Source organism: Nicotiana attenuata, chromosome 7 (genome assembly GCF_001879085.1).
Source record: "Nicotiana attenuata strain UT chromosome 7, NIATTr2, whole genome shotgun sequence".
Classification (NCBI taxonomy): domain Eukaryota; kingdom Viridiplantae; phylum Streptophyta; class Magnoliopsida; order Solanales; family Solanaceae; genus Nicotiana; species Nicotiana attenuata.
Genome location: NC_031995.1, coordinates 15,700,294 through 15,772,382, shown reverse-complemented (window position 1 = coordinate 15,772,382; position 72,089 = coordinate 15,700,294). Strand labels below are relative to the sequence as shown.

Genomic DNA, 72,089 nt, shown 5'->3' with positions numbered 1-72,089 from the left:
TTCGAAAGAAATAACACTCTTTATTTTAAACACCTCACTACAATATTACTTACACCCACTATTTGTCTCAAAGACTATAATATGTGGATTACTCTCTCTAACTTCTATTGCTTCTCTATTGTAACGATCCGGCGATCGTTTTGAGAGTTATAGCTCCGATCCCTTATTTACTGCTTCTTCCATATTTGTTCTGCTTATGTGACCTATCGGGAGGATTTGTTCGTGGTTTCGAAGTGTTTTGGGACACTTAGTCCCTAAAACGAAAGCTTAAGTTCTAAGATTTTTTACCATAGTTGGAACTTTGTGAAAACGAATACGGAATGGATTTTCGTCGGTTCCGTTAGCTCCGTTGGGTGATTTTTGACTTAAGAGCGCGTCCGGATTATGTTTTAGAGGTATGTAGTTGATTTAGGCTTGAAATGGCGAAGTTGAATTTTTGGAGATTTTGACCGAAAGTGGACTTTTTGATATCGGGTTCGGATTCCAATTCTGGAAGTCAAAGTAAGTCCTTAATTTTGAATATGACTTGTATGCAAAATTAGGGGTCAATCAGACGTGATTTGATAAGTTTCGGCATCGGTTATGGAAGTTTGAAATTTCAAAGTTCATTAAGCTTAAATTGGAGGGTGATTCGTGTTTTTCGCATTTTTTGATGTTATTTGAGGAATCGACTAAGTCTATATGGTGTTTTAGGACTTGTTGGTATTTTTGGTTGAGGTCTCGAGGCCCTCGGGGGAGCTTCGGATGCTTAACGAATCAAAATTTGGACTTGTGCAACTCTGGTGTCATCGCACCTGTGGTGGGGTTGGCCGCTGGTGTGGATACGTATGTTCAAAGGGGAGATTGCAAAAGCGGATTTGGGAAGCCCAGTCTGGGTTCGCAGGTGCGGATATCTTTGCGTAGAAGCGGTCTCGCTTCTGCGGTGGGATGGTGCAGAGGAGCGACGAGTTCACAGGTGCGGCTCCTTGGTCGCAAGAGCGCATCCGCAGGTGCGGCGCTCCTCTCGCAAATGCGGACCCAGGGGACTTAAGTTAAGTCTGCACCCGCGATTGAATTTCCGCAGGTGAGGCATCGCAAGTGCGATTATAGGGCCGCAAATGTGAAATCTCTATGCAGAAAAGGCTAAGTTTGAGTGTTTGATTTCATTCTCCATTTTTGGAACTAGAGAGCTCGGATTGAGGCGAAATTTCTAGGATTTTTCAGCGGAAGCTTGTGGGTTACAATTCTTAACTCCTTTATGGTTACATTTCATTAATCTATAGTTGATTCCACCCATTAATTAGGGATTTGAGTTGGAAAATTGGGGGGAAATGGTAGAATCTTCCTAGACTAAGTTTTTGAGTATTGAATGGCAATTGGAAGTTGGATTCGAGAAATTCTTGTATGGGTTGACTCGTGAGTGAATGGGTATTCATATTTTGTGACTATTACCCGTTTTCGAGACGTGCGCCCAGGGAGGATTTTTAGGGCGATTTTCAAATTTCTTGTTAATGTCTTTGATTTCATTAATTAGCTTAGTCTATTATAGTTGTATTTATGATATGTAACTGTGTTTTGCTAGATGTGGGCCATTCGGAGTCAGATAATCGAGGAAAAGGCATTCTTACCGATTAATTTGAGCTTAGTTCGAGGTAAGTGGCTTGCCTAACCTTGTGTGGGGAAAATCCCCTTAGGATTTGGTACTGTTGTAATATGTGAGCGCCATGTATGCAAGGTGACGAGTGCGTACACAGGTTATTTGTTGTAAAACCCGATTTTTACTGAGTGGTAACCTGTTTTCATTCTTAATTGAGTTATACCAACATGTGTAGTTATCCTACTTAGTCTAATATCGCATATCTACGTGCTTTAACTGCTTATTTGAACTAAATGCAGCATGCCAAGTTGATTCCTATTTTTCCTTGTTCTTTATCAGTCTTAACTGTATAATTCTTGCCGCTAACTATTGTTTTTATCGGTTGAGCTGTGTGTTTACTTTTGAGACTACGAGGCGGTTCCTTGGAAGTTCTCCCTACACATTTACTCTTGAGACTACGAGGCGGTACCTCGGGAGTTCTCCCTATATATTATTTTGGGACTACGAGACGGTATATCGAGAGATCCTCTGTTGTTTATCCCTGTGTACTGTACTGCTATTTTGCTGTGTTTTTCCTTCTGTTAAATTCCAGTCTTTTATTATGATGTAAATGCTCCTGCTTTATTTATTATAAACCAGTGGGCCTGACCTGACCTAGTCACTACTCGACCGAGGTTAGGCTTGGCACTTACTAGGTACCGTTGTGGTGTACTCATGCTACTCTTCTGCACATGTTTTGTGTGCATATCCAGGTGCTTATTATCAGCCGCATCATTAGTGAGCAGCGACAGTTGGAGACTTCAAGGTATATCTTCCACATCCGGAGACCTCAGAGTCCCCATCTACTCTCCCCTATGTCCATTACCTTCTGTACTTCTTTTTGTTAGACTCTAGTGTATAGAGATACTAGTTTCCTTCTGTAGTTTGTGACTTACGATGTTTTGGGTTTTGGGAAAATTGTATATTACTGAGGAGTTGGCTATTGTACATGCCGAGCGGCATGGTTATTAGTTATGTTATTATCTGTTGCAGTTAGTTGTTGAGTTTTTACTTCTTTTTATGTTATTTCCGTAATTGTTTAGGCTTACCTAGTCGTAAAGACTAGGTGCCGTCACGATGTCTTACAGGGGAATTGGGTCGTGATAAGTTGGTATCAGAGCTCTAGGTGCATAGGTGTTGTGAGTCACAAGCCGATTCATTACAGTCTCGCGGATCGGTACGGAGACGTCTGTACTTATCTTCGAGAGGCTCTGGAACTGTTAGGAAAAATTACACTTTTTTGATTCCTTGACATACGAAAATTGTTGACTTCAAAATTCTAAACTTCTGTATTCTATTCTGTTACAGATGATGAGGACACGTACAGGCAGATTTGATGACCAGACACCTGCGCCCCCTACTAGATCCACGAGAGGCCGGGCCGGGGGAGAGGTCGAGGACGTCTAGGCGGTGCATCCAGAGCACCTGCACGAGCTGCTACGGAGGAGCCCCTAGTAGCTCTAACTGGAGGACAGACATGTGAGGTACCTGTTGCTGCACCAACCCTCCAACAGACTCTAGCCCAGTTTCTAAGCATGTTCAGCACCTTAGCTCAGGCTAGATTGATTCCACTTGCTCGTGCCACATCTCAGGCCGAAGGAGGAGCACAGACTCCCATCGCCCGCACTCCAGAGCAGCAGGCTCGGGTCGACCAGGTTCCAGAAATTATACCAATACAGCTAGTAGCTCCAACCTATCCCAAGGCCAGTGCAGCAGCTTCTAAGGCGGAGCAGCTCGGACTGGAGAGGTACAAGAAGTACAACCCTCCTACTTTCAGTGGATTGGCGGCAGATGGTGCCCAGGGATTTCTGGAGGAGTGTCACCGCATTCCCCGTACTATGAGTGTAGCGGAGTCAAGCGGGGTTTCTTTTACTACATTCAAGCTTATAGGAGCATCCTATCAGTGGTGGCGTGATTATCAGTTGAGTAGTCCGGCTGAGGCAGCTTCACTTACATGGACTCAGTTCTCGGACATGTTCTTGAGAGAGTATGTTCCTCAGAATCTTAGAGACGCATGGCGCGTGAAGTTTGAGCAGTTGCGCCAGGGTGCTATGACTGTGTCAAAGTATGTAGTTCGCTTAAGTGATTTGGCCCGACATGCACCAGTCTTGGTTTCCAAAGTTTGATAGAGGGTTCGTCAGTTTATTGAGGGACTCCACCCCAGTATCATGATTAGCATGGCCCGGGAGTTGGATATGGATATTTCGAACCAGCAGGTTGTGAGTATTGCTAGGAGATTAGAGGGTATGCTTGCTCGGGATAGAAAGGAGAGAGAGGCCAAGAGGTCTCCAGAGTCTGGCATTTATAGTGGTACTCGTGCCCCAGCTGCAGTTCGCCATGGTAGGGGTTATGTGAGTCACCCCGTTCACTCAGCACTTCTAGCCGCCAGTGGTACTCCGGCTACTTCTAGGCCTCAGGAGCCTTATTATGCACCGCCAGTATCTAGTGTACCTCCTGCACGGGGTGCTTTTAGTAGCCAGTCCAGCAGACCTGGCCCGAGCCAATCACAGCAGCCACGCCCTCCGAGAACTTGTTTTGAATGTGGCGACACTCGCCATATGGTGAGGGATCGCCCCAGACTTAGGAAGGGTGCCCATCCACCGACTTCTCAGCCACTGCGTGCTCCACGGGGTCCTCAGGCTATGATTACAGCACCAGCTACCACCCCACCTACTCAACCAGCTCGAGGTAGAGGTTGGGGAGGTCGGGGTCGCCCTAGAGGGGGAGTCTAGGCCAGATATTATGCTATTCGTGCTCGTACTAAGGCAGTTGCTTCCGACTCTGTCATTACAGGTATTGTTTCAGTCAGTCATAGAGATGTGTCGGTCTTATTTGATCCAGGCTCTACTTATTCCTATGTGTCATCTTATTTTGCCCCGTATTTGGGCGTATCTCATGATTCTTTGAGTTAACCCATTTATGTATCTACACCTGTTGGAGATTCTACCATTGTGGACCATGTGTATCGGTCGTGTTTGGTTGTTCTTAGTGGTTTTGAGACCAGAGCTGATTTATATTGCTCAGCATGGTAGACTTTGATATTATTTTGGGCAAGGACTGGTTGTCACCCCATTATGCTATTCTTAATTGTCATGCTAAGACCGTGACGCTGGCTATGCCAGGATTATCGCGGTTAGAGTGGAGAGGTACCTTAGAGTATACTCCCAGCAGAGTTATTTCATTTCTTGAAGGTCAACGAATGGTTGAGAAGGGGTGTGATGCGTATCTAGATTATATGAGAGATGTCAATATTGATACCCCTACAGTTAAGTCAGTTCCAGTAGTGAGGGATTTCCCTGATGTATTTCTAACTTATTTAACAGGCATGCCATCCGACAGAGATATTGATTTTGGCATTGATTTGTTGTCGGGCACTCAGCCCATTTCTATTTCTCCATATCGTATGGCTCCTCCTGAGTTGAAGGTGTTGAAGGAGCAGTTATAGGAGTTATTTGATAAGGAATTCATTCGGCCCACTGTGTCACCTTGGGTTGCTCCGATTTTGTTTGTGAAGAAGAAGGATGGTTCTATGCGTATGTGCATTGATTATCGCCAGTTGAACAAAGTTACAGTGAAGAACAGGTATTCATTGCCTCGTATTGATGAATTTTTTGATAAGCTACAAGGTGCCAGGGTGTTTTCCAAGATTGACTTGCGTTCAGTCTATCACCAGTTGAAGATTCGGGAGCCAGATATCCCGAAGACTGCATTCAAGACTCTGTATGGTCGCTACGAGTTCCTTGTGATGTCATTTGGGCTGACCAATGCCCCAGCAGCTTTTATGCACTTGATGCACAGTGTATTCCAGCCCTACCTTGACTCTTTTGTCATCGTATCCATTGACGACATTCTGGTGTATTCGCGGACTCAAGAGGATCATTATCAGCACCTGAGGTTTGTGCTCCAGACCTTGAGAGAAAAGAAGTTGTATGCAAAAATTTTGAAGTGTGAGTTTTGGCTAGACTCGGTGACATTCTTGGTTCATGTAGTATCGAGTGATGGGATCAAGGTGGATCCAAGAAGGTGGAAGCAGTGCAGAGTTGGCCCAGACCATCCTCGGCTATGGAGATCCAGAGTTTTCTGGGTTTGGCGAGGTGTTACCATCGATTTGTAGAGGGTTTCTCATCTATTGCAGAACCTATGACCGGGCTGACCCAGAAAGGTGCTCCGTTCAGGTGGACAGAGGAGTGCGAGGAGAGCTTTCAGAAGCTCAAGACAGCTTTGACTACAGCCCCAATATTGATATTGCCTTCAGGTTCGGGGTCTTATACAATATATTGTGATGCGTCGCAGATTGGTCTCGGCGCGGTGTTGATGCAGGACGGTAAGGTGATTGCCTACGCATCCAGACAGCTGAAGGTACATGAAAAGAACTATCATGTCCACGACCTTGAGTTAGCAACTATTGTTCATGCCTTGAAGATTTGGCGGCACTATTTGTACAGTGTCCTTTGTGAGATTTATACCGATCATCGGAGTTTGCAGCATCTGTTCAAGCAGAAGGATCTTAACTTGCGTCAGCAAAGGTGGTTGGAGCTGCTTAAGGATTATGATATCACTATCCTTTACCATCCTTGGAAGGCCAATGTGGTAGCCGATGCCTTGAGTTGCCGGGCGGAGAGCTTGGGGAGCTTAGCATACCTGCCAGTAGCAGAGAGGCTAATAGCGTTGGATGTTCAGGCCTTGGCCAACCAATTTGTTAGATTAGATATTTCGGAGATGAGTCAAGTGTTGGTTATGGTCTCTCAGTCTTCTCTTTATGATCGTATCAGGGAGCGTCAGTATGATGACCCCCATTTGCTTGTCCTTAAGGACTCTATTCAGCATGGTGATGCTAAGGAGGTCACTATTGGAGATGATGGTGCTTTGAGGATGCAGGGCAGGCTATGTGTGCCTAGTGTATATGTTTTACGTAAGTTGATTCTCCAAGAGGCTCACAGTTCGTGGTTATCCATTCATCCGGGTGTCGCGAATATGTATCAGGACTTGAGGTAGCATTATTGGTGGAGGAGAATGAAGAAGGACATAGTAGAATATGTAGCTCGGTGTATCAATTGCCAGCAGGTGAAGTATGAGCATCAGCAGCCTGGTGGGTTGCTTCAGAAGTTAGAGATTCCGGAGTGAAAATGGGAGCAGATCATTATGGATTTCATTGTTGGGCTTCCACGGATTTAGAAGACGTTTGACGCAATTTGGGTGATTGTGGACAGGCTGACCAAGTCAGCTCATTTCATTCTTGTGATGACTACTTATTCTTCCGAGCAGCTGGCTCGAGTTTATATCTGTGAGACTGTCAGTCTTCATGGCGTGCCGGTATCTATCATCTCTGATTGGGGTATGCTATTCACATCACGGTTCTAGAGGGAAGTACAGGATGAGTTGGGAACTCGGGTGGAGCTGGGCACAACATTTCACCCTCAGACGGACGGACAGTCCGAGCGCACTATTTAGATACTAAAGGATATGCTCCGTGCATGTGTGATGGAGTTTGGAGGTTCTTGGGATCGGTTCTTACCACTTGCGGAGTTTGCCTACAACAATACTTATCAGTCGAGCATCCAAATGGCACCGTATGAGGCTCTATATGGTAGGAGGTAGCGGTCTCTAGTGGGTTGGTTTGAGCCGGGCGAGGCTAAATTATTGGGTACAGACTTGGTTCAGGATGCCTTGGAGAAGGTTAAGGTGATTTAGGATCGACATCGCACAGCCCAGTCCAGATAGAAGAGTAATGTATCGAAAGGTCCGCGATGTTGCATTTATGGTTGGAGAGTGGGTCTTTCTCCGAATTTCGTCAATGAAGGGTGTTATGAGGTTCGGGAAGAAGGGAAAGTTGAGCCCCAGGTTTATTGGCCGTTCAAGGTATTGTGGCGTGTTTGAGAGGTTGCTTATGAGCTTGCCTTGCCTCCCAGCCTGGCAAGAGTCCATCCGGTATTTCATGTTTCTATGCTACGGAAGTATCACAACGATCCGTCTCATGTATTTGATTTCATCTCAGTCCAGTTGGACAAGGATTTATCTTATGTTGAGGAGCCAGTGGCTATTTTGGACAGGCAGGTTCGAAAGCTGAGGTCAAAGAACATTGCATCAGTGAAGGTTTAGTGGAGGGGTCAGCTAGTTGAGGAGGCGACTTGGGAGACCGAGCAGGATATGCGCAGCCGTTATCCTCATCTTTTCACCACTTCAGGTATGTCTCTATACGCGCTCGAGGACGAACGATTCTTTTAAGAGGGGGAGGATGTAACGATCCGGCCAATCGTTTTGAGAGTTATAGCCCTGATCCCCTATTTATTGCTTCTCCCGTATCTTTTTCTGCTTATGTGACTTGTCGGGAGGTTTTGTTCATGGTTTCGGAGTGTTTTGGGATACTTAGTCCCTAAAATGGTAGGTTAAGTTCTAAGATTTTTTTTACCGTAGTTGGAGCTGTGTGAAGATGACTCCAGAATGGAGTATCCTCAGTTCTGTTAGCTCCGTTGGGTTATTTTGGTCTTAGGAACGCGTCCGGATAGTGTCTTGGAGGTCTGTAGTTGATTTAGGCTTGAAATGGAGAAAGTTAAATTTTTTGAGATTATGACCGAAAGTCTCTACCCTTTCGGGGTAGGGGTAAGGTCTGCGTACACTCTACTCTGCCCTCTCCCCAGACCCCACTAGTGGAGTTTTACTGGGTATGTTGTTGTTGTTGACTGAAAGTGAACTCTATCATATCGGGGTCGGATTCCAATTCCGTAAGTCGGAGTAGGTCCGTAATGTTGAATATGACTTGTGTGCAAAACTTGGGGTCCATCGGGCGTGGCTTGATAGGTTTCGGCATCGGTTGTAGAAGTTTGAAGTTTCAAAGTTCATTAAGCTTGAATTGGAGGGTGATTCATGTTTTTAGCGTTGTTTGATGTGATTTGAGGGCTTGACTAAGTCCGTATAGTGTTTTAGGAATTGTTGGTATATTTGATTGAGGTCTCGGGGGCCTCGGGTGAGTTTCGAATGATTAACGGATCGAAATTCGGACTTGTGCAACTGCTGAAGTTTCAACTTTTGGTGTCATCGCACCTGCTGTAGGGTCGGTCGCAGGTGCGAAGGGGAGATCGCAGAAGTAGATTTAGGCAGCCTAGGCTGGGTTCGCAGGTGCGGATATCTTTGCGTAGAAGCAGCCTCGCTTCTGCGGTGGGATGGTGCGCATGAGCAGTGAGTTCGCAGGTGCGGCTCCTTGGTCGCAGGAGCGCATCCGCAGGTGCGGTGTTCCTCTCGAAGATGCTGACCCAGGGGACTTAAGTTAAGTCCGCACTTGCGATGGAATTTCCGCAGGTGCGATTATAGGGACGCAAATGCGAAATTGCTGGGCATAAAAGGCTAAGTTCGAGTGTTTGATTTCATTCTCCATTGTTGGACCTAGAGAGCTCTTGAGGCGAAATTTCGAGGGTTTTTCAGCGGAAGCTTGTGAGTAACGACTCTTAACTCCTTTATGGTTACATCTCATTAATCTATAGTTGATTTCACCCTTTAATAAGGGATTCGAGTTGGAAAATTGGACGAAAATGGTAGAAACTTCCTAGACTAAGTTTTTGAGTTTTGAAAGGCGATTGGAGATGGGATTCGAGAAATTCTTGTATGGTTGGACTCGTGATTGAATGGGTATTCGTATTTCGTGACTTTTACCCGTTTCCGAGACGTGGGCCCGGGGAGGCTTTTTAGGGCGATTTTTGAATTTCTTGTTAAAGTCTTGATTTCATTAATTAGCTTAGTCTATTATAGTTGTATTTATGATATGTAATTGTGTTTGGCTAGATTTGGGACTTTCGAAGTCGGATAATCGAGGAAAATGCATTCTTACGGATTGATTTTAGCTCGGTTCGAGGTATTTGGCTTGCCTAACCTTGTGTGGGGAAAATCCCCTTAGGATTTGGTACTGTTGTGATATGTGAGCGTCGTGTATGTGAGGTGATGAGTGCATACACGGGCTATATATTGTAAAACCCGATTTTTACTGAATAGTAACCTGTTTTCATTCTTAATTGAGTTATACCAACATGTGTAGTTATCCTGCTTAGTCTAATATCGCATATCTATTTGCTTTAACTGCTTATTTGAACTCTGTGCAGCATGCCTAGTTGATTTCCTATTTTTCCTTGTTCTTTATCGGTCTTAACTGTATAATTCTTGCCGATAACTGTTGTTTTTATCGATTGAGCTGTCTGTTTACTTTTGAGACTACCAGGCGGTTCCTCGGGAGTTCTCCCTACACATTTATTTTTGAGACTACGAGGCGGTACCTCGGGGGTTCTCCCTGCATATTTACTTTTGGGACTACGAGGCAGTACCTCGGGAGTTCTCCCTGCATATTATTTTGGGACTACGAGACGGTATCTCGGGAGATCCCCTACTGTTTATCCCTGTGTACTGTACTGCTATTTTGCTATGTTTTTCCTTCTGTTAAATTCCAGTCTTTTATTGTATTTTACATTCTCCTACTTAAATTATTATAAACCAGTGGGCCTGACCTGACCTCGTCACTACTCGACCGAGTTTAGGCTTGGCACTTACTGGGTACCGTTCTGGTGTATTCATGCTACTCTTCAGCACATGTTTTGTGTGCAGATCCAGGTGCTCATTATCAGCCGCGTCATCAGTGAGCAGCGACAGTTGGAGACTTCAAGGTATATCTGCCGCGTCCGCAGACCTCGGAGTCCCCCTCTACTCTCCCCTATGTCCATTACCTTCTGTACTTCTTTTTGTTAGACTCTGGTGTATAGAGATACTAGTTTTCTTCTATAGTTTGTGACTTACGATATTTCGGGTTCTGAAAAAACTGTGTATTACTGAGGAGTTGGCTATTGTACATGCCGAGTGGCATGGTTATTAGTTATGTTATTATCTGTTACAGTTAGTTGTTGAGTTTTTACTTCTATTTCTGTTATTTCCGTAATTGTTTAGGCTTACCTAGTCGTAAAGACTAGGTACCGTCACGACGTCTTACTGTTGAAAAATTGGATCGTGACATCTCTGCTTTTAGTGTACTTCAAATGAGAAACGAGACTGCTATTTATAGAAAATGTTGTCCTTGTTTCCATCCAATCACAACCGGTTTTGGCAACTTGCAATTGCAAATTGGATTTGCACATGCATCCGAAATTGTAGGCGCCTGCCTTTGCCACTTCTTCATCCAATCACTTCTTTTTGTTTCTTTTATTTTAAGGAATCATAGTTACTTATGGATTTAAAAGATATTCCATAATTTACAACTATTATTCGAATTACAAATTCTAAAATAAATATATAAAAAATGTACTTTAAAAATATGGTAGATTTCCTATTAATGGAGAATCATATTCTAAAACGTATCCTTCATTTGTGCCTAAAAAATCTCCAATTTACCATTATAAATACATTAGTTTTTTTGGTTTTCCCCCTAGAAAATTAGGTTACCACTTGCCTTAATCATTAATATATTATTATGCATCAACGAAATCATATCCCCTATTGTTATGCATCAATCAAATCATATCCCCTGCCAAAAGAAATATGCCTTTTTAGTTTAATTTTTCTTTTACAAGATTTTCATTATCTCTCTATTAGAACCCCTATACTATACACCATCCAAAAATCCTCATGGCTTCCCCCGAATTTGATTCTTCTTTATCTGTCTATAATGTAAAATCTTGTTTGCTTCCCCCAAGTTCCTTTGTAATGTATTATTGTATATTTTTAATATATGTTATATAATTCAATATATATACACACACATATTGTATATTATATATACTATATAATGTATTATTTTATATTTTCATTATATAACGTATAATTTATATAAGAAATATATCGTATACGATACGTTACGGGAGAAATTGGGAGAAAATTAATATGATAGATACTTTTAGGTGAGAGAAAATCTTGAGAGAGATATTAGGATGTTTTAGGTGAGAGAATTTCTAGAGAGATATATTAGGAATATGAAAAGTTATAATTTTTAAATAAATTATATTATATGTAGTTTTGTGAAAGTGATGGTAGAGAATTTAAGTGTTAAAAAGATTGTATTCTATGTAAATTCCTCTTTATTTTATTAGGTAGGTCCCACAATTATAACTAGTGTCCAACTTACTATTTAGCATATAACGTTATCTTATTTAGGGTGGAAGTTTAGTTTTAAGTCTTGAGGAAATTTTACCATAAGTCAACAATGGAAAATGCACCAAAAGGATTGTGGTGGTTATATCGTTCTTAATTAGATGTCTCGGATTTGAATCTTGGATATGGAATTGCTTTTATTAGGAAACGTGTTATGTCCCAATATAAAATTTTGGATGCGAATTCAAATTTAGACGAGCTCCAATGCAGATATCAATACCAAATTAGAAACCAAAAAGCAATGGGAAAGCAAGCTTGTAGTTTTATTTATTTGAAGGACTAAATCGACCAAGTATCTACACAAAGCTAGTCACTTTGTTAATGGCGATATTCATAGTCATATCATTTTCTCAACTTTTGAGAGGTATACGATCCTTAGTCGCCTCTTTGTCTTAATATCTATTTACCATGATACTAAGTTCTCTTTTCACCTTAATTCAAATCAATCTTAAATTTTAAATTACAAATGGCCTTTTACTTTTCAAAAGTTCACCGAGAATCACATAGGAGTTACTATTATTTTTCAGACATATTAATGGTAAGTAGTCCTCTGATATCATTCTCACCTATAAAAAGAATTCTTCTACTTTTAATTCAACTAAGATCAAATTAAAGTTTTTTCATCATGCTTGACCCACGGAAAAAGTTATACCCCCACCCGGTGTAAGTTTTTATATTAATAGTGGCTCCTAAACAAATGTTGTTATGACTCTGTATAGGGAAAAATACGACATGACACGTGGCCGCTTAAAGGAAGGACACGTGGAATTCAAGATGGGGATAGCCACCGAACGTAACTATTTTGCTTGTCACCTGTCACGATCCGGATTTTCCACCCTTGAGAGTCGTGATGGCGCCTACTCGTAGAAGCTAGGCAAGCCGCGAAATATAGAAATCACTAACTCTTATATTTTAATCCTTTTTAACAACTTAGATTGACAGGTTATCAACATTTAATATTAACGATAAACAGAACAAGCGGAAGACTTAGACAGATAAAATAACCAAAGCCAGTAGTACTATAATGCCAATCTACTCCTCTACCCGGAATCTGGTGTCACAATATCACGGACTGTCTATGAGTACTACATACAAGTGTCTGAAAAAAGAAATACAGTCTGTCTCGGAAACAAGTGAAAACAGAACACATAGTAAGATAGAAGAGAATGTCGGGCCTGCGGACGCCTGCAGGACTACCTCGGGATCTCTAGCTGGGCTGAAGGTAGCCTCTCCAAGTGCTACTGTCCAAAAGTTGCTCCGGGATATGCACATAGTGCAGAATGTAGCAACAGCACAACCGACCCCATGTGCTGGTAAGTGCCTGGCCTAACCCCGGCGAGGTAGTGACGAGGCTAGGACCAGACTCCAGATAATCCTGTGCAGTTATATAATATACAGCGGAAAATAATAGGAATAAACAATTTAAATGGGAGGGGGTACATGTTACGGGGAAAATGTCACCAGCAGGAACTTAAGAGAACTATGAGAGAACAACTCAGAATCTACAACAAAACAATAATAACACTGTTGCGGCGTGCAACCCGATCCAATATAACATTTGTTACAGCGTGCAACCCGATCCAATATAACATTGTTGCGGCGTGCAACCTGATCCATATTTAGTATTGTTGCGGCGTGCAACCTGATCCATATTTAATATTATTGCGGCGTGCAACCCGATCCATATATAGTATTGTTGCGGCGTGCAACCCGATCCATATTTAGTAGTGTTGCGGCGTGCAACCCGATTTAGTATTGTTGCGGCGTGCAACCCGATCCATATATTCATATACCTTTAGCAACAACCATACCAAGTGTCCCGTCAAGGGATCAACAATAAACTACACTATCCCGGCAAGGGGTTCAACAGTAAAAGTAAATACGTCCCGGCAAGGGAGAAACAGTTATAACAAATCTTAACTCAACTTCTATTCATCTCAGCTAACACCAATACTCAATCATAAGTAATTTTCACGAAAACAAACTTAATCCTTGCCCAATATCGAGAAGCATCAATTAAAGCATCCGTAGTATCATTTAAGTACACAACAAATTTTAATTTAAGACTCACGGTCATGCTCGACACCAACGTATAGATACTCGTCACCATACCTATACATCATACTCAACAAGAAGCAAATAGCAAATAGGACACAACTCCTAATCCTTCAAGCTAAGGTTAGACCGAACACTTACCTCGAACTTCCACGGCCAACTCAAGCCTCAAACACCACTTTCCCTTTCGAATTTGGCTCCAAATCAATCGTATCTATACATAATCGACATAATAACATCAATAAATGCTCAACAATCCAATTCCAATACTTAATTATAGCTTTCTAATCATTCTTCCCAAAAAGTCAAATATCGACCCCGGGCCCGCTTGGTCAAAACACGTGGTTCGGACCAAAACCCGATCACCCATTCACCCATGAGCCCGAATATATAATTAGTTCCAAAATTCGATCCCAAAACGAGGTCTAAATCACAATTAATCAAAAAGCCCTAACTCTACCCAAATCCCTAATTTTCTACCCTTAAGAACATGATTTTAGCCTAGAAATCTAATGGGTGTTAATGGAAATTGAAGAAAATGAGTCTAAGATTACATACCTATGAATTGGTGGTGAAATCCCCTTTCAAAAATCGCCCAATTTGGAGTTTAGATGAAGAAGTTATGAGTTTTGGTAAAAATCCCGTAATGGCTACTGTGTTTAAAACTTAAAATAACTGGGCGGAATTGGCCATCGCGTTCGCGATAGGCCGATCGCGTTCGCGATGAGTTAGGCTTGATAGGCCTTCGTGTTCGCGGAAGACGGCTCGCGTTAGCGGAGAAGTAACTCCTCGCGCCTTCGCGTTCGCGTAGGTATAATTTTTTCTTCCCCCTAACCAGGCCACAAACATTCGCGTTCGCGTTACCAGGCCCGCGTTCGCGAAGGGTAGACCCCCCAAAGCTTCGCGTTCGCGACCTGGGTCTCGCGTTCGCGTAGAAGGAATTTTCTTTAGCACAATTAACTCATCGCGTTCGCGAGGGTCCTCCCGCGAACGCAAAGAAGAAAATACCAGAATACCAGCAATTGAAAACTTGCAACTTTTTAAGAGTCTAAAACCTTCAGAAACACACCCGAGCCTTCGGGGCTCCAAACCAAACGTACGTACTAACTCAAAAACATCATATGAACTTATCCGTGCGATCAAATCGCCAAATTAACCCCTTAAACAAAGAATTAAACCTCAAAATCAATGAAATATTTCAAAACTTCTTAAAACATCAAATTTGCATTTAAGGTCTGAATCCCATCAAACGGATCCCCTTTCTTACCAAACTTCAAAGAATTATCTTAAATAACATATAGGACCTGTACCGGGCACCAAAACCAAAATACGGGCCCGATACCAACATGTTCTAATCCAAATTCGTTTCCAAATCCTGTAAACAATTTCAGAAAATAATTTTCTTTAAAAATTTATTTCTCGGGCTTGGGACCTCGGAATTTGATTCCGGGCATACGCCCAAGTCCCATATTTTTCCACGGACCTTCCGGGACCGTCAAATCACGGGTCCGGGTCCGTTTATCCAAAATATTGACCGAAGTCAACTTAAATGCATTTTAAGCCAAAATTTCAATATTTTCACAGATTTTTCACATAATAGCTTTCCAGCTACGTGCCTGGACTGCGCACGCAAAATGAGGTGAAGCTAAAAGTGGTTTTTAAGGCCTCAAAACGTAGAATTCATTTTAAAAATAAGTGATGACCTTTTGGGTCATCACATTACCGGAAGGAATAACGATCATAAAAGGAGTATTAAATGCTTTGCGCCCGGTAACATTTAATACAGAATAAGTATTTTGCAACATTAAGGATGATGGCCCGTTACAAGAAATTTGGCATTTATGTCTACCGTTACATCTTCATCAATAGCCCTCATAATTGACCTTAAAAAAGGGCATGATCCTAGGACCTCCTTCCCTAGACATAGCTATAAATAGGGAGCTCGGTTATCATTGTAAAGGGCACAAATTTTCTGACTAACTTACACTACGTTCTATAAAGAATTTTAATACAATTTTCTCGCTTTTTAATCTCATCATTATTGTGCCCGAAAACCCTAATCCCGGACTCATCAGCTTTGCCGTTTCATCGATATTTCAAGGCTAAGTATTTTATATTTCATCAATTATTTCGTTATTTTTTAGATCAAATTAATTCACTTGTCTAGAAAACACAAATTCAATTGTACCATTTTATGGGTAAACAGTTTGGCGCCCACCGTGAGGCCTAGACAACCGTGTAATTGAATTGATCCTTGCCTTTTTTACTAGCAAGCTTTGATTGTTTTGTCTAAGAAAAAATCACAACAAAAAAATGGCAGACAATACTGTTAACAACACGCACAATCCTGAAATTCGAGGGGATTAACCTCATTTCGAGGATTCAATCAGTGACACCCACAACGAGGGGAATGACGCCATGCTGGTGCATGACAGGCAATATCCTCTACATGTTTGGGAAATAACTCCTAATGATGCTAATGAAGAGCATTTCATCGATGCGGTAAAGGTCTTACAAGAGCAACAGGCGATTATTCTCGTCCATCTCGCACGGCATGATAAGGTTATGACGAAGTTGAAACAAGCGTTGTCGGGGGCTTCAGATAATGCAAACAGGCAAAATCCAATTCCTCCCGGTGTCCCTGCGAACCAAACAATGTAGAGAGTCGACAACAATACTCCCAGGGTGAAGTCGGTTCCGACGGGGCTGGGGAAGCAGATCCGATCTCAACAGCGAGAACGACCCATTCAAGAATGAACTTTTACAATTCATGAAGGAAGTGAACGCCCGCATGGACCAAATCCCGTGAGCACCACTATTACTGAAAGGCCCAGACTCAAAGAAGTATAACCAATTGCCATATAAACTGAACGCAACCTCGGAGTTAATCCCGAAGCGGTGCAAAAAGCCCGAAGTGCCGAAGTATGACGGAACTTCATACCCACATGAGCACATTACTACCTACACAATAGCAGTGAAATGAAATAATTTGGCTCCTCACGAAATTGAATATGTGCTGCTAAAGAAATTTGGTGAGACCCTCACGAGGGGTGCTTTAACGTTGTATTCATTCTTACCCGAGCATTCCATAGATTCCTTTGAGATGCTCGTGGATTCTTTCATCAAGGCTTATGCCGGTGCCAGAAAGGTACAAGCCCAAAAGGATGACATATTCAGGATCGCGTAGGGAGAATCCAAGTTATTACAAGAGTTCGTTAGCCGGTTCCAGAAGGAAAGGATGTTGCTACCGGCAGTCCCGGATGAATGGCAGCTGAAGCGTTCACCAAAGGTTTAGATCCGAGAAGTTCGGACGCTTCCTGAAAGTTGAAGGAAAGTCTGCTCGAGTTTCAAGCATCACTTGAGCGGATGTCCACAACCGGTACGAGTCGAAAATAAGGATCGAAAACGATCAGGTTGTTTTCCATCGTCGACCAAAGGACGAGAGAAGAACAGAGAAAAAATGAAAGATGATATTGACATATATAGACGGATTTCGAGGGGCTAGTATTTTCCCTATGAGCGGACAGAAGGTCATGGCAAGAGCTTCCAGACAGCAGACAAGTTCACCGTTGATAGAAGGACCCATCGTGGCCGGAACAATAGATCGTTGCAAGATAGAGAAATTTCGGGGTCGCGAGATTCTTCTTACCCAAAGTTAACAGAGTATAACTTCAACGCCAGTGTAGTGGAGTTGGTGTCAGCCATGAGAAATATCAAAGAGGCACAATTCCCGAGACCTATGAGATCTGATCCCAGCGAGAGAGATCCCAATTTATAGTGTGAATACCATGGCACTAACAGCCATCGGACTGGGGACTGCCGACACCTCCAGGAAGAAGTGGAAACATTGTTAAAGAATGGTCACCTCATAGAATTTTTGAGTGGCCGAGCTAAAAATAATTTTGGTCGGAACAGGGGCGACGCGGAATCCTCAAAAGCAGGAGAAGAACCCCCACGCCAAACGATCAACATGATCTTCGGAGGGAATGAGATTAATGGGGTCACCTTTTCAGCAGTAAAGAAGACAAAAGTATCAATAACTCATAGTAAAAGGCTCCGGGAAGACGATATCACACTTACGGACGAAGATTCAGATGGATTCCTGCTACCACATAATGATGCACGGTAATTTATTTAAATGTGTTAGATTTTAAAATTACACATTTTTTAGTAGATCCAGGAAGTTCAGCTAATATCATACAATGGAGAGTACTGGAGAAAGCTAAACTCATCGGAAGCATTATCCCGGCAACGAAACTCCTCGATGGATTCAACCTCGCAAGCGTGACTACCCAGGAGAAATTTTATGCTCAAAAACACTGAGGGAGTAATGAAGACAACTCTCGTCGAAGTGGTAGAAGGAGACATGGTTATAATATCATCTTCGAAAGACCATGGTTGCACGAGATGAAAGTTGTGCCCTCAACATATCACCAATTGTTAAAGTTTCCAACACTGAGGGGATCAAACAGATAAGGGGTGATCAACCAACAGCAAGAGAGATGAATGCAATTTCGATCTCCAGTAGCAAAGGAAAGGAATGTGTGGCATAGCAATCACTGGAACCGGCACCTGCCCCCGAACCAGAGGAAGTTAGCCCGAGGACAGAAGAGTTGGAGCAATATCAGGTACCAAGGTAATTTCAAGTACTAGAAGAGAGGGACGCGACGAAGTCCACGGCAGAAGAACTAGAGCAAGTTGCGTTGTTCGAAGAATTCCTAGAAAGGAAATTCTATTTGGGAATAGGACTACACCGGGAGCTCAGATCTGCTTTTATTAAATTCCTTAAAATTAATGCCGATTGTTTTGCATGGTCTCACGAGGATATGACAAGAATCCTGACGGAGATAGCCGTACACAAGTTAAGATTGGATCCCAACATACCTCCGGTAAGGCAAAAGAAGCACCTTATTGCTGAAGCAAGGAATAAATTCGTTAAAGAAGAGGTAACCCTTTTACTTAATACTAGTATTAGAACCCGCACGTTGCGCGATCAATATTAGAAATATTGTGAAGCTGTTTACATATAATCAAGATACTATCATATATAACTAAAATTATAATTTTGAATTTTTCAAAATATAAACAGAAAAGTAATTTTACTATTTTGTAATATATTTATTGATATTTTTAATAATTGCTATTTTGTATTATTTTCTATAAGTAAATGAACTTTTGTTTTATCTCAACTCAGATATTTCTATCTATAAATTCAAACAAATTATTTTCTTTATCAAACAAATATTTGGCAGCTTTTTATAGATATTATCTACCATATTAGGAAGCAACTGGTCCTAAATTTGAATTGACAGTTTTTTTATTTTTTATTTTAAAATAATTTCAAAAATCTAAATTTGTAAAACTCAAAGAAAGTAACTAATTATTAACAATACATAATGCATAATTTAAATTTTTAAAAATTTAAATTAAAAAAACCCAATTATTACCTAACCTAACTAACTTTGTCCTAAATTGCCATGTGGCCTATTGTGAAGTTGTTTAGATAAATTCGAAATACTATCAAATTTAAATCAAATTGTAATTTTGATTTTTTTTCAAGTATGAAAAAATAAATAATTTTACTATTTTGTCTTAAATTTACTGTTATTTTTAATACTTGCTATTTTTGTATTATTTTCCATCAGCAAATGAACTTTTCTTTTATCTCAACTCAAAAATTTTTATCTATAAATTTGCAATCAAATTATTTTCTTTATTAAAAAATATCTGGCAGTTTTGTATAGACATAAACTACTATATTTATAGAAACAAAAAGCTACAATATCTTTAGATATAGATATAGATATAAATACATAGATTAGATTTATCTAAGATGTATTTCATTCAACTATTTGCATTAATTATGTTTCCATTTATAATTTAAATTTTTAATGTTGTCTTAAAATTGCCAAGTGACTTTATTTTAGCTTGCCACTTGGCTTAACCACATGCTTCACTACTCTCCTTTTAATATAATATAGATTGGTTCAATCTGAGAGGCAAGATATCCGGACTAGCTAGCCAATGTAGTAGTAGTTCCTAAGAAAAATAATAAATTTTGCATGTGCGTAGATTATAAGGATCTTAATAAGGCGTGCCCGAAAGACTCGTTCCCATTGCCAAATACCGATCAAATGATTGATGCCACGGCCGTGCATGAGTTAATGAGTTTCCTCTATGCTTATGTTGGTTACAATCAAATCAAGATGAACCCAGAAGACCAGGAAAAGACTTCGTTTATAACAAATTTTGGTACATATTGCTATAATATGATGCCCTTCGAGTTAAAAAATGCCGAAGCCACTTATCAACGACTTGTGAATAATATATTCAAAAAACAAATAGGAAAGACAATGGAAGTATATATAGACGATATGCTCGTTAAGTCTATGAATGCAGGTGACTCCCTGAAGCATTTGCAAGAAACATTCGACATCCTGAGGGAGCATAATATGAAACTTAACCCTGAGAAGTGTGCGTTCGGGGTCAGTTCGGGTAAGTTCCTAGGATTCCTAGTCTCACAAAGGGGAATTGAGGAAAATCCCGACAAAATCAAGGCTATAGAGGACATTCCGGATCAATTGTCTAACGTAAAAGAAGTCTAGAGGCTCACAGGGAGATTGGCAACTTTAAGCAGGTTCATTTCCCAATCATCGATAAAATGCCATCGCTTCTTTGCACTACTCAAAAAGAAAAACAATTTCGAATGGACACCAGAGTGTCAACAAGCCTTGAAGTAGTTGAAGAAATATTTGTCAAGCCCTCTGTTGCTCTCAAAACCAAAAGAAGGTGAAACATTGCTAGTCTACCTTGCGGTTTAAAGGTTGTGATAACTGCAGTTTTAGTCCGAGAGGATGAAGGTACGCAATCTCCCATTAATTACAATTTTAATGGGAGCAAAAACTCGCTACCTACATTTGGAAAAGCCGGCCTTAGCTCTCGTAGTCGCCGCTCGAAGCTGAGGCCCTACTTCCAATGCCACCCGATAGCTGTGGTGACTATTTTCTCTTTGAGGAATATCCTTCATAAACCCGAGCTATCGGCTAGATTGGCCAAATGATCCGTCAAAATGAGCGAATTTGATATAGAGTATAAACCGAGGACTGCAATTAAGTCACAAGTCTTGGCTGATTTCGTGGCCGATTTCAGTCCGGGAGTATTGCCTATGGCAGCCAAGGAGGCAATAATGGTGTTAGAATCGATATCGAGAGTTTGGACCTTATTTACGGACGGAGCTTCAAATGTAAAAGGGTTCGGGCTCGGAATAGTCTTAATCACGCCTTAGGGGGAAACCTTAAGGCAAGCCATCAGAATGATTCCTTTAACTAACAATAAAGCAGAGTACGAAGCTTTAATTGCAGGGATCGAATTGGCCCGGGGGCTTGATTCCGAAGTCATCGATATCAAATGTGATTCACACTTGGTGGTAAATCAGGTTTACAGAACTTTTGACACCAAATAGGAACGTATGCAACAATACGTGGTAAAGGTTCAGGCTTTATTAGCACGATTAAGGGAGTGGTAAATTACTCATATCCCAAGGGAAGATAACGCAGAAGCATATGCATTGGCAAACTTGGGCTCATTGACAGAAATCCAGTGTGACGACCCAAAGGGTCATCACCTGTTTTACTTGTCACGACCCTAAACCCAGACCCGGTCATGATGGCGCCTCTCGTGAAGACAAGGCCAGCCGACACAACACTCACATTAACCCTTAAGCATTAAGAATCATTTTTAAGCCTTTAATTAAACAATGTTTCATAATAACTTCTGAAATAACAGTGCGGAATAAAAATACAAGCTCGACCTCGGGNTCACTAGTCATGAGCATCTATCAAGGTCTGAATACAACAAGAAGTCTAAAATAATGTACTAAATACAGTAATAACAATGTGAGGAAGAGAGCAGTGGCTGCATGACGTTCGCAGCACTGCTCTCTTCCTCACATTGTTATTACTGTATTTAGTACATTATTTTAGACTTCTTGTTGTATTCAGACCTTGATAGATGCTCATCACTAGTGACACCCCGAGGTCGGGCTTGTATTTTTATTTCGCACGGTTATTTCAGAAGTTATTATGAAACATTGTTTAATTAAAGGCTTAAAAATGATTCTTATTGCTTAAGGGGTTAATGTGAGTGTTGTGTCGGCTGGCCTTGTCTTCACGAGAGGCGCCATCACGACCGGGTCTGGGTTTAGGGTCGTGACATCCAGGGACCGGAATCAGGGACGGTAGTACAACTGGTGAACTCAATCATGGACACAGATGGTTACTATGAGGTGAATTCAACTAGTTTGGTCTGGGAATGGAGAAACAAAATAATAGATTATCTCGAGCGTGGAAAGTTGCCCGAAGACCCCAAAGCATCAAGGGCGTTACGCGCCAAAGCTGCACGTTTTAGCTTCAAGAAAGGCCAATTGTACAATCCTTTCAAGGACCGTTGGCCCGGTGCTTAGGAGCATCAGAGGTTAACTATGTCATGAGAGAAGTACATGAAGGGATATACGGCAACCACTTCGGTGCGGATTCTTTGGTGCTGAAATTAGTTCGGGCGGGCTATTATTGGCCCCGTATGGAACAAGATGCCAAAGATTTTGTACAAAAATGTGATAAGTGCCAACGCTACGCACCACTAGTACATCAACCGACAGAACCCTTACATTTGGTTCTGTCCCCGTGGCCGTTCATGAAATGGGGGATGGACATCGTCGAACCGCTATCACCGACTCCTGGAAAGGTAAGGTTTCTTTTAATTTTGACTGACTATTTCTCTAAATGGCTGGAAGCAGGTCCTTATCAGAAGATCGGAGAACGTGAAGTGGTCGACTTCCTATAAGAAAACATATTTTGTATGTTTTGAATACCAAAAGAGATTGCATGCGACAATGGGCCGCAGTTTCTCGGCGCAAAAGTTACAAAGTTCCTTGAAGATTTGAAGATAAAGAGGATCACCTCTTCACCTTATCATCCGAGCGCAAATGGTCAAGCGAAGTCAACAAACAAAGTGATTATTCAGAATCTCAAGAAAAGGTTGGAAGCAGCAAAAGGCAACTGGCCCGAAGAATTACCTGGGATTCAATGGGCCTACCGAACAACGGCCAAGTCAAGAACAAAAGAAACCCCTTTTTCCCTTGTGTACAGCGCAGAAGCTTTGATACCAGCGAAAGTAAGGTAACCAAACTTAAGGTATTTCCAGGCGGACGAAGAATCAAACAATGAAAGAATGTTAATAAACTTAGAGCTACTCGAGGAAACAGGGACTTGGCACATGTAAGAAATGACGGCTCAAAAGCAGAGAATAGAGCGATACTATAATCAAAGAGCTAATTTCCGTTATTTTAAAGTATGAGATTTAGTTCTGAGGAAAGTAACTCAATATGCCCGGGAGCTTATTACGGGGAAGCTGGGCCCAAAGTGGGAAGGTCCCTATTGGATTTTAGCTGTCACTGGAAAAGGCTCGTACGAGTTGGAGAACCAGAACGGAAACAAGTTACCAAGCAACTGGAATGTGGCACACCTCAAAAGATATTATTGCTGATGAACATTACCCTAGGGAAAAGTATGTGTTGCACTCCTTTTTCCTTAGTTCAGTTTTTGTCCCAATTGGGTTTTTCTGGCAAGGTTTTTTATGAGACGGCAATCATACCATGAAGACAGCAGCAATAAGATCTCTGATACCAAGGCTTTACTCTGGGACAGTTAGGTAATCTTTGGCTCTATAGCAAATTCCCACTGGGAGGTTAAGTTTGTTATCGCACAAAGGTTACCTGACCGTTCATGAGAACAAACCACTAGAGGATTGTTAGATAATCCTTCACTCGATAACACGAATTTCTAAGGGGATGTAAGGTGTGTTGCCGAGTTAAGGTTTGTCTAGCAATTCATTGGTGGGATCTTTGAAGACGCAAGACTTCCATATTGCAATTCACAATCTTTGCATTCGAACACTGGGGGGAATGATATGAGGAAACGGCAACACTAAATGCCACATCAACAAGGGAACGAAATTTCGGAAATAGAATACATCATCGGGACCGGGGACTGCACAATCAGCCCCATAGAAACAAGTTGTACAAGATAGCCACAAGTAATGGCAATTTCTTTTCAGCATATTAAATGCTTATGTACTTTCAAAAATAGAAGGAATTAAATGAAATAAATCCTTTTGTTTTTATCTTGTTTCTTATCTGAATGATGAATTAATTTTGCCATTTGAAAGTTAAACAAGTACTTCAAATGTTAGTGTCATAATGAACAGGAGACGTCCTCTTTAAGAGCACCATAAACATAATGGGGCCCTCTCTTATGAAATCCCTCATGTTAAAGGGTTGGTTTCGAAAGAGTTTGTGCCCGAAATCAAAACGCTTTTGGGGGAAATGCACCCGAAGGACGTATAATAAAGGACGCAAAAGGTAAATTTGCACAAATACTCATAAAACCCCTCATGTAAAAGGGGTAATGTTTTGCATCCGAAACTACACATAGAAAATTGTGAAATGAAAACGAGCACAAAATTCTTAAGCAAACACAAAGGTTGAAGACTTGCATGGATGTTCAAATGAAGGCGGACAAAAATAAGACGAAAGTAAGACTCAAACAATACTTGAGAAGAAGAACGTATTTATTTACAAATACGTGCAAAAAGTACAAGATAAGGATAAGAAAAGAAAAGCTAAACTGTAGCATCTCCGTAACCAGGAGGAAAAGAAACGTCTACATCCCTGGGAGAAGGAGGTGGGCTCACTGATGGCTCAACATTTTCGCCGGCTTGGTCTTTAGCATCATCTTCTGACTTCTCTCCAGTTCCCAAAAACTCGAAATTGGAACCAGAAGAACCAGAAGCACAGACTGCACCGGGAGTCTAGTTTTAGCAGCCAACTCAAGTTGGCCCTAGCAATTTTGGCATCGAAGTCAAGGATGCCTTCTTTGGCCTCTTCCAAGGGAAAATGCTCGGCGCTTGAGTTTATCGTTGAGTTGGATTGCTTCATCAAAGAGCCTATCTCGGGCGGACCTAACAGATTAGAGGCTAACATCAAGGTCGCGGACAGTTGAACTAAAGAGCCTATTATGCTCGATAGTTTTTCTGCACTTCTCTTCCAACTGGGCATACTTTGCCTCCGTAGCATCAAGCTCTTCTATTTTGGAGTTCAAGGTAGCTTTTAATTCAGACACTTCTCCGGCAGTGGCAGCCTCGCTCTCGGTTGCAGCAAGAATGGCATCCTGGACTTCAACCTATTTTACCTTGGCTTCATCAAATCTAACCCTCAGTTGGCCAATATATTGGCTAAGGCTTATCACTTCTTGCTCGCTTTGCTGCAAACGAGCCTCCAAAACAATGGCCTTAGTAGCTTTGGTTTCTAGTTCTGAGAGGCGGAGAATAGTTTAGTCTCTTTTCGCCAAAAGCTAATTCTGTGAAGAAGTAAGTTCTTCTTTCTACGTATCAACCTCTGTAGGCGCTCGGAAGCAGGAAAGTTGGCCTACAAAACAAGATAAGTAAATTTTAGTACAAATTCATGCAGAAGTCGAAGAAATAGCAAAGATAGAAAGGGGCGCACCGCTGCGGCATTATGCATAGCATTGTTCAACAAACACTCTCACGAGAGTGCTTGGATCTTTTCCCAGTCTTTTTCTGAAGCCAATGGCTTCAGATAATTAGCAAGCTCTACCGGACTCAGAAGCAGGTTGCACCCGGTGGAGATCGAAAGGGTAACACTCCTCCTCTGTGGCTCTTCAGAAGGGATAGCATAATTTTTTCCCAAATTCCCATGAACTGGGGACTGGGGAAGAGGAGTACCCTCTCCGTGGTCAGATGTGGCTGGTAGAGATGATGCAGCAATTGTTCGTGGAGGAATGGATGAAGATGGAAATGATGTAGCAGCTGTTGGTGATGGTGAAGGCAGAGATGAAGCTGATGGAGTCGAAGGATGAGAAGCACCAACATCGAATACAGTGTTGGTAGGAGGATGCTCTCCAACCAAAGACGGCAAGGATCCGGTACTTAGTAATGCAGTACCGGACACAACAACTGGGACCTGAAAATAGGAATTGGCATTATCTACCAAGTCACACTCTCCCCACACTGCCGAGACATCATCCTCGGTTGGTGAAACGCCTCAACAGGTCGAGCATCTTGTTAAGAAGATGAGGATCGTTGCCTTCTGTGTAGAGAAGCTCCCTTATCACTACTTTATCATTGTCATCAATAATCATAGTGTCTATGATCGGCCCAGAAGGAGAACCAGTCATCATCGCCAGCGGAGATGATTTCGGGGCATCAGTCTTTGCCCTCTATTCTTTTCCCCGACCGTAGACGAACATCTTCTCTTTGGTTGCTTGTTCTCTGGTCGGGGACTCCGTAAAGAAATGTTTGTGCCCGAAGCAGGCCCAGAGATATATGTTCGAGTAAGTGCCTCCTGAAGCAACCTCGCCGCACCAGCAGGGTCAGCCAAAACAACCTCCTCGGGGACATCAACTGAGCCCTCGGGTAGACCTAATGTCATGAACAAAGTTAGGAGGGTTCAACCAACTTCTTCACATAGAAAACGAAAACAAGGTAAATTAAAGTTACCATGATTTTTGGCCCTCCACCCGTACTTAAGGGCCAGTTCTTTCCATAAGCGAATCTCGGGCGTCATAACATCCAAGATCTTTTGGACCCACCGGTCCAAGCCTTCTACCACCAGTGGGATCCATCAAGTTGTTGTATCATACGAAGATTGAAGGATCAATACAGGCATGAAAGAATATGTTTATCGTGAAAATGGTAATAACAATTTAATTTGATTATGGGATTCTAAAATACGTGATCTATTTTTATGCTGGTTGTTAAGCAGTTGATGCTATGTGTGAGACTTAGAAACGAGATAAGAGTTAGGAATAAGGTGATAACCAAACCGATAGGTTAACAATCGGGGCCTCGAGCCTGTCGATTCAGGGGCCTCGAGGTCAAATCTGGTGCTCTACTGGGAGCTATCGAAGGCAATCGATGAGCGAATAACAGTTAGAATAAGATCAATAGAGGCTCTTTATGGCCAATGATAAGCAATAAATGATCAACAATAATGAAGATAATAAATGGAAGCAATAATATCACGAGAATGTGTTAGAGAGAGAATATTCTTATGTATTTAGTATAGAGCAACAGATCCCCACAATATGGCAAGGACCCCCTTTATATAGGAAGGGAGAATCCCAACATAGTACAAACGCATTTATTACAAAGATACGGAGGGACAGCTAGTTGACATCATGATTCGGGCTTAGACTAGCCTAACAGACTTTACCGGCTCTATCTGCACCCCTTGGGAACTCCCCTCTTTTCCAATATAGCTGTTGGTCTGCATTGGCCCGAGGTTGAGCGTCGACAGCCCTCGAGGGTGAACTTCGACCCCAGTCTTGGGCCTTGTGAAGTATGTCTACGAGGCATCATAACGACGGGAAATTGGACCCTCTAATTTTACCGTACACAGATAGTCTCTGCATTTCTTATAGTGAAAGTGATAAGAAACGGCCTTGAATTCTTGCCCCTCTGATACTTTTGTAATGACAGCAGTCACAAGGTGTCAAAAGACGACGCACACGCAACCCTTGAAGGCCTTCGCATTAATTATGGCAGTTAGTTATCCCTTGGCCTCCTTCAACGCGCACGCGGGGCTTCTATAAATACTCCCCTTCTCGTTCTTTACAACTCACTACATTACCAAACCCCAAAAATGGTTCCTTCTGCCTTTACTTTTGTTCTTTCTTAGGAAAGCAACTTCCCTTTCTCTTCCGGGATTTTTTAGGAATGGCGAAAACTTCCGCCTTTGACTCTCAAAAGAATGTGACCTCATCCTCTTCGCTTCTATCTCAAGGAGAAGTGGCAATGCCTCCACGTGCTGAGGAATGCGTTCCAGGATTTTTCGCTATGGCTTCCGATTTTAAGGTCGATAGGCCTTCTACGAAGCCGGGGCATCGTGAGCCTGTATCTCAGTATATTAGCTCGATAACAGACGTCGGAAGAGTGAGAACCGATTGTCGCTGGGGGGACACGGTGCTTGTGGAGATCCTTACTTGGGAAGAGGATATAACGACATACAAAGCCAATTTTCTAGGTGTGTATACTTACCCATTTACCCTAGGGCCAGTGGGGCCATCCTCGCCCCAGATTGATCCCGTGATTCTCGACTTCTGCCAATGGTATCAAGTGACCCTTGGTCAAATTCATCCTTTATTCTGGCGTGTTGTTTATATGATCAGGTACTATGTGAACATGATTGAGGAGATGCCCTTCACCCTCGATCATCTGATCAGGATGTACAGCCCTCGTCTCTTCCGCGGGGGTCTAGTCAAGCTCCGCTGCCGAGCCCCGAGGGCCCTCTTTGCCTGTATCGAGGAGCTTGGAAATGGGGGGTGGATAAGCCACTTTGTCCGAGTAAGGACTTCTGACCTGATCCCGGTGGAAGGGATGTCGTTCCCCGAGAGGTGGAATATGGAACGTAAGTAGACACGTTATCTAGCATTCCCTCGCTTTTCTTTGACTACGTTCTTCCGGGCACTTAATTTCTCCTGCTAATGCAGCTGCAGCAATTTATCATGGCGCAGTCGCGGACCTCCCGAGCTGGGTCGGCTGTTTGGACTCGATTTGCCCGTATGCTGAGCAAGTATGGCGTGATTTGTCCCAAGCTCGGTGGGAAGCTAAGAATCATGGTGAGTCTTTACCCCTGTTGTAGTCACACTTTTCGACCTAAATCGCTACTGGCGGCGCTCTCGTTCCCTGTGCTTATCTCTTGCATTTATGTAGGTCTAGGGTAATTCCCCTTGATGAAGGGAGCATTTCTTGGTGGGGAGGATGCTTTGGTACCCGATGAAGGGAAGAAAAGACAGAGGGATCCGTCGACTGGACCTTCGAAATCCAAGAAGATTAAGGCGGAAGAAACTAAAGCCGACCTGGCAGCCCTAACTCGGAAACAACGGTAAATCCTCGAGTTGAAGGTGAGGGGGAAATTAGCTTCTCGAAAGCGAAGGGATAAACCTGGCCGATCCTTGGGCCGTAGAGATGGTGGCTTCCGAGCCGGAGTCGTTGGGGTGCAATCTTTGGTGGAGCCATCGTAGATGTAGTCTTGATGACATATTAGGGTTCTGTTTGATTCTTTCCTTGTAAGGGCTTTTTCGGAACTTATAAACATCCCCCATGTGGGCCATAAAAAGGCTTTTTGTTTCCTATCCCTTCTTTTCCCTTTTGTTTTTTTGGAAATACTATGTGATGTCTTTTGACTTTCGACCCGAGGTCCCAGGTCTTGGTTTAGACCCTCGGGCTTTGCTATTGTCGGGCAATCCGTAACGGTTGAAGATCAGTCCCCGAGAGTCTCTCGGGTCAGACCTGGTTTTTATGCATTTGGCCGGCACGGCCTTTGATTCTAGCGCTGGTGACAGTGACTCGTATGCATTGGGTCGGTACGCCCTTTTAGTGTAAGCTGGCATTTGAGCTCTTATGCTTTTGCTCTTAGGCATTTTTATTAGTTTGGGCTCAGTCTCCGAGTCCGGTTTCGACTCGAGCTCATTTGACCCTCAAGTTTTAGAATTTCAAACTGGCCCTTAGGCTCTTACGCGCTGGGTCGACGTGACCTTTTATGTGGGCTGGCGACAATGGCTTGCTTTTAGGCATATTTGGTTAACTGCTTTGGTTCAGTCTCCGAGTCGGGTTTCGACTCGAGCTCATTCGACCCTCAAGTTTTTGGATTTGTGTGGGCTGGCGAAAATGGCTCTCACGCCTTGGGTCGAAGCAACCTTTTATGTGGGCTGGAGACAATGGCTCTTATGCCTTGGGTCGAAGCGACCTTTTATGTAGGCTTTATTTTTCCCTCGATAAGGATTTTTTGAAAGTGTTTGCCTAACTCTTCGACGGTTTAATAATAAACCTCGATTGCGAGTCATTATATGGCGATGATCGAGCACCTCGGGAGGTTTGGCTCGGGGGCTGAGTATCTCGTAGCCAGTGTTTAGGAGCTGACATGGTCGAAGCTCTTTTGCCTATGTCGAGGGTAGCATGTTTAACCGGTTCTTTTCGAAGTAGATTCGAAGTAATTGAAGGCCTATGATTGTGTAGCGACGGTCGGGCGTCCCCGGGTCGCGTTAGTTTGGCTGGTATAGCCTTGTGACCGTAGTCATTTGCGTTTGGCCGGAGCCACTTTTAGTCCCGAGTGAAGTAGTTTCGGCGTCTATATCGAGGGTATGCCTTTTAGTGGTCTTACAAGTTCGATATATAGCCTTAACTTTGAGATCGGGTTTATGCCTTTAGTAAGGTCTTACAAGTTTGACATGCCTTTGAGTTCTTACAGTTTTGGATACTTGGTACAAGTATGGTTCATGCCTTGCTCGAGGTCTTACAAATACTGTCACTTGGTACAAGCGCGGTTCATGCCTTGTTTGAGGTCTTACAGATATTATTGTTGCCTTATGTAGGTCTTACGAGACTGAGGCTGCCCATTTGGGGTCTCATGGCCTCGGATTTTTGATAAGACGATAGAGATGGCGATTAACGGCAGTCCCCGAGTTATCGAGGATTTCTCGACTCGGGAGCCATTATAATGGAGATGGCAATTGACGGTAGTCCCCGAGTCGTGGAGGATTTCTCGGCTCGGGAGCCATTACGATGGAGATGGCAATTGACGGCAGTCCCCGAGTCGTGGGGAATTTCTCTGCTCGGGAGCCATTACGATGGAGATGGCGATTCACGGTAGTCCTCGAGTCGTGGAGGGTTTCTCGACTCGGTAACCATTACTTGTGAACTAGGTATTTCCTCATCGAGGGCTTACGATTCCGGAGTTTCAGACCCGGGGGTCATGTGGACTTGAGTTTTTGACGCCAGTCCCCGAGTGCTCGGGACATTTTTGGCTCTGGAGCTATTTTGTGATCTCAGTGTTGCCTCATTGGGGGCTTATGAGTTAGGAGATCCGACCCGGGGGTCGCATTGTTTTGAGTTATCGATGCCGGTCCCCGAGTGTTCGGGACGTTTTTGGCAGAGGAGCCATTTTTGCAAAAAAATACCGAGTTTCTTTTGAAGCGTGAAAGGCTTTGATGAAAAATATTCTTCGATTACTTGGTACAAGTATACATGCCTTTGCTGTTAGGAGCTTGGTTATTCTATATGGGCACGGTTCATTCGACCGTTTGGCCTGGTACATTGTATTTTCTATCGAAACCCTGTTCAGCATATCTTAGCTTCTCCGAGAAGGTGATCTTCCGGGGGATGCCCCCCAGTATTCGAGGTTGATTGCAAAAGAAACCCTGAATACTTGTTGAGTCTTCTTAGGTAGAATATAGACGTTGCCTCGTTAAAACCTTGCCGGTAAAACCCTTCTAGGGACAAAATCCGGTCGAAGGAAAAGAGTACAACGCGTGCTCAAGGGTGTTTCTAAATTTTCAATCGGACACCCTAGCAGTAATATCGTTTTACCATTGATATGTTCTAGTTGCTTGGAAGCGGTTCGCCCTCCATGGTACTGAGCTTGTAAGACCCTTTGCCGATTACTCCGAGGACACGGTACGGTCCCTCCCAATTTTGGCCTAGCTTTCCTTCATTAGGGTTTCGGGTGTTAAAGGTGACTTTTCTTAGGACAAAGTCCCCAACTCCGAAATGTCGAAGGTTTGTTCTCCTGTTATAATATCTTTCGATCCTTTGCTTTTGGGCAGCCATCCGGACCGGCGAGGCTTCTCGTTTTTCATCTAATAGTTCGAGGGCCGTTGTCATGGCCTCGTTGTTCGAGCTCTCGATGGTGTGTTGGAATCTAGCGCTCGGCTCCCCGACCTCCACTAGTATCAAAGCCTCGGCGCCGTACACTAGAGAGAAAGGTGTTTCCCCTGTGCTTGATTTTGAAGTTGTTCGGTATGCCCATAGCACTTCGGGCAACATTTCTCTCCACTTTCCCTTAGCGCTTTTCAGCTTCTTTTTTAAGTTTTGGATGATGGTTTTATTTGTGGACTCGGCCTGGCCGTTCGCACATGGGTAGTAAGGCGTCGATAGGATTCTCTTGATTTTGTGATCCTCAAGGAATTGTGTTACCTTGCTTCCGATGAACTGCCTCCCGTTATCGCATGTTATCTCGGAAGGAATCCCGAATCGACACATAATATGGTCCCAGATGAAGTTAATGACTTTTTTTTCTCTTATCTTCTTGAAGGCCTGCGCTTCCACCCATTTTGAGAAATAGTCAGTCATAAATAAAATGAATTTAGCTTTACCTGGTGCCGTCGGCAGGGTGATAAGACTGAATGTAGTTGTTCGCCGGGTTGGTGAATCATAGGGGCAAATCTATGGCATTTATCGCATTTTCGGACGAATTCCTTAGTATCTTTTCCATGTTGTCCCAGTAGTAACCTACCCTGATTACCTTTCGGACCAAGGAATCAGCGCCGGAGTGGTTTCCGCAAGTACCCTCGTGAATTTCTCGGAGTACATAATCTGTATCCCCGGGCCCTAGACATACTGCTAGGGGGCCATCGAAAGTTCTTCTGTACTGAGTCTTGTTTTCATCGAGCGAGAACCGGGCTGCTTTGGTTCATAGGGCCCTCGATTCCTTTGGATCCGCGGGCAATTTTCTATCTTTCATATAATCAATGTATTTATTTCTCCAGTCCCATGTTAAGCTGGTGGAATTAATCTCAGCATGACCTTCCTCGACCACTGATTTAGATAGCTGAATAACAGCCCCGGGGAGTAGGTCATCTTCTTCAACAGATTATCCTAGGTTTGCGAGGACATCGGCCTCGCTATTCTGCTCTTGAGGTACGTGGACTAAGGTCCATTATTTGAAGCGACGTAATGTGACTTGGATTTTGTCCAAATACCTCTGCATCCTGTCTTCTCGGACCTCGTAGCTCCCATTCACCTGGTTTAATACCAGGAGTGAATCGCATTTTGCTTCGATGGTCTCGGCTCCCAGGCTTTTGGCCAGTTCTAAACCTGCAATTATAGCCTCGTACTCGGCTTCATTGTTAGTCAATTTTGAAGTTTTTATAGATTGTCTGATCACGCCGCCTGTAGGTGGCTTTAGGACTATATCGAATTCGGATCCTCTCACGTTTGTGGCGTCGTCAGTGAACAAGGTCCATACCTTGGAAGACGTGCCTGATTTTAGTAAAAGTTCCTTCTCTACCTCGGGCACGAGGGAGGGCGAGAAATCGGCCACAAGTCCGCCAGAATCTGGGACTTGATGGCCGTTCAAGGTTGATACTCGATATCATACCCCCCGAGTTCGATGGCCCATTTGGCCAATCGACCCGATAGTTCGGGTTTGTGCAATATGCTCCGGAGGGGGTATGTTGTTAGAACGCAAATATGGTGGCATTGAAAATAGGGTTTCAATTTTCGCGATGCGCTTATTAACGCAAGAGCTAATTTTTCTAGGTGTGGATACTTAGTTTCGGCATCCCCCAGGGTCCGGCTTACATAATAAACAGGGAATTGCGTACCTTGCTCTTCTCGGACTAGCACGCCGCTTATCGCTATTTCGGATACGGCCAAGTATAGATACAGTGTTTCATCCTCCTTTGGCGTGTGGAGCAAAGGTGGGCTAGTCAGATTTCGTTTCAACTCCTCTAGGGCGTGTTGGCATTCTGGAGTCCATTCGAAGTTGGTTTTCCTTTTGAGTAAGGAGAAGAAATGATGGCTCCTGTCGGATGACCTTGATATGAATCTGCCCAGAGCCTCTATTCGCTCTGTCAGCCATTGCACGGCCTTTACATTATTTACCACCGTGATTTCTTTGATGGCCTTGATTTTATCGGGGTTAATCTCGATCCCCCTGTTTGATACCGTAAAGCCCAAGAATTTGCACGAACCCACTCCAAAAGCACATTTCTCGGGGTTGAGCTTCATGTTGTAACTTCTGAGGATGTCGAACGTTTCCTGCAAATGAGTCAAATGGTCCTCTGTGCGCAGGGACTCATCCTTGATGAATGCGTGTTTTATCTCAGACTGTGGTCTTCTTTTCTGCTTCACCGGTTTAAACCTGGGGTCGACACTCAGTCGGTGGGAGCTTATTTTCGGCGGAATTCATGTCATATCTAAGTGGGACCAAGCGAAACAGTCGATATTCTTAATAAAAAATTGAATGAATTATTTCCTAAGTTCGGGGGTTAATCCCGTTCCCAGGTATACCTTACAATCTGGGAGGTGTTCACTCAAAACAACTTGCTCCAAATCTTCAATAGTTGATTTTGTTGCATCCGACTCTTAGGGGGCTACGAAAGTTCGAGGAGCGAGGAAATCTTCTTCGTCATCCTCGGGGGTATGTATGCTCCTAGGCTCATCCGAGGTCGAGCGTATGGGGGTCGACGCCTCCTGGTAAACTGCGAACATTTCTTTCACCGCATGTTGTTCTCCATATATGGTCGTTATGCCATCCTTTGTCAGAAATTTTATCATCTGGTGCAGAGTCGACGGTACTACCCTCATGTTGTGTATCCACGGCCTGCCAAGCAATTCATTGTACCTCATGTCGCCATTGATGACTTGAAACTTGGTGTTCTGAACCGCACCGGACGTGTCGATCGGGAGGGTGATTTCTCCTTTTGTTACTTCGCCGGCCATGTTGAAGCCGTGGAGGACCCAGGAGGCGGGTATGATCTGATCGAGCAACCCAAGTTGTTATACTACCTCTGACCTGATTACGTTGGCCGAGCTGCCTGGATCCACGAGCACACGTTTAACTCGAATGTTGCTTAAAAGAAACGAGATTACCAGCGCATCGTTGTGTGGTTCTTCCAAGGTCTCGAGATCCTCTTCGCTGAATGCGAGGGTGTCTTCGGCCACGCGATCTCGGATCGGCTCTTCTATTGCGGCGGATATCTTTGTCCGTTTGATCATGGGCCCTTGGGGAATGTCGGTCCCTCCAATAATCATATGAACTGCCGAGGAATCTCTTTTGTTGCCCAGGTTGGATTTTGTTGAGTTTCCGCGAAACTTTTCAGCACGCTTTCTAGTGAATGCGAGGAGCGGTGTCAACGCATTGGGCGTCGCGTGAGGTCGTACCCTTGGAGGTCGGCTCCGATGCGTTCACAGGGTTCCGTGGTGGAATACCGACACCTGGAACAGCCACACCATTTTCTTTGTGGTTCTCGAGATAGTTGTTTTCACCTCTATTTACTGAGTTAGGCATTTTGACCTGAAATTGAAGATCTTGGACAAGAACAGGTGTGAAAGATAACTTGTGTTGCATAATGAAACCAGCAAGAAAATAATCACTATTATTTTTAGCCCCACGGTGGGCGCCAAACTGTTTACCGTGAAATGGTAATAACAATTTAATTTGATTATGGGATTCTAAAAATACGTGATCTATTTTTATGCTTGTTGTTAAGCAGTTGATGCTATGTGTGAGACTTAGAAACGAGATAAGAGTTAGGAATAAGGTGATAACCAAACCTATAGGTTAACAATCGGGGCCTCGAGCCTGTCGATTCGGGAGCCTCAATGTCGATTTCGGTGCTCGGCTGGGATCTATCGAAGGCAATCGATGAGCGAATAACAGTTAGAATAAGATCAATGGAGGCTCTTTATAGCCAATGATAAGCAATAAATGATGAACAATAATGAAGATAATAAATGGAAGCAATAATATCAAGAGAATGTGTTAGAGAGAGAATATTCTTATGTATTTAGTATGGAGCAACATATCCCTACAATATGGCAAGGACCCCCTTTATATAGGAAGGGGGTATCCCAACATAGTACAAACGCATTTATTACAAAGATAGAGATGGGACAGCTAGTTGACATCATGACGCGGGCTTAGACTAGCCTGACAGACTTTACCGGCTCTATCTGCACCCCTTGGGAACTCCCCTCTTTTCCAATATATTTGTTGGTCTGCATTGCCTCGAGGTCGAGCGTCGACAACCCTCGAGGGTGAACCTCGACCCCAGTCTCGGGCCTTGTGAAGTATGTCTACGAGGCATCATAATGACGGGAAATTGGACCCTCCAATTTTACCGTGCACAGAATATTTAGTAAGAGAAAATATATTAAAAAGAAATCTTATGAGTACTGTGCCAAGCGCTGGGAAAGGATGATGCCGTTGACGGAATGATATTATCGGTGGCGGTTGCAACGAACTGTTCTGTCCATCCACGGTAATTTTCATCATCCATGCTAGTCAACATAGCATGGTGGCCACGTTTGCAGAGGTTTATCATACCTCCCCGAATAATCTTTGGGGAATAAAGGTTCATCATACGAGCTAATGATAGCTCTTCCCCAGTTTCCTGACACAGGCATCGAAGGCAGGTAACTGTCCTCCATACTAAAGGGCTTGCCTGTGCCAAGCACACTTGATAGCGAAGGCAAAATTCCGCAATCACGGGATCAATCTCTCATCTCAAAGAAAATGCACCCAAAGTAAAGGTATACGTATAAATATATGTAAATCCTTCCCTGGGAAGGGTCACTCGCTCTGATACGTCATGAGCAATGATGTCCAAATCATGACAGCGGCAGTCTTCTTTCACAGTTGGAATACTAGAAGGACGGATGGAAGAAGGATACCTACTAACAGCCCATCTACGAGAGTTAGCAGTAGGAAATTTTTCTTCAAAATCCTTTGTGGTGTTAAGTTTCCTTGGGATGATGGAACCCACCGTCGGAGGAGCAGAATCCTCGATTTTGTTCTTGCCCTTTGAAGAACTAGAACGTTTTGAAGAGGAAGCCATTGGATTAGAAGGAAGGAAAGTTTTAGGTTCGAAGAGGATTAGAGAAAAGTTGGGAAATAAAGATGCAAGTTAGAAGTTTGAGAAATTATGAAGTACATAAGAGGAGGAGGAGGATGCGTATAAGTAAAGTTTTGGCGACTAAATTCATGGCCATGATACCTCGATAAACGGCAAAAGCTATACTAAATCGTGGGTTGACGCATGTTCGGAGCATTTAATGCGGAGAGACGTGCGTCTAATCAATCGTCAGAAGATTGCAGAGGGAGTTGTAGTAATTCTCGCCAAAAGAAGTATTTTTACCAACTTCCAGGTAACACAAGATTGTGTCACCGGAAAGCAGGGGGACTATCTGTATAGGGAAAAATACGACATGACACATGGCCGCTTAAAGGAAGGACACGTGAAACCCACGATGGGGATGGCCACCGAACGTAGCTATTTCTCTTGTCACCGGAAGGAATAATGATCATAAAAGGAGTATTAAATGCTTTGCGCCTATAATATTTAATACAGAATATTTTGCAGCATTAAGGACGTAGCCCGTTACAAGGAATTTGGCATTTATGTCTATCGTTACATCTTCATCAATAGCCCTCATAATTGACATTAAAGAATGGCATGATCCTAGGACCTCCTTTCCTAGACATAGCTATAAATAGGGAGCTCAGTTATCATTCTAAAGGACACGAATTTTCTGGCTGACTTACAATACGTTCTATAAAGAATTTTAATACAATTTTGCTTTCTCGCTTTTTGATCTCGTCATTATTGTGCCCGAAAACCCTGTTCCCGGACTCATCAGCTCTGCCGTTTCATCTACATTTCAAGGCTAAGTATTTTATATTTCATCAGCTATTTCGTTATTTTTTGGAACAAATTAATTCACTTGTTTAAAGACCACGAACAAATTCAACTGTATCATTTTACGGGTAAACAGACTCTAACATGTATAAAAAGGTAATTGAGAGTAAGCATTAGATTTGGGTAATTTCTTATTTAATTTGGTCAAACGGAATCAAGGCTTATCAATCTTTGTCCCAATTGTTTATAACATGGTGGTAGATGGGGTCACTGACATGATTTGGTTTGCTACTTTGTTTTTTTGTGACTTGCAATACCATATGTCATTTTGACACTGTCAAATAATTAGGACAAAATTGCATGATCTAAGCCAGTTTTCGAACTGGTAGCTAAAAAATAGCCAGTATTTGTAAAGTTATTAAAAAATTATCACTATTTTACGCGGAAATAAAATTTGAACAACAATACCTTAGCTGAAACACGGAAAATTTCAGCATAATATGCTGTTTTATGGAGCTCATGTATAAACTTTCAGTTTATTATGTTGGAACTCCAGTATATCATGAAATTCCAGCACATTATGTTGGAATCTGATATGTAAAACATTTGAACTCCAACATATTATACTGGAATTTATCCGGATTTTTAAAGGTGTTTTTGTTCACATTTTATTTTTACATGAAAAAATAGCTAAATTTCGTTTATTTTTAAAATTGTGGCTAATTTTCAATTAGTAGTTTTAAATAAGGCCATTTTTTTATTTTTCCGCAATAATTGGAGCCTTTATAGTCGATGATGTATTACAAAAAAAAACTCGGGACTGTTTCTAAAGTTGAACTCAAATGGCCTTTGCTCAACTTTTTGTAAGAGTTCCAACTAATTCTTGTTTCAATGTTTCTCAAAGACTGTTTATCAATATAGAAAAGTTTTCAAATTTTGAAATAGAGGCCACCAGTAAATTCAATTCGACGGGAAAAAAACTAAGTAAATGATTGTTGTACGTCAAACAAACTATATTCATTGCTAGAAGAGAAATCAAAGCTTATGGGAAATTTTAGACACAGAAATTGCTAGCAAAACAATATGTAAAAACTTTAAAAATCAATCCCAGCAGCTAAATACCATCATTGCCAAGATTAGAAGTTGAGTTTAACTCAAAAACATGGGGCACCGTATATGCCAAGGCTGCAATTATTTGAAGCTTTCTCTTATATCACCACTGAGCCTCAGTAGTTTTGCTGCAACTATTACTCACTTTATCATAAAGCAGTGTGTAATTTGAGCTGCTTATGTTCCTGAGATAGCAGCCTGAATAATCATCATATTTATATCTTTGTTGGCTACTCCCAACTCCACTTACTATAGACTGGTCCTTTAAAAGCATATATCCTTGTGCTTTTTGCACATTTTGAATAGAGCTAGTTGAGGTTCTATTCTTGAAACCCTTCAACCTCTTCTCATCAAATATTAAACTCACATTTGAAATAGAAACATAACTTTGATCTCCTATCTCAACACCATCAGAGTACAATTGAAACTGAAACTTTTTAAAGGATTCAAGAACATGACCAGAAAAAGACGGCGTCTTGGCATAAACTGTGTCATTAAAATCAATAGTTTGATCCACAATTTGCAAGTTCGCTTCATTTCCCATCACAATTTTGTTACTATAACTCAAATCTTGAGATGACCTTGTAGTAATTGTTCCATAAGATGATTTTACCCATCCGTTCAACGAAATCGACCTACGTGCATTCGTGACAAAGGATCCATCAAGTCCTTTAAAATTGCTTGCCAAAGAAAAGGAAAGAGGCAAATTACTAAACTCCAACAACTTCCCTTGTGTTTTTACACTCTTTTTATCCAACCAAAGATGCAAATTTGCATCAATATACCACACATTCAAAGCATTTGTGACACTGAATGAAATCTTATGGATACTTCCATCTAATATCTTTCCTAATAAAGGGGTAATTTCAATGTCATAAGAAGGAAGATCAAATGAGCCAATTCCACTAATTGGTCTCCACAATAGAGGATTAATACCACCAGTATATACCACAGTAAAAGGCCAAACTGCACCAACTACAACATCATCTACACTTACTATTACTTCCCTAAAAGCACCATTCCCCTGCATATCAGTACGATTATTCGCAGTAATATAACCATTTGGCAAATTTCCATACCAGAATTCATCATTCTCATGGAATGATACGTAAACTTCCAATAATGCCCTGTATGCATTTTGTGGGATTTTGAACTCCTTTGACTGTACATCAGTAGAATTCTCAATCTCAAACCATAGACCATCGTTTAATGGCAGATTTCTCGAAATGGGTACGATCAAATCAGCCCCATAATCAAATCCCAGTTCTTTATCAGCAGGATAGAAATGGACAAATATTTTCACATGATACACTCCAGTATATATACTATCAACAATGTTCCCTAAATAAACAGCAAGAGTTTGATTGGTCATGAGCAAAGAATAATACCTAGTAATGTCTTTCTTGACAGTCCAAACAATCCCATTAGGCCTCGGCTCAGCAGTACAACTCCTGAAAATCTCAACCCCACCAAGCCAAACACCAAAAATGCGATCAAATTGCCTTCCTTTACTCGTTGCTGTCCATTCTAGCACAATCTTGGAAAAATTCTGAGATGGACAATTTGGAGGAGGAGTGTAATTTGCTAGTACCGGTGGTTTACCATATGTATAGGCAAAGTCATGTTTGAGGACTAAGTAGGAGCAAGGTTTGGTTTTAGGTAATTTTGTAGGTTTAGTGACTTCAAAATAAGTCGTAGGAGTGTCATTCTTGGATATAGAGTCTAGTTGAGCAGTGAGTTGTGGTCTAGAGAGAGCTGCATTGTGAAGTCTTGCTGCGGAAAAGAGCGATAATTGGAGTAAACAAGTGAAAAAGAAGAAGAAAGAGATAGCCATGAATTGTTAGCCTTGTTTAATGGATATTTGGAGCAAGAAACAATATAATGTCCTATGGAAAGTGAAAATGTTTCCTAGTTTTCCTTGTTCTTTACGACTGCTTAGAAATTCACCAAAATGGATGACTTCATTCTAGTAGTATGTATTTAGCACTGATACCCAAATAAGTAAAGCAATCAAAATGAATCCCGAAATATAAGAATAACTTGCATGAAATCAGATAGTGATATAAGTCGTGAAGATCCCAAAAATTAAAGCAATTAAAATGAATCCTGAAATGACAATAGTTAGCATGAAACAAGACAGAAAATGATGAGTCATGAAAGATCCAACCGCGACGATTTGAATTCTCCTCGAAACATGTTTAATAGAGTACAAGATAACAGCTGTATGTTAGCCTTATTATCTTTTATGTTTATCTAAAATATTTCGATATCACGTTTAATATATGTCACATACTGGAATCATATACATGATGTAGAGTAAATATTTAAAACTTACAGTTAAAGAGGTTAAGGTGAACCAGATAACATCACATTAAGGTTTAAATACTAGTATTAATTAAGCAACTTTTAATTTAAAGAAAAATGATAACACTACAATATTAACAAGGGAATAGTGAAAAAAATATTTCATAATGTTTCCATTTAAATTGTCATATACGGTCACAAAACGACTAAATAAAACCATCAATGCTAGAACGGCGATTAGTATTAAGTATATCATCCGTGACAATAGCATTGGTACCTTCATTTTTTCAGCCAATTGTTCCACATCTATGGCCACAGAATCCTCGTATATTCCTTCATTTCTTTCGTTTCGTCACCTCTTCACCACAAACATGCCAACTTATACTTAAATGAGCTACAGCAACCTTAAACAACGGAATCCACCAGGCAAACCTTGATTAATCCTTCACGAGATGGTGAAATAAAAACAGAAGGGTAACACGCAAACTTTCTGGTAAAAAATCAGTGTTTCCAACGAAGGTGAACAATCACTCAGAAAATAAGGGGATGGCGAGGAATACCATCCGTTTATTTCTGCATAATACACTAATAAGGGTTGGCGCGATACAAACATACAGTGATGCAGATAATGAGGGTGATATTTCCCTTGTTATCCAGGCCCAACCTCTATTCCAAAATGAAAAGAAACGGGACGTTGTACCTCCTTTTTCTTTGGAAGTTTGGAGGATTTTGTAAAAAGCAACAAACAAATGAAATTTACATCCTGTACAGTCAGCTGCCGTCCCCTTATCTGTAATTTCTCGTATTCTTTTGAATTTATTATATAATGTCAACTAAGAGATCGGTTCAAAACAAAGAGTTGACCGGAGTCTCCATTCAAAAAGAAAAGTTCCAAAGGTACATAAGAAGACACAGATACTTCTGATGAGGCAAATCTATATGTAGGCTGCAAAATCTTGCTACCTTTGGCACATGGAATAGTTAGAAGACGCGGACCAGTTCTCATCTGCCATATCTGCAATAATAAACTCAAGTGTCAAAACAAGCATAATCTCCAATGCATGTCCATAATACAATCAGCTAGAGTTCCCATCTAATCCTTGGAAGTGCTCTTTCCAGCATAGACTAACTGTCCTTTTTCAGATCTTTCTACAATTATAAGAGATTATGGATGACAAATACACTAACATAACCATTCATTTAGATAGAAAAGTCTCAATCTTCATTTTCGAATACAGTATTATCAAGAGAAATTACTGCTCAGCAAATTTACTCGAACAATTTTTCATCAATGCAGTTTTCACAAGCAAACAACAAATCAGACAAATGTGTTTGTGGTTTACTCTAATAATCATTTTGCAAAAGGATGGTAGTCGCGGCTGTATTGAGTTACTTTAAATGAGTCTGAAGTATATAATGGAGCTGAGATGAATGAGAAGAGTGATACAGCAAGAGAGAGTAGCAACATACCTCAACAATCCCTTTACGCGGTGCATGAATCGCTAGACAGAGGCAATAATCACTCTTCATGTGTTCGCCGTAAGCATATCTAGATGTTTCAACATCCTTACCGGCAAGCATCTCGACAAATAGACAACTTGCATCACGGTAACCCTGCAAACCAATATGTTCATCATTATATCAGGCGATAAACCTGGAAAGATACCTCGTTTGCTATGGAGTATTTCAACTGAACTACTCAAAATCATTTGTTAAATCCAACTTTCCAGTCAACATTGAGATTCAGTTCTTATATAAAAGGTTGATTCAGTGAACTAATAATCAAACATTATTCTACCGCAACTACACAAGTATATTTTCTTCGTCATCTAATGATCACTTATATAACTATTCATAATTTGGATAAACCACACTAAACAATTACAAATAGGAGCATAGAACGAACCTTCCACAGACGGACCACCACAAGGGCCTGAGTGTCTAAGAGTAAGATACGACCAAGAGAATCAGTTATTGCAGCCAAAGTACCACTAGGTGATAACGTCAGCTTCTCGCCCTTTCTAGGGTGATCCTTAAAGCAAGTCAAAGGAGAAGCTGCCAAAAAAAAAAAAAGCAAATTTACAATGACATTATGTCAGCTATATTGACATCCAAAATAGATACTGGAGTATATGACAAAATCTGAAGTACAATTACGTAAAACATGGAAGGCGAAAAAGAACAGCTAAAATTTATATTATCAGGTGAATTATTGAGAACCTAGGACTTCAACTGAAAAAATAAGGAGCACTAGAAGAATCACCCAGAAGATAACTTTAGCCTTCTCCACTTCACATATAAAACCTCAATTGGAAAGCAATACGCTAGTTATTTGAGTTTTACGGCTTACCTAGAAACTATAGTGTTTATTTTACCAACCTGCATTGCCAGGTTCAGCTTGCTGACTGTCAGTCAGCACAAATTTGGAAAGTAAATTACCCAAAGCCCAAAGCAAACAAACAAAATTACCATTGTTTGGTCCAATCAATACTGACCATGTTTTCTCCAAGTCTAGAAAGATAACGAGAGTTGAACAGGTTTTTCTTGAAAGGAGTTGTCATGTACAAAGGGCAATACAACATATGGTACACCATTACACTAAACTTTTTTCTCCACCTAGTGACACAAAAGGTGTCTCCTTCTACTTGCAATAGCCTATACACCACAAAATCTGATTCACTGCAACCTATGTTGTTCGGATACCAGTGCGGGCACCCAACACGAGCACGGATCTAGAAGTCAGATTCGTCATCACCTAAATCTACGGATTGGGGGATATGGATTGGAGTATGGGTACGGGTGTTAAGATATAACCAATAATGTATATTATGACATATGTGAGTACATATATATTTTGACAATTAGTTGAAGTTATTAAATCGAAGCTAGTATAATCAAATTCATTCTAGACACTTAATAATTTATTCATGAGTTATCTCATATAGTAGCAAAGTGTTCTAGTACTTATGTGAATATATACATGAAATAAACCAAATTTCAAATTAAATACCAATCAACATATACTTCTTGGCCGTAGGTGTAGTCAAAACACCCAAGTTAGGTTGACCAAATGCAGTGCAGATCCCTCACCCATACCCAAGTTGTGTTGCATCGACACAGGTGTAGGGTTTTGAAGGATCTGAGCAACACCAAATGCAACCCTGGCATTACAAGAGCGACTGGGGACTCTGCACAAAAATGATCCCTATAAAAAAATCACTGTTGCATTGCACTGATAAATCAATTCTATCATACTATTTTCCTCATAAACATTCTCCAACTTGCATTAAAGTGCCAACTGCCGACCCCATTTTAACTTTTTCTCCAACTAGTTACAGTAGTTAAAAACAGGTTGAAACTAATGCAAAAGAAAGAGAGAGGACGTTGAAACTTTGTAACAATCGCCTATACATCTAAAATACACGAATATATTGAATGTGTTAATGAAAGTTATAATTACCTAGCACCGCGATAACAGGGACGGGGACGGGAGGGGAGAAGGTACAAGAAAGAAATACATAGAGCTAACCTAAGTTGCTCAGACACGGGTGACATGGGTGTGGATCTCGAGGACGGATCCTTCGAGATGTAAATTCTAAGATTTGGGGATACGGATCCTAATGCGGATACATGTGCGGGATCCGGCTAAAAATAATTCAAAAAAATAAAAATATAAAAATATCTCTAAATTATGAGAAATTTTGTGGAATCTGGAATACTTATATATAGCTTGTAAAGTGTGGATTTCTTTTTTGTTCTCAAGTTGTAGATAAGAAAAGGATTTATTTCCTAGATAAGGTATGCTATTTTCTTCAAATTTACCCTTGTTTTGGTTTTGATTTCGAGAATCAAATTGTATCTCGTCTCGCATTTTTCCGTCCGTTATGGTCAAAGTACCCAAATTGTTTTACCAGATCCGGTACGGATCCCATACCCACACCCATACTAGTGCCGTGCCGACACGGATGCGGCACCTAAACTGCCGTGTCGGAGCAACTTAGGAGCTAACTTTATACATAGAGAAAGAATTGATCACTTCTTAAATCTGAATTACACCAAGCAAGCCTCCACCCAAAAACTCCTACAGACTTTATAACTAACTTTTGGCAACAATACCTTGACACTGGTCAGTGTCAATTACAGCCCAGTGGCTTACAAACTACTTTCTAACTCGAAGATAAACTTGTAGAAAAGAACACCTTCTTCCAGTCTTGATCTATAGATGAAAGTTCATGGAAGCAAAGGAGAGATGGCAGGATGCATGGAAGGTGAAATATAATTTAGTATTTGACATCTAAAAGCAATGATACATGAACAACCACTACATCTATAACGACTAACTACATAGAGAGAGCAGAATAAAAAATTCTTTCAACAGATGAAGAAATACCATCTACCTCGAGCAAAAGGCTGAGGCTTTGGTTCTGGTCTTTTTGCGGGAGTTGCATCACTTCTCCATAACATTTTTGAGATAGAAGTTATTGTAGAAAAAGTTGCAGGCACAACCTTTGAGAGAATAGCCCCTACTATTGATCGGCTTCGGTCTACAGAAAGTCTTGAAAGTGTGAAGAGAAACTCAATTTAGTAAATAAAGTAAGAAATGGGAGTGAGAACAGCTTTCTAGATAGAAAATTTAAATGTGATCTTGAAAAGAACCATAAACTGTACTGAATAAAATATGCTGCAGACTAACCGATAAGCAGAAATCACAGCGTCATCTCCAACAGTGATCGCGCAATAATAACGCTGACTTGACTGCCCAACAACAAAGGCAGCTGAATTCAAATACCAGAATAACTTCAGAAAATTTCCGAAAGTCATAGGACAAAAAATAGCATCTCATTCGGGCAGTAAAAATTCATTTTTGGTGAGTGTAGAACTTTAGGTGAAAGGGTTGAGAAAACAACAAATCCCAGTAAAAACGTATAGCTTGTATAAAAGGAAGAAAAGAAAGTACTGATTTGATACAGTTAGAAATTAAATATTACCTGGATTTCCAGCAGAGGAGGGGGCATCAGACCAGTGATGGCAGCGTCAACACAAGGACCATACTTACTTACATTCCATAACTGGTATGGAAGCCTACCAAAAGTATCTATCGAATTTTCAGAATCTCTTTCATCCCAAAACTGGGAGTGTCTTTCCCGAAACCACCTCTGAAGCATATTCTGCATTTTGTTGCCAACATGAATTAGCAGTATGGCATAGAGATCCTAAACATCATGTATCAAGATCTAAATGGTGATGTAAAACTGAAAAATAGATGTTCTCATATTATAGTTGATAAATAAAAAAACTAGTGTTTCCTGTAACTGCGAGATTATCCGAGTACCTGAAAGTCAGATCCATCAAACCGAGCAATAACACCTGACATAACAACACAGACCTCTTCTGATGATGCATCTTGGGTCAAATCTCTCTTGGTTCCACGGACTCTCAATCTGAGAATCTTCCCAGGGCTTACTATCTGCCACACAAAAGTTCTCGTCAGTTTGCTAATTATCTTATGGCACAGCGAAGGACACTAGAAAGCAAACAACACATAATCTCGAACCAAAGTACACATTATCAAGGAAGACAACTCAAATGCATTGCTGAAGAATAAAGATTGCGTCTTTCCTTTCTTTATTCCCCCTATCAGTTCTTCTTATAGCAGAAAGAAGAAGATATAGCAAGTTCAATCAAATGACGGATACAGCATGTGCAATAACATCTTAATCCATTCAGGAAGCACCAACTTGCTTATCTAGTGCTTGTTTAGCTCTTTCTTTGACATTTTGTCCCATTACTATAAGTATCACTATTGTTGAACAAACGTTCTCAGAAAAAACAAAATATTACAGCCTGTTCACTGTCCATTTCTTTTTCCCTTCATAAGCCATCAACACTATCAACACATACCCAAAGCAAATCTTTTTATTGTTATTGTTATGTTAGACAACCATAATCGTTTCTCAAATAGCTTCTTCACACAACAATCAGTCCCAAATCAATTTCACAACATACATTTATATTATCACTATTATATTTATTGTTATTATTATACTCCATTGATAAAGAACACAGCAATAATTATGCTGCTTTGGCAAACTATGAACTTGGAAAAATGGTACCTGTTTGTGAATGAGATCACCACGGAGAGAGTAAGTCAACAAATAACCACGAGAAGTGCCCAAAGCGAGAACTTTGATATCATCAAAGACTAACCACGCGATCGCCGATATATACTCAGCCTCGATCGGAGAAAGTTCGGGCACGATCTTCACCCGGTTTCTAACCGGGTCGGATCCTTCGGACAAATGAAGAATGAGAACAATCGAGCGGTTGGCTAACGCGAGAGAGTGAGTATCGAGAGCGGTGAGGAGATTAGGGTTGTTTACGAGCCAACCTTCTTTGCCGGCGCCGAGCTCCGTCAAATCTTCGCAGGCTATACATCCCAGCTCCGTCGTATGGTTTCGTCGGGCCATTACGGGTCAGAAGGAAACGATTAAAATAAGATCATCGGAAATTTGTCAAATCCCGGAATATAATTGTACACTTTATCTTTGTTTATACTTAGCTTGTCTGTATATTAAGGGAAGGGAAATAAAATATTTCATAGAGGTGAAGGAAATTCACACTTGGTTCTGATAAAATGGAGTTCTAATGTATTTAATATTTTAATATAAATTAGGACATCAATTTCTTAAACTTTTAAAGTGGATTTTACATACTGCGAAAAATAGATAAAGTTACAATGATTTCTACAGTTAAGAATTTAGCAAATTTTATTGACAAAAATAATCAACTAAGATATTATTTGATCTTATTATTTGTACTTAGGATGGAATGAGTATAGAAATGAGATATTAAAAATTTATATTAAATCTTACTTTTATTTTCCCTCCTTTTCTATCAGGAGGACCATTTAAACATACATATTTGTGGGAAAAGAAATCAACTTTGATTAAAAATATTTTGGGCAAAATACAAATGAGCTGATGGGTCGAAACTAATTGCATTTACTAGTAAAAATTATATATATTGTCAAATATTATTTTGAAGTGGTTAAAAATATACATTTCTCTAAAAAAAGAATTCTCACCCTCATTTTCATCCTGACAGCGCTTTTTAAAAAAATGTCATTAAACAATTTATGATAAGAAATGTTCTCCTAGTCGAGTGATCTCCATGCTATGTCAACAAAACAATGTAATAATTCCAAAGATACCTCATAAGGATTATAGTACTCTTTCTTCCTTAAAATAACATTTTCTCAAGTTTGAAGTCATTGTTATCATATTAATAGAAAAATAAAAATCTAACATCGAAGAAATGGTTAATAATCTTTTATTAGGAGTATTTAAATAGAAGAAAATGTGATATATGCATTTTAGCGAGCGTTTAGCCATAGATTCCAAATTTATTTTGAAAAATCTGATTTGGGTAAAGTTTGATTTAAAGATGAGAATATTTTTGGGCATCAGTTTTCAAAATATATTTCCCAACTTTATTTTGAAAAAACATGTGTATTATTAGTATTGTAAATATTTTGGCCTGGTTTTGGGATTTTGCCAAAATGTAGATAAAATCTATGGCCAAACATGTGTTTGCCAAATAAAACCCAAATTTATTTTGCAAAATCTATGGCCGAACGGGTGCCTTAGTTTCAAAATTCTTACATGTAAAAATAAAAATTTCTTGAGAGATTTGACATAAAACTGAAAAGTATTTGTAACGTGCTACAAAACCATCCTCATTTTGGAAAAAAATAGTTAACCACTTCATTATGCTTCTGATTAAGTTAATTAGTTTGGAGAAAAAATCTCTACTCCCATTATCCTATAAAGCAACACAGCTCACTCCTTTGCCCATGTTGCTGTGAAAAAATGCAGAATCAGAATTTGTCCGTAAGTAAAACCCTAAACCCTACCCTTTCAACATTTCAATCACCATCTCTCGCCCAATTCGTCAACCCTCTTCGCAGAACACTACCTCAAATTCCATCCACCTTCAGAACATCAAAGCCTCTCTCTATTCACTCCCACAACCGGGAACCCATAATTTTCCGGCGAAATGACAGTCGCCGGAGGGACATCCGACCGCTTGCCGGCCGAAGCAAAGGAAAACCTGGTGGCCCATCAACAGGTCGCATCGAGGGAAGCGCCGAGTTCCGGCGACAAGCTAAGAGAAATGCTCGCCGGAAAAGCAAGAAATTAGCAGAAAGCCTTTTTTACAGGCTTAAGAACCCTCACGGAAACTACCCCGATAATTTCTCTGAAGAAGAGCTTCAAATGATTGGTTTAGGTTATGATAGAATGGTTAGGTTCATGGAAAAAGACGACCCAAATCTCAAAAACCCGTTTGATTGGTATAAATATGGTCAATTTGGCCCATATTCTTGGCGTGGAGTTGTTTTAGGTGAGCCTATTCGTGGCCGATTCTCGGACGAATGTGTATCGATGATTGGTGAAGTTAAGGACCAAGAAGAGTGGGAAAAGATAGAGCAACATGAAATGGCTCAGGAATTTCAGAATAGATTGGATGCAATGGATAAAAATGTGGGCTTTAGGTACTTTTGGGTGTTTGTTAGGCATCCTAAGTGGAGGATATCGGATTTGCCTTGGCAACAATGGACTTTGGTGTCTGAAGTTGCACTTGAAGCTGGGAATCAGAGGTTGGATAAATGGAATTTGATGGGGCGGCTCGGGAATAAGGCGAGGTCATTGATCACACAATGTGCAGCATGGATGAGGCCTGATATTGTATATGTACAGAGACCTGTGTATCAGTGTAGATTTGAACCTCAAGATGACTTCTTTAAGGCGTTGGCACCGTTGCTTGATCCAGAAAGTGAGCAGGATTTTTTGTTTGAATTGGAGGATGATAATGGGAGGGTTGAATTGTGTACTTATTTTGGTGGGTTGTGTAAGATTGTGAGAGTGAATCCTAAGGCATTTGTGGATGATGTGGTTAAAGCTTATGAGAAGTTGAATGATGAAAAGAAGTCCAAGTGCTTAGGGTTCTTGTTGAACAATCATCCTGTGATGTTGTTGCATCCTTATACGAAAGAGTGGAAGGCGAAGTTGGAGGAAATGGAGATGGGATGTGATGCACCGGATGATGATGATGATTATGGTAGTAATAACAAGGGGGAGACCGAGATAGTGGACTGGATTGAGGACGATGAAGATGGTGAAGATGGCGATGAAGATGAGGGTCAGTACGATGTGGATTTGGATCCAAGAGGAAGTGAAGATGATGATCTGGGTATCAAGGAGGATGAGGATTCAAGTCAGGAAGAGGATGCTACATTCTGGGATGAGGAATTTAAGAAGGCATTGGGTAGCAACGAGGCAATGGAGAAGTTTGCCAAGAAATATATGGAGACATCTACGAAATTTTATGAAAAGAATATAAGGGCAATGGAAGAGAAGGAAGAAGAAGCAAAGAGAAATGATGGAGATGAATTAGCTATGAGAGGTGTTAGAGCCAAAGTTAGCCCACAGGAATGGGAGAATCTTGGATTTGGTCCTTATAGAAGGAAACTTAAGAAAGGTAAAACTCCTCCTGAATTGTTCTTGCGAGCTGCAGTTAGACCATTCACTTATAAGAATCTGGTAAAGGAAATTGTTTTGACCAGACATGCAATAATAGAAGGCGAGATTGGTCAAAAGAAATGAGGTAGTTACCAGCTTTTGCAATTGGTTAGAGGACAGACAGAAGTACTCCTTGTATTTCATTGGATACATACGCAGAAAAGAATGTATTGTTACTCGGGGAGCTAGGTTATTTCTTGTATAATTTCATTTGAGGCAGAAAGCTGACTCTTCAATCTCACAAAGACTATTCTTGCTGTGACAGTCTATATTGATACGAAGTTCTGATCAGAAGTTCAGCTTGTTCATAGTATACAGGCACGAAGGCATTCACTTATCAATTACTGCCTAAGCGGAAATTTTGAGCTTCTAAAACCACTTTTAAAAATAAACTTGTTTCAAACACGATTATCCCCATTTTAACTTGAGGTTTAAAAAGTGGCTAAACACTGGATTTATAAAGATTTCTATCAAAGGGTTGATGAAATCTCTAGTCAAAAAGTAATTCAAAAGAAATTGCACTACCAACTGATCCAAACGCACTCCGCTAAACTAATCCTTTCTGCGCATGTCACGAATTTTATTTTTCGCCTCAACGTCCCATCAACCAGAAAAATTCATACTATAACGTTTAACCTATTCGTCAGTTTTGTATTTAAGAAATTAGACTACCAAACCAATTTCCAAGCAATGCATCTCTGCATAGACTTGATTCTTGAAGAATAATAGCAGAAAACAAAAATGGAAGATAATTTAAATAAGAAAAATATTCTGCAAACCAATCAAAGGTATCTAACCAAGTATAATTTACACAATGCAACCCCCATTTGTAGGGAAGGAGTTTTAGCTTGTTCTCTCCGACCTGAGCTCAGATAATCTTTTTCTACTATATTCGATGTTACACAAAAAAGGGCTCCTTCGCAAGTAAACTACTTTCCGAAGAATTCCTCTGGAACATAAAATTTTAGTCCAATGGCCTGCAAACAGAAAACAGCAGAACCCCATATTATACTTTGCATGTACTGAAGATGTGCACTTGTGGACTAATGGGGGTGCCATTTTGGGGGATGGGAAGAAAAGCGCTTTTTCCTTATAGAAGAAAAATCAACTATGCAGCTGATAATTAATGCAAAAATGTTTGTGATATGGTTAGCATTTCAAAAAGAGCTTCTGAACCATATGTAACCAAGAATCACGCACATCAATAGAGCAGTCAGTTAGGCAGGGAGGTGATCAAGTTGGCATATAAAGGAAAGTTATAAATAAGCATGCAACCAAACTCAGCATCTAATGTCAGCGAAGTAGCCGGTTAGTCAGGCACCTGCGCAAATCTAATGTCAGCATCACTATGGTCGCCTTGTCTGCCAGCAGCATCACCAACATAAAAACATCTAGAATGACATTAAGCAAAGTTCTATTAGCTTTGACAAGCATTAGAAACAATGCAAGTTAATTTTATAATTGGACTATTGAACAAGGAAGAGGATATAACTTATCCATCTCAATGGAAATTCCAAAATTGAACTGCTTTTTCATAATATTCCACATCCCTATTTTAGGTTTGCGAAAGGGATCTTCTGGCTTACTGTTACTCAAGCCACAAGCAATGAACACCTGCACCAACAGAGCTATGAAATAAGCATTATAATATACATACAGAAAAATGCTGTTGATTATTTTCTATCTGCTACTTTGGCTATTTACGAAGTTATGAAGAGATCTACTTTCCTTATCCCTCCCACACCCCACACACCCCAACACACACACACACAGAGAGACACACAAAAAACATACACACAAAAATCACAACCCATCACCAACAACCAATAAAAGCTATAAAGAGATCCTACTTCAGTGAGCCTGTGAAAAGTTCTACTTATTTGATGAAAGCAAAAAGGAGACAAATCGGAAACAAGGAAGAGATAGTGCAGGAATAGAATGAACTACTAAAAAAATTGATTTGTGAAACTAGGATCCATCAAACTAATTCCCAGAAGCATTATCGTGAAAAATAGTAATTTTAAATGAGAGCCTTGTTTTTCTTCCCCATTTTCCATTCCTCTGATGGGGGTAGGGGTAGGGGCTGGAGAAAATCACACGTGCATTAATAAGCAAATTATCAGCTACAATGAGCTCCTTCTGAAAGAGAACTAACCTTTGTAACATCTAAGAAAAAACACTAGCTGGGTACAAAATTCGGACACACACAAATAGATTTAACAACCTGAAATGGAACACCAGCAAGTTTGATAAATTGTTCAAGTCGTCCAATCTTCGAGTCCACAGCTGCCTGCCTACTTTTCTTCCACCGCTCAATATTGGATTCATTGGTAAATATTACCTGCTTGTATTAATAAAAATAAGATGGCTGATTGGCAGAGAACACAACGAACTTGTCCTCCATACTTTAAACCCCCTACCCCCCCCCCAAGTAACTTTATACTGGAACATATGAGTTATACATGTTATGAAGAGATTTTACTAGAAAAGGATGTCTACCAGCTTATAGCCGTCGTTGTACAAGCTCTGCAGCTTCTCCGGGATTGATGGATGCATCAGAGACCAAGCATCTGCACCAACTCTAAGAAAAATGGAACTCTCACCAACATGAAAAGTTTGGCTGTAAAGGTACTTGTCGAATTCCTATATATTTATGACATTGATATATCTAGTTCATCCAAAACAAAAATTCAGACACATACACACACACACAGGGGGGGAGAGGTAGGGGGAGAGAGGGGGAGGGAGGAGGGGGATGGGAGAGGGAGGGTGGGGGGAGGGGGAGGGTGTTATGTTTAGTATTCACCAGACTCTAAATAACCTCTTTTTTTGGCAACGTCACCAGACTCTATATGATGTAAAGGTAGACTTGCTTATTTGATGTCAATAGAAGGAAAAAGGTACACCTTGAAGTTACATATTTTTAAATCAATACCCCTCTGTGAGAATTTTGACTTGCTATCCACTAATACATAGGTAATTAAAACCAAAACTTAACTTCACAAAGGTGCCTGCAAAAGTTACTTTCTCCCTTGGTGAAGCCTTTTGGGTGTATGAGGACGTAACATCTGGTTAAATGAAGAAGGTAGTGACCTTTCCAGAGGCTGGGGGATCGTTATTTGCAACATAGAGGATTAGGTTTTGGCAACATTTCATTCTTATTAGAGCACTGCAGGGAAAGTGGAATATATATAAATTTATAACCATGGTGTCTGGGCCAGCTTGCATGCACCTCGACTAATCTACATGGTACGTGCTAACTCTCACCAGCATAGGTACCAGATAATTCTATCCATCAAGACTTGCAAGAAATTTCTACACATTAAATAATCTAACAAAAATAAGCAGAATAAATTCAATAGAAATAATTGGAAAAGAAAAATAATGCTAGTAGATTTCTAATCGCAACTTCACCGAATAATTCAAGACGAATAAACAAGATCTATGCTATTATGACGGCGTGAAATTGTAATCTCAAATTAGAATAATAGAATACCCATCCCATCAAGTAACATGGCACTCCACTAGGTAGAATAGTTGTGACATCCCATAAAGATTTAAATGTAAAGGGATACTACTTATTCTCCTCCACATTGTTGCTTGCTTAGCAGACTAAACAACGGTTTGCAGATGAAGGAGAAGCTCTGTGGACAAATATGATTGCAGCAAACTATGGAAGTACTGAATAGAATTGGTACACTAAAGATGTCACAACTCTTATGGAGCTTGTTTCTGGAAAAAAAATAAAGAAAGGATTGGCAGATTTCTCGCATTAGATTGGTTTCACATGGGGATGAGAAACGTATATGATTTTAGCATGCGCAAGATGCACGGAGCTACCGTAAATATTTCCACAATCGTACTAGTAAAGAGCCAATGCAACAGGATTTGATGCGAAGAAGTGCGGCTGGAATATCTTGGGACATAGCATTCAGAAGACTATCTAAGATCGGAAATGGAAGACATGGAGGAATTCCTCAATAAAATCAATATTCATGAGATTTTGGAAGAGCTCCAGCACTGCGTTGCCACTCTGCAATGGATGAGTAGATGATTGACTGTTTCTGCCTCTTCTTCACACATGTAACACCTGTTACACAGAACAAAACCTCTCTTCCGCAAGTTCTCCTGAGTTACAAAAGCTTCCTTTGCTGCAATCCAACCAAAACAGGCTACTTTAATAGGTGCATTTGACTTCCATATTGCTTTCCATGGACAATTTGATTGATAAAGCCCTTGTTGTTTTTGTGACAAGCTATAACAACTGCTGACTGTGAAAATACCATCATTACTTGCTGCACGGATTAATGAGTCTCTCCTGTTTTCCTCCAATCTAACATTATCCAATAATTGCATCGATTGAGAAAATTCATCCACTTCCCAATCATTGAGGCCCCTCCTGAAGATTAGCTGCCAGCCAATGCTTGAATAGAAGTCTGACAACAACAACAACAACAACAACAAACCCAGTATGATCCCAACAGGTGGGGTCTGGGGAGGGTAGTCTGTACGCAAACCTTACACCTACATAATGCAGGTAGAGAGGCTATTTCCAATAGACCCTCGGCTAAGTCTGAAACTCTTCCATTTTTGTTAATAGAGCAACTATATAGACCAGGAAACTTTGATCTAAGACTTCCATTTTTCAACCAAATATCAGACCAAATCAGGGTATTATTACCATTTCCAAGTTTCAATTTCACAAACTGACTATACTCATTCCAAAGATTACTAATTGTGCTCCAAACTCCCCGTTTTGAAAAAGATTTAATTGAACGAGGACCCCACATGTCCTTCATATCATACTTGGCATCTATCACATTTTCCCATAATCTATTCCCATCATAATTATATGTCCACAGCCATTTAAATAAAAGACTTTTGTTATGCATCTTTAGATTCCTCACTCCTAATCTCCATCCTTTCTTTTCTTTCATCACCTCCTGCCATTTGACCAAATGAAACTTCTTGTTATCATTATTACCTTCCCACAAAAATTTATTTCTCATAGTATTCAATTTTTTCTCCACTGATGTTGGCATTTTAAAAGAGACATTAGATAAGTAGGCAAACTATCCATCACACTATTGACCAGTGTAAGCCTACCACCAAGAGATAAATAATGTCTTTTCCATGGCACCAGTTTACTGCTACATCTATCCAAGACACATTGCCACATCTCTGCATCATTCTTTTTTGCTACAAGTGGTAGGCCCAGATAGGTGGTTGCTAGTTGCTCCACCTTACAACCCAAAACATCTGCCAGATCATCAATACAATGCTCGGTATTAATACTAAACACATTATTCTTCGCCAAGTTCACTTTCAATCTTGAGACAACTTCAAAAGCTAGTAGTACTACTCTGAGGTGTAAGAGTTAGTTCTTTTTCAGCTTCACATAATATCAATGTATCATCAGCATAGAGTATGTGTGAGATATACAGTTCTTCCCCCTCACTTTTTCTAATTTTCAATCTTCTAATCCACCCTAACTTTTCTGCTTTTAAAAGCATTCTGCTAAATATTTCCATCAACAACAAAAATGAGTAGGGGGATAGTGGATCCCCCTATCTTAGCCCCCTATGAGAATTAAAGTATCCCTGTGAACTCCCATTAATTAAAATTGAGAAGCTAACTGAGGATTTACAGAATTTTATCCACCCAATCCATCTTTCCCCAAAATTCATTTGTTTCATCAGATTCAACAAACATGACCAATTTACATGATCATAAGCCTTTTCCACATCAAGTGCAGGCCACCCCTTTAATCTTCCTCTTGAATAGATAGATATTCAAGACACTCATTGGCTACCATAGCAACATCAACAATTTGCCTTCCTCTTACAAAGGCATTCTGATTATCTGATATCAATTTTTCTATCACCATCTTTAATCGTTCAGCCATCAACTTTGCAGTTATTTTATAAACACTACCCAACAAGCCGATAGGTCTAAAATCTTTCACTTCCACTGCCCCTTTTTTCTTAGGAATAAGAGCAATGAAAGTTGAGTTTACGCTCTTGGTGAAGGTACTTTCACGATAGAACCAATCCACTGCTCTCTAGAAATCTTCCCTAACTATGTTCCAACATTTTTGAAAAAAGAACATGTTGAAAGTTGAAACCATCTGGCCCAGGTGCCTTATCCCCCTTAAATAACTTGACAACCTTTTCCACCTCCTCCACAGTAAATGGTCTCTGTATCCATTCTTTTTCATCCTCTGTAAGTTTTTCCAACTCTTCTTCTGCCCACAGTGGTCTTCAATTCTCTGATTCAGAGAACAGTTTCTCATAGAAGTTAACAATATGATCTTTGATAAGCTTTTCATCTTCCACCAATTTCCCCTCTATCACCATTTTATCGATAGTATTAAACCTCTCGTGTGCATTTGCATGTTTGTGAAAGAACTTGGTATTTCTGTCACTTGTTCAACCCATAAACATCTAGATTTTTGTCTCCAGCTAATCTCCTCTTCAATAGCAATTTCCTCCCGTTCTTTAATGATAGAAATTCTATCAGCATCATCTTGCTCATTAATCTGATTGTGTGCTCTTTCTTGGTCCAGTCTCCCCAACCTGGACATAGCCCTAGATTTCCTTTCCTCCAAGTTACCAAAAACTTCTTTATTCCACTTCTTCAAATCATTCTTTAGCAATTTCAATTTTCTTGCTAGAATCACATCAGGGCTCCCCTGAATGCAATATGAATTCCACCATTTTTCCACAAGTTCATTAAAATCCTTGTGCTCACACCACATGTTTTCAAATTTAAAATAGCCTTTCCCTTTGCTCCAATCTCCACACTCCAGTATGATAGGGCAATGATCTGATGTAACTCTAGGCAGTGCTGTTTGTTTTATGAATTTGAACTGATCGTCCCAACTCTCTGAAATTACAAATCTATCAATTCTTGAGGCACATTGATTACTATTACTTCTGAACCATGTAAAAGGACCTCCATGAAGTGGTAAATCCATCAATTCCAAATCCTGAATTGTTCTAGTAAACTCTCTCATTGCTCTTGTATTCCTAGCCCTTCCCATCTTTTCATCCTCAAATCTGACAACATTGAAATCACCTCATATAACCCATGGCATAGACACTAGTTCAGAAACTGCTCCCATCTTTCCATAAAATCCTTCTTGTTTTCCTATGGCAGTATGTTGCCCTATTTGTTTATCTTAACAGCTCCATCTTCTGGACACCACCACTTCTACCTTGTGCCCCCAGTTCCGCCCAATCAGTCCACTTCGAACCCCCGATCTGCCTGATACATGACTGATCCACTTGCTTCATTTTAGTTTCTGATAGGCATACTAAGTCTGTATTATGCTTTGTCACAAGAAGATCCACCAGCCGCCTTTTCTCTGTGTTATTTATCCCTCTAACAATCCAACAAATAATTTTTAACTTCGTTGAGAAATTAATAAGGCCTTCCTACCCTTGTTTCTCCCCACAACAAGAAAAGGATTTTCCTATAGATTATTAAGAAAGCCAAAGCTCCAAAGAAATTAATTTTTTACAAAGGGTCGCAATTTGATGCCATTCTCACAGCAACAACTTAAGAAAGAACGGCAGGTGTAAGATTGAAGAGGAAAACACAAATCATGCACTATTATTCTGTGATGTTGCTAGTACTCTATGGAGTTCTATTTCCTCACATTTTGACATAGCTTGGGTGCTTCCAGAAAAGGTGAAAGAGACTTTGACAAGTTGGAGGAGAAGCAACATCAGGAAGAGAAAGTAAAATTTGGAAAGTAATGCCTCCATGCATCTACTGAATGATTTGGAGAAAAAATATAGAATATTTTTGAAGGAATTGAAAAGCCCTAGTGGAAAATTAGAGCTCTTTACCTTCACTTTTTTTGGTTATTTGGGGGGAAAGAAGATCTCTCTGTGCATAGATAGTTGGATGCATTTCTTGGACTTCTATTATATTATTCGTGATTGTAATAAAGGCGGTATTGGGGAAAGGTAGAGATAGGCCAAAGAAGCATTGGGGAGAGGTGATTAGGTAGGACATGGCGCAACTTCAGCTGACCGAGGCCATCACTCTTGATAGGAGAGTGTGGAGGTCGAGAATTAGGGTAGTTGGTTAGTAAGTAGTCGAGCGCATCTATTTCCCATACCAGTAGTATTGATATTATTTTCATAGTTTCTTATTTGTAGATCTCTATTACTACCTACTGCTCCTTTTTCTTCTGTCCTTGGGCCGAAGGTCTATCAGGAAAGTCTCTCTACTCACACAAGGAAGAGGTAAGGTTTGCGTACACACTACCCTCCCAAAACCCCCACTTGTGGGATCACACTAGGTTTTTTGTTGTTGTTGTAATACAGGCAGTATTGTGGGGGGATTAAAAAATGTTTGACTTATCAGAAAATGACAATTCTTTTCTATCAAATGTTGTTTTCCATCCTATAGTTACTTTAAGCTTTGATCACACAACATTTAATGTTGCAATAATTTATCATTACGTCAATCTATGTGTCATAAACTCTCTCATCTCGAGAAGAGTTTTAGATAATATAAAACACAGGAAGAAGCCATACCTTTTCACAGATGTTTTGGCAAGACAACCATCAAAATCAAAGGCGGCAATTTTATGTGAAGCATGAAGCACGTCATCCTAAAAAACTCAGAAAAAAATGACATAAAAGAAAAGTCAGATCATTGAGATCACAAGCCACAGCAGTGTCAGAAAGCCTGCATGCCATGCGTGCATCTGGCTCTGCATCTCATACTCCTCCATCCCATTTTAGGTTATACTATTTAGAATAGCACAAAATTAAGTATGAAAGAGTCATAGTATGAACACTGAGCAAACTGGTTAAAATAATATGTGGAGCTGAAAAAGTGAAGCAATATGCCCAAAAAATGTCACATCAAAGCTGGAGAAGGAAATTTTTTTAAGTGTAGAATGAGAATGATGAGAGGGAGAAATTGCAGCTATCTGATGTTGGACATCAGAAAGAATTGATCTATATACTAGGACCTATATTTTAGTTAGGGAGCTACCAACATGATTAAAAAAACACAAAAGCATCCTAAGGAGAAATAGTCCAAAATACCTAAATAACAACACGCCCGCCCCACTACCGCCAACAGCAGAATGCTATCTTCATGTATTCAACCAAAAACCATATACAACATGAGTGTCAACATAATAGTCAAAGAATCAAGCATAACCTCAATAGAACTAACCTTCTCAAGATATATAATAGTTTGAAATGCCCTCCATTTTGGCGGCAATTTGGCATCCTGGATTAAGAAATAGCTCTCCATTAAAACACTGCTGCCACGTATCTAATCCATGGCCTATTCTAAGACAATATAAAACTGTAACAAGGAATAGTAGGTAGCTCAGAAAGCTAAAAAGATCATTCAATTTTCATATCTTCGAAAAAAGGGGGTAAGGGGGTCACTCAATTAGCTAATAGCTAAATCGAACAGCAACAACTTGTTAAAATATTGCCCCTGAAATGTTATTCTACGACAAATCAAAAACTATAAGGAAAAAGACACTAATAGGTACAAACTAAAATTTCCATTCACTTTTTACTTCTCTGTGATGTGGGGACGGGGGCTTACTGATTTTTTCATATCCAAGATATTTTACCTTATAAGTGGTCTTCACATCAGAAGTAGAGAAGGCAATCTCCAACTCAGCTCCCTCATCAGTGGCAGACAGCTAAAAGAGATTTTGCCATGCAAGACATATTCTTAGAAAGTTAATTTAGCTAAAAAGAGAAGGAGAGAAACACAGAGAAATGCTGCAAGAACATGGAACATATTGCTTTGCGTAACTGGAAAAACTAATCAATGAAGTCAACCATTATTTCCATATTCATTCATGGTTAACTGGAGGGATAAAGCTTATTTTAATGCCAATTTCAATGTTTTTTTTTTTTGATTTGCACCGGGTGTCCGAGTCTCTAAGAGACCCGACTAATCCCGGGGGTGCACAGGCCCTCGGCAAGGAGTTTCCCGCAAGTGCACCACGGTTAATTCAGGTTTTACCCAGTCCGATAGCCCTCAGAAATTGTTTGCACCCAGTGGGTTTCGAACTTGAGACCTTGAAAGGGAGCAAACCCCAAGGCTCAAGTCTATTGCCACAAGGCCAACCCCTGAGGGTTAATGCCAATTTCAATGTTGGATACCGAAAATGAAAAGTAGACAAGTTTTGTTGTCAGGTAAAGCCCAAAGGCTTCCCTATCCTTGTTTGGGGAGATTCCAACCATCTCTCCTTTCTACGAACACAGACAAATTTAGCTGTCAGCATTCGTAGAGCACCACAAAAATATTTGCATTCTGGACCAGCTAGATGATTTCTACATGCATGTTAATGTTTGCCCTGACAGGTGCAAACAAAGTTCAGAAAGACAAAAATGTATATGTTTCCTGATTACTCTCCCATCTTTCCCAATATCCTGTTGACATGTCATAGATGATGGAGCTTTAGTTTCACTAAACAAGTTGTGAAACTAAAATGATACAAGTTGTGGCTTCTAGTTGCCTTTTAATCTTTATTTGATAACGGAGAAATCCCCAAAGGGCCAATGGTACACGGCTTGAAACTCGGTAGATAATGGGATTGCCCCTTTACCCTTATCAACTTAATACCAGGCTTTTGTATACGGCAGGGTTCGAATCCATGATTTGCGCCTAACCAACACATCACTTGTTTCCCTCTTACCACTAAACCAACGCCCTGGGGTCTCTAGTTTCCTTTTAATCTAAAAAGCATCTATTGGAAATTTCAAGTGGAGACTGCAATATTTACCTTTGGTCGCTTTTGCTTGCTTTGCTCATGCTCTGATTCTTCCTTCTCAATTATTTTACAAACCAGAAGCAGGAAATGAGTGAGATTAAATAAGTTAGCAGCAGGCAACACCAGATTCACTAGCACTTACCTTCACCTGTGCAGATGTTTCCTTTTGTTTTCTGTCAATCCCATCTGTGTCTGCATCAGAAACCTGCGAATTAATTCCTTCATTGTTAGCACGAGAGAAGTTTCTACAAACTGACTTACTGGGCAGCTCAGCTTTAAGAAGTGGCAAAGCTTCAAACTTCAGGAAGTAAGAGCAAAAGGCGAAAAGAGTTGGGAACTCATCTCTAGTATGACATAAGTTGAAACATTCCTCAAAAAAAGAAACCAGAAAAGGATTTGAAGCGCAAATTAGCCAAACTCATGTTCTTCAGATTTTAAATGGTGGGAATTATAAGGGAGAAAAGTTCAGCCTATCCAAATTCGGAAAGACCAAGCTGCTAGTTGAGCTACTCCACTTTACATATTACCATAACAAGCGTTTTATACTTAAACTGAAAATGCCTAACAGGATGTAAACATTAAATGAGACTGCACCTTCTGCGAAGCTGAAAGCTCTTTGTTAATCAATTTCTCCAAAGCTTCTTTGTCATTGCTCTGCAAGAAATCAGACAGACAAACTTAGCTACAACGAATAATACTATCACTTTAACGAGAAACCTGATAGTCAAATAAAACCAATGCACTATTGTTTATCGAGATGGCAAGAAAAGGCGGAAACATAGTTGATCTAAGTCAGGTGGTGCGGAATACCACCATGTCCACAACTTTCTGAATCACTTTGCCTACTAAGAACATATTTTTGAAAAAAAATTGTACGAAGCTCTAGCTGAAGGCAGTTTGGCCCATGCTCACCTATACATACAACTAAAAAAAAAACTTTTTTTCTTTTCTTTTTCGATGAGAATGGACAACAAAACAGAGCTAATTATGCAATTTGAAAACAATTGTGTTTGAATTAAATTTTTTTAAGAAAAAATTGACTTCTAGTATCCATTTTTTATCTCCAAAGTCAAAAACAGCACTATTGTTGGTTTGTAGGCTGCAAAGGTCAAACAGAATTTCAAGTTAAAAAAAAAACTTCTGCATCTTGCAAAATTTTGAAATTTGAAACATACACTGTTTTGCAAAACAATTTTCATTTTTTTTTGGCAATTAAAGAAATTTTATTAATTACCAAGTATAACTGCACAAAACAATGCAAACTAACCAGTTCACTTTTCATGAAATAACAGCCCCATCCGCCCAGTATATCACCCTATTTCCTATCTTCCCAGGAGAACCAATTTCCTCTATTATAAGGATCTCACAAAACCAAAAACTTTTCGGCTGTGCCTAACTCTTATACATACAGCAGTCTTCAGTTCATGTAGCATGTCCCCCATTGTTTTTGTTCTATTCTGATATAGCCTAGCATTTCTTTCTATCCAGATGTCATATATAGCAGTTGCGAAGCAGGCTTTGAGTATAACAATTTTCACTTTTTGCAGAAGCTGATGTCAAACAAGCACAATACTTTTTCAAAAATGTAAGTTTAAGACAAGTTCTGTATTAGATAAAAGTACTACAAATCAAAATTGTCATAGTAAGAAAATATTTTCAAAATGTTTGAAAATTTCAGCAAATGAAATGATTAAATAATAATTGTAAAGTTGCCCGAGTGTGTGGTTCCATTCCTTCATCTTCTTCACTACTTGAACAAGCTTGACGGAGTTAAGCTGCATGTGGAAAATCTTTTGTCTAAATCAATCAAGAATGCCTCGACTAACTGAAGTATTTTTGCCCTTGTCAGTAATCATAAATGCGTTTTTGGTGAACAGCGAGAATACATTCCAAATAAAGAATCCAGCAGAAACCTCACATGCATAAAGTGCTTGAAACAACAAGACAACGCATGAAATAAAAGTTCTTTGTTCAATTTATACCTGGAGTGATGAAAATCCAGTGATATCTTCCGCAGAGGAAACAAAATCAGAATTGAAGGGAAAACAATCAATGTGATGCCACTTCGTCTGGTCAAAACCTTGAGCGTGTTTCGTCACTAAACCCAGCCTCACTGATTTCACGGGAATTTTGTTGTCGCATTTCTTGCATGAGGACCGACCTGATTTCGCGTACTCCACTGTGACTTTCGCGGAAGAAGCCATTGGAGAAAGGAATAGAAGAAGATATTTAGGGTTTGAATTGTTTTTAAAAGGAATTTTGAAGAACCTGTGGATGCTTATGCTTGGCATTAGGACTTAGGAGTACATATTGGAGGTTCTAGGGATTGCTTTTTCCCGCCATTGAATTATTCCCAACTTCTCATAAGAGACATTTTGGTCTATGGAAACGTTTTTGTTTTGTTGTTCGTTTTAATTTGTACTCCTATTGTTTTTTTATGGGTTTTTTTTCTTATTTGTAAGAATTGTTATTAGATTGGGAAATTGTCCCAAAACAGTGCTCAAAATTAAACACCTTTTGGGTCAGAATTATGTTACAAAATTGGCTTTTATTTATCTTTATTGACCAAAAAAAGTTATTTCTCTAATTGCACTCATTATCCAAATTTTTCACGAATCCAACACCTTACTTAAAATTAAACACCTTTTTTCTAATCTCTTTGTATACAAGTGATTTACCTGAAGTAACACGTTATACGAGAAACTTTGTTTGAAATGAATTATTTTTAGAAAATAAATTACACAACAAAAAAATTTTAAACTTTAGTTGAGTTATTATACTTTTTATTCTTTTATATGGCACCGATTTTATTTAGGAACTAAATATTTTTCTTTACTGCAATATGTTCATATATTTTTAAAATACCTTAATTGTGTGAAATCTTAATAAGTATAACTTTAAACAGTTATAGTTTTTTAAAATTTAGGATTGAGAATTGAGTAGAATTTAGACGTTTGACCTGATGGTAAATGAAGTGAGTGCAACTTGTATGCGGTCGAAATCAGGTATGATCGATTTTTCGGGTTCAAGGGGTCGTCTTAAGCCCGAGTTCAGTCAAGGTCGAGTTCGAGCTCGAGTTTGGTCCATACCCGAGCTCGAAGAAAGAATGCAATGCCCGAGGATCGAAGTATGATGAGTATCGAAGCCGAGTATGCTCGACCCCGAAATAATGCCGTTATGAATTTATAACAGAATGAGCAAGATTCCTGCCACGTCCCTAAGATCGTGGCGTAAATCCCGGAGCAGATTTGTACGAATCCGTACTAGGCGTTTAGACAGTTGTACCAATAAGATTCTTTAATGTAAATGGAAATGTAACTTATTTAGGGTTCCCCTATTATATAAAAGGGACCCCAATCATTTGTAAATATCATCTAATCATAGGCAAAGAATATACTCTCTACTTTTCGCTCATTGTTCATCAGAATTGTCCTTTAACTTTATTGTTCTTGATTCATCTCGAGGTCACTAAGCTCGAGGTATATACTGCTTAAGTAACACTGGTTTGATTCACTTATTTCTTTCATCTATACTTTATACTTCTTGATTATTAATTGGTATTGAACTAAATCACATATCTTTAAAACCACAAATCAAATTTAATTGTTACTAGTATTTTCGAGGTAAACACAAATCTTAAAAATATAGAGAAGTAATATATATTTTATAAACTAATCAAGGTGCAAACTAGCTGGCCTTAACGCTATTCTCGCTATAAATAAATCAAAAGTAAGATAACTCATGCTTCTCATCTTTAAAACTAAGCATGAATTTGAATTGTCCACGCCGCGATTCTTCCCATCCACTCCTAATTAGCTCAAAGTTCATTAAATACACTTCGCAATAGTTACTGGTTTCTGCCATTTCTTCTGTGCTATTTCATGTTAAATGTACCATTATCATGTTGAACAATTCTCATCTTTTGAATTTTGCCAAGTTAAAAAGTCCTTCGATGTTGATTCGTGGATTTCAAATATTCTTCATATACATTTTTTTCTCTTTTTACGTCACTCAACTCCATCAGGAGGATTAATAGTGTTTTCACTTACCTTGTTGCATGACTCAAATCCTCAACCTACATTGTTCGTACACTAAATTTTAATTTTAGGCATGTAAAATGTTAGTGTTTACCCTTAAAATGGATAACAATTAAATTTGTACACGGTTTTAAGGATATTGGATTGATTCACCACAAATAATCAAGAATATTAGGTAAATGAGTTAAAGACAAAACGAATAATCAAACTAAATGTAATGTTAGGGCCCAGCTCAAACTTAGGTCGAACAGTGGTCCTGCCCTCGATCAGACCTTTGGTTCGAGACCAATCATGAATAAAGAACAAACAATGAAGTTATGAACTTTATAATAGAAAGCAGAAAAATGAATTTGTATTGCCTTGGTTTGCGTGTTACAATATGTCCTCAAAGAAAGAAAAACCTCCCCTTTGTATAGTAGGAGAGTTTCATCCCCAGTACAAGTCTAAAAAGGGTAAAAAAAACCTCATTTCTTGTTAATTACTGATCTGCAACCGACATGGGGCGAGATCTACGCCGTGATATCCAATTAGGTACGGATATTACGGCCCTCTGTTACTCGTGCATAACCGTTTGCCATATTTCCCAAGATCTTAGAGTTTGTTTTTGGATCTGGGCAGCATTGCTTTATCACGCCCGACGATGAGCATGTCGTTCACCTTTCATGGGTCTCGGTACGAAAGCTCCTAGGCTCGATTTAAACCTCGCGTGTCCATGCCTTTGTTCCGTTTTTGCATACGAAAAATCGGGATATGCATTGTCCCCAATTTTATCCGTATACAGATAGTCCCCTCATTTTTCGGAGAGTAGGTTAGCCGAAACGGCGGAAACGAATAGATGAACCCCGATTTCTTCATTCATACGCCATAACTGAGATGACGGGTAAATCGAAACCTCCCATCAGTCGTGTCGTTCTGACTTCGGACACGTGTCGTCTATCGGTTGGCTGTCTTCGAAGGTGAAACGTCACATATTGATTGCATTTCCCCCTATAAAAGCTTCAGCCCTCTTCACTTTTCCACTTTCCTTTTCTAGACTTTACCTTTGAATATTTTAATTCTTCAAATCTTCATATGTTGTTCATTGAGCCTTCATATCTTCATCTTCATACTTCTTCTTTGAACCTTCATCCCATATCTTCACACTTCCATACCACCTTCAAATCTCTATATTTTTCCTCATACATGTATTTTCCAGATTATAATGGCTAAAATTTCTAAGTCACTGCCTCAGCAAGTCGTCCCTTCATCTTCCCACCCAGTCGCAGATGCCGAGGTGGCCGTTCCCAAAGTGGCTCAGGAGCCCCCCATTAAGAGCTTCATACCTAGGGGCTGCTTTATCGGGGATGACTTCAAGGTCGAGAAGGACTATTCAACAGGACCGGGGCGAGGGAGTTGGAGATACATATGCCCCGTCACTGAAAATACCCTTCCCATGGTCCGAGAGGATTGCAAGTGGGAAGGTAAAGACGTGATCGTTCCCGGGCCTAGTGACGATATTACTACCCACGTGGAGGGGTATTTAAGTGTTTGTACTTACCCCTTTAAGCTAGGCCCGGTGGACCCCGTAATCATGGCTTTTCGCAAAAAGTACGAGGTGTGTCTCGGGCAAATCCACTCGTCCTTCTGGAGTATTGTGATCCTCTTACGCTATTTTATGAACAACACCGAATCTCCTTGGTTCACCCTAGACCACCTACTCTGACTGTACAGTCCCCAAATTTTCCGAGGGAGCTCATTCACCGAGCAAGCAAGGCCCCTTTCTCGAGCATCGACGAGGATCGAGATCGAGGCTGGTAGGGGCGTTTTATTCCAATAAAACCGAAGACCTGATCCCTCCCGAATTTCTGCCGTTACCTGAGAAGTGGAACGTATCTCGTAAGTGTCGTCTTTCTTAAGTATTAACTTCTTTTAATTCCTTCTCTCATTGCCTATATTTATGGTCGTGCAACTGTTGCACGAGTTCCTGATGCAATCCCCCGATTCAAGGAGTGGATTGAAAGGATCTATAGGCAAATGTCGTACTCTGAGCGCACATGGCGCAAACTTTCGAAGGGCAAGTGGGAGGCTCGTTCTCATGGTAAGGCTCTTCCCCGAATAGTTATCACTACGCCCCCAACTTACATAATGCTAACCTTATCTTTTCTCTCACAGGTCTACCTAAGACCACCGAACTTAGGTTGCTGGATGAGGACGAGGATACGTCCTTACCTGCCGAGCCCTCTGTTTCGGGACAGCCCGGGGCCGCTGCGGGGTAGGAGAAGATGAGGAAAAGAACATCCTCGGGTTCCCCGGATCCTGAGGTGAAGAGGAAGAAGAGTGCGGCCACCCAGGTCCGGAAGCCCAAGAAGAATACCAATTCCAGGGTACCAGACCCTGACTTTATCTACCGGTTCAGGGATGAGCCCGAAGAAGATGACATCTTCGTTGCCCATGAATCGACCCCTATTGGGGAGCAGGCGACGACCAAGGAGGTTGATTGAGTCAAAGCCTGCACTACTATTGAGTAGCGAGGATGGTCGATGCAGTTTTACCCATCAAGGTCGAGATCGAATCCACAAGGAGTTAATTTGTTTGGAGTTAGATTTATATCCGAGTCTAGATGCGGGTTTTGCTCTTAATTACACTTTCACACATGGTTGGTTTGTTTTATACTTCTACTTCTAATCTATAGCTGCAATAGTTAAAACTAAGTACAATGTATTTTATGTTGATTTTCAAGGGTTTAAAGGGACTAGGGTAGTGACATCCACCTAGGTGGATAGCTAATAGGTAGCAAGAATCTAGGGCAATCATGTGATTAATTGGGATCGTAATATAGCTATCACAATCGGGTACTCACTCTATACCTCTCGGTAGTTTGAGTGATTTTGCCCAACTTCGCTTTCTCAAGTCCAAATGGGTATTCATGCAATACAAGTGATAATTAGCTCAAGTCGGGTATTACTATCTCTAGGTTTAACCCTTTAATTAGGGCTATCAATTTTTTGAGTTCACCCCAATTCCTTGTTAGCCTAGTTTTCCTAGACTTAGTCCCTCTTTTTCAAGTAGAGACTAAGTCATAAAGGCATAAATCAGTATTTGCAACCACTAATTCAATAGTTCTAGCAAGAACTAGGCTAAATATTACTAACTCATACACATTCAAGCCCTAAAATTCAAGACCCATCAAATACCCACACTAGGGTTGGGTCACAACCCTAGCTATGGGTTTAGCTACTCATGGAAATAGCAAAAATCAAAGATGAAATAAAGATAAAATCCATAATACTAGATTAAAAGATGAAAAGCTAATGTTAAAAGTTGAATCTAATACAAAATTGCCCAAAACAGAAAATCTGGCCGTCTCACGTGCTCAGCAAAACAAACTTAACGTAAAAATGTTAAAAAGATCTATTTATACTAAGCTAAAATTTTTGGACAAAAATACCCCTAAGAAGGTTTCGCGGCCGCGTAATTCTGACCGCAGCCGCACTCTTGCTTTCGCGGCCGCGTAATTCTGATTGTGGTCCGCGTTTCTTCACATCTAGGTCTGGGTTGAACCTTGTTTCGCGGGCCGCGTACTTTCCACCGCATTCGCGTGAGAGACTTCCGCGGCCGCGGAATTTAGACGCGGACCGCCTTTCTCACTTTTGCATCACTTGTGAACTCTCTGAATCTTGGAAATCGCAGTCCGCGGAATTCCAATCGCGGGCGTAGTGGTACTTTCGCGGCCGCCTCTTTCTGATGCGGCCGCATTCATATTTGTTGCAAAAAACAACCTCTCTGATTCTCCATTTCGTAGACCGCGTAATTATGACCGCGTCCGCGTTGAAATTTTCACGGTCGCACTTTTCTGTCACGGTCCACGTTCCACATCTCTTGGCCCAGTCTTGGTCTTTGTTCAAGTTTTGACTCCTTTATGAGTTGATTATGTCTACTTTAGCTCATTGTGAACAACCCCTGCAAGCAAGCATATTACATTAGTTTTCGGGAATACCTTCACGCATTTTAGGCCCAAAATGCAAGTGAGAAAGAGCAAATAATCGGTTAAAATCCCCACTTATCAACTCCCCCAAACTTAAACGTTTGCTTGTCCTCAAGCAAATAAGGTAATGCCCACTTCCAATAAAACAAAACATAAGGATATTTCAGCTGCTCTAATGTGAATCAAACATGCATCAATTGGGACTAACAATTACCCTTAACACAAATGAATTATCAACAACACACAACCTTTTTAGTACCATTTAAGTGTAGAAAAATGCAAATGAATGTGTGTATAATGCTAATGATTGCTAATGATTCTCCGTGATTCAGAATGAGAGAACCTACATATATAGGCTGCCTAGAGAGGGTATCTTTTGGGGCATATTCCTTATCCTAGGGTAAAAATAGTACTGTCCTTTTACAGCCCTTGGTACAACTGTCCTATATTTCAGCATCTTTTATAACAGCTAGGACAGCTGTACATTTTCTATGAAGCTTCTAATTTTTTAGCCTAAGAGGAAATCCATTTTTACCTTTTAAGTTACTGCTTATTTCAGTTCTATCCTAAACTTTTTAGGTTCGATTGAGTCCCCGTGAGTTCTAATGATTTAAAAATCAGAATCCAAATTACAAAGGCAAACAAAACCAAAAGGGGGCAATTTAAGCTTAAGACTAAACTAATTAGTAGGCAACAATGACTATCTATTCAAAATCAAACTAAATTTAAACATCTATATGGCATCTACACAGTAACTTGAACAAAAAATTATCAGGGAAAACAAAAACCCCAAAGAAATCTTTAAAGTTAAACTATTCAAATCATGGATTAATATTCTGGGATTTAATTACAGAATATGGGGGAAAGCAATTCAAACAGAAGCGATGGAAACAAAGAAAGCATCACCAATTCAACACAAATCCTAGTTAAACTAAAACCATGCAAATCAAAAATGCAATCTCATCATGCTTGGACTAACCTAATAAACAGACAATTTAACAGTAAAAAAAAAAAGAAAAAAGAAGAAACCCTAAAATCATGCGGCTCAACAGAAATACTAACACATGAAAAGGAATCAACAGCAAAAGGAAAGAAAAATAAGGAGAAAGTAAAAAGAAGTTACCTATATTCGTTTCAAACCAAACTGGACCAACCAAACGACTGTTGACCATGCTTCAATCAAGGCGACATGAACTTGTACCACCATTATTCGACTGTTCTCATCAAGAACAATCGACAAATGGGTGTTTTGGGTTCAAACCAACGATAATTGACCAGAAAATTAAAAGAGGGGAAAAAAGGCTAGGGTTCAAGATTTCCAAATTTGAAATTCGAAGAAATCGGCTAGGATTTTCGGGAAATTGACCGTAGTTTAGGGTTCATAGGGGTGTGAGGACTGTGGGGGTGTGATTTTGGGGTTGTTTTGGTGATTTAGGGTTTTTAGGTTTCGATCTTAGATCCGAAGTTGGTGGAATTAGGTGGGAATTTTGGGGAAGCTGATGGCAGGATGGTGTAGAGGAGAGGCTAAGGGTTGTGGAGTGTGAATTTAGGGGAATTTGGTGAAGCTCCACCGCCGTGGGGCGATTTCTGGGCAGCGGAGAGGGCGGAGCCGGCGATGGGTTTTTAGGCGTCTAGGGTTCGCTCTTGGTTTGGATGAAAGACTGAAATGAGAGGGGAAATGGGGAGGGGGGTGGACTTGTTCGGACAGTTATATGATAAAGGGCTCCTCAGTTCCGAGCCGTTGGATTAACAAAATCCAACGGCTGTGATCAATCAACACGAAACGGGGTCGTTTGGGGACGGGTGGGACCTGGACCGGGTGAAAACAAGTTTGGGCCTGGGTTTGGGTAGTTGTTTGGACGGGTTTGGCATTTAAAATGGCCCGAGTCAGAAATAAAACTCCTTTTTCTCAATTTACCTCTTTTATTCCTTTTCTTTTCCTTTTTCTTTCTTCTTCTCTTTTTTTAGTTAGAAATCCTAAATTAAAAAACTTAAATTAATCTAAAAATGTGAAATTAAATTAATTAACTAATTACAAAAATTATAGAAGTCACTTAATCCTAAATTAAAAGTGAAAAATTAATAATCTAAAAAATAAAAGGAAAGAATGTAAAAATGGGCCATTTTTGTGATTTTTATTTTTAATAAAGCAAATAATTAACTAATTAATCCTAAAAATGTAAAAACAAACCTAAATGCGATGCATGGTATTTTTGGCATTTTTTCATGATTTTTAATAAAATTAAACGTGCACAGAAATGCAAGCAATTAATAAAATTCTACAAAAATTCCTAAAAATGGCAAATAATTAAGAAAAAATCTATTTTCTTGGGATTTTATAAGAGTATTTCGTATAGGACAAAAATCACGTGCTCACAGCCCTGACCTTTGGGATTCATTCACAGAACAGTCGCCTAGATGGCAGGACGAGTAATAAAGTAATCGCAAGACCTATGGGTTATGAGAATGATAAGAACACCAATCAACATTCGATGACGTATGTTCCAAAGGGGGGAATGATGTTACACCGCGCAATATTACGTCGATATTACGTCCCGCAATATTATATTACGATGATGTTACGCTTCGCAGTATTAAATTACTACGATGTTGCACCCTGTAGTATTGTACGTTGAATTTGTCGTAAGGTAATTGACATTAGTCCAAGGAAAAAGATTATTTGGAGATTATAAGGATTATGCTATTTTAAACAAATGATGAGTAAATTCGTGAAGATGAGAGGGGAAGCAAGTCAAAGAAAATGAATTTTTCGTCCAACTTTGACATATTGGGATAAAATACGGGTCGAGCATTAATAACCGATATTTACGGACTAGTACCATACAAGGTACCATATGACCATGATAGTAGGATGTATAAAGTGTATTAAAAAAAATAACTTTAAGTAATTTTAAACAATTCTTAATTATGCGGGTAACTGGTTAATTACCGGGTAGCGAGATATTACCTAATTAAATTCATTGACTGATGGATAGGATCAAAATCCCACATGGCAGCCTATTGGTACACCAACCGTATGACTC

The 72,089-nt window shown here is 40.3% G+C and overlaps 4 protein-coding genes across 6 annotated transcripts; 1 reads left to right on the top strand and 3 right to left on the bottom strand.

The window, feature by feature from the left end:
* On the bottom strand, positions 38,343 to 40,282 carry LOC109228753 (peptide-N4-(N-acetyl-beta-glucosaminyl)asparagine amidase A). Its single transcript, XM_019393946.1, has one exon. It carries the CDS (start codon positions 40,226 to 40,228, stop codon positions 38,498 to 38,500), a length of 1,731 nt encoding a protein of 576 aa, XP_019249491.1. The 5' UTR covers positions 40,229 to 40,282; the 3' UTR covers positions 38,343 to 38,497.
* On the bottom strand, positions 41,160 to 47,307 carry LOC109228752 (rab3 GTPase-activating protein non-catalytic subunit). Its single transcript, XM_019393945.1, has 8 exons — positions 46,812 to 47,307; positions 46,031 to 46,165; positions 45,687 to 45,866; positions 45,392 to 45,453; positions 45,096 to 45,253; positions 42,605 to 42,753; positions 42,169 to 42,312; positions 41,160 to 41,713 (listed from the first exon to the last, which is right to left on the bottom strand). The coding sequence occupies exons 1-8, from the start codon at positions 47,163 to 47,165 to the stop codon at positions 41,528 to 41,530; spliced, it is 1,368 nt and encodes a 455-aa protein (XP_019249490.1). The 5' UTR covers positions 47,166 to 47,307; the 3' UTR covers positions 41,160 to 41,527.
* LOC109228751 lies at positions 48,505 to 50,538 on the top strand. The gene has a single exon (XM_019393944.1). The coding sequence runs from the start codon at positions 48,567 to 48,569 to the stop codon at positions 50,358 to 50,360; it is 1,794 nt and encodes a 597-aa protein (XP_019249489.1). The 5' UTR covers positions 48,505 to 48,566; the 3' UTR covers positions 50,361 to 50,538.
* LOC109228750 (polynucleotide 3'-phosphatase ZDP) lies at positions 51,008 to 63,447 on the bottom strand. 3 transcript variants are annotated; one of them, XM_019393941.1, is made up of 12 exons: positions 63,027 to 63,447; positions 61,639 to 61,698; positions 61,187 to 61,249; positions 61,057 to 61,101; positions 59,893 to 59,964; positions 59,478 to 59,534; positions 58,826 to 58,902; positions 52,776 to 52,857; positions 52,501 to 52,620; positions 51,769 to 51,890; positions 51,598 to 51,667; positions 51,008 to 51,253 (listed from the first exon to the last, which is right to left on the bottom strand). In XM_019393941.1, exons 1-12 carry the CDS (start codon positions 63,333 to 63,335, stop codon positions 51,206 to 51,208), a joined length of 1,125 nt encoding a protein of 374 aa, XP_019249486.1. In that variant the 5' UTR covers positions 63,336 to 63,447; the 3' UTR covers positions 51,008 to 51,205. The 3 variants fall into 3 exon arrangements, with proteins under 3 accessions (XP_019249486.1, XP_019249487.1, XP_019249488.1); XM_019393942.1 differs by having other exon boundaries at positions 51,050 to 51,253; positions 61,057 to 61,098; positions 63,027 to 63,446; XM_019393943.1 differs by having other exon boundaries at positions 51,050 to 51,253; positions 52,501 to 52,617; positions 63,027 to 63,444.

Coding starts and splice junctions, on each gene's coding strand:
- LOC109228751 (XM_019393944.1), top strand. CDS start 48,567: ATGCAGAATCAGAATTTGTCCGTAAGTAAAACCCTAAACCCTACCCTT.
- LOC109228752 (XM_019393945.1), bottom strand. CDS start 47,165: ATGGCCCGACGAAACCATACGACGGAGCTGGGATGTATAGCCTGCGAA. Junction 42,754..45,095: donor GCCTCAGCCTTTTGCTCGAG/GTAGATGGTATT, acceptor TTTTTTTGGCAG/CTTCTCCTTTGACTTGCTTT. Junction 42,313..42,604: donor TGGTGGTCCGTCTGTGGAAG/GTTCGTTCTATG, acceptor ATTGGTTTGCAG/GGTTACCGTGATGCAAGTTG.
- LOC109228753 (XM_019393946.1), bottom strand. CDS start 40,228: ATGGCTATCTCTTTCTTCTTCTTTTTCACTTGTTTACTCCAATTATCG.
- LOC109228750 (XM_019393941.1), bottom strand. CDS start 63,335: ATGCCAAGCATAAGCATCCACAGGTTCTTCAAAATTCCTTTTAAAAAC. Junction 59,965..61,056: donor GCAAGCAAAAGCGACCAAAG/GTAAATATTGCA, acceptor AATCTCTTTTAG/CTGTCTGCCACTGATGAGGG. Junction 51,668..51,768: donor ATTTCCATTGAGATGGATAA/GTTATATCCTCT, acceptor ATGTCATTCTAG/ATGTTTTTATGTTGGTGATG.